Source organism: Lactuca virosa, chromosome 8 (genome assembly GCF_052849685.1).
Source record: "Lactuca virosa cultivar CGN04683 chromosome 8, Lactuca_virosa_CGN04683_v6, whole genome shotgun sequence".
NCBI classification, from domain to species: Eukaryota; Viridiplantae; Streptophyta; class Magnoliopsida; order Asterales; family Asteraceae; genus Lactuca; species Lactuca virosa.
In genome coordinates, this window is record NC_136433.1 from 344,314,483 (window position 1) to 344,386,571 (window position 72,089).

Consider the following 72,089-nt stretch of genomic DNA (forward strand, 5'->3'; position numbering starts at 1 on the left):
GTTCCTTTAGCTCATCTCTCTTTTAACCTCTTTTGGATGGGTTTTATGAAAGGCTCCCCATGTTTAAGCTAAGATCTGAAGTTGTAACTTCAGATCTAGACTCCCTTTGACCTCTAGATCCATAAAGTCATCAGCCTTGCCTAGTAGGTGTAACGTCCCAATTTTCAAGTCCAAAAATTTCTTTTAGATTAACTGACTCATAAAAACATTCATAAGAAAATACTGTGAAAACACATCATCTCATAAAACAATGTATCATGTCTGAAAACCCAAGTCATAAAATAATAACATATCAGAGTACAATCCCAGAAAACTCCATGCGGAAATCATATGTGTGTGATGCGCTGCTACACTGCCGGCTCCTTCCCCTTAGACGAAGAGGTACCTGAAACCAAAACTAAAACTGTAAGCACAAAGCTTAGTGAGTTCCCCCATCATACCACATACCATACAGACATATCGCATACATACTGCCGGGCAATTCTGGGGTGCCCGACCTACCCAGTACAACCATTCTGGGGTGCCGACCTACCCGTGTCAAGCCATTATGGGGTGCTGACCTACCCATGTCTAGCCATTCTGGGGTGCTGACCTACCCTTCGGTCCTATCAACCGAACCTCGGGGACTATTCCACCCCTACTGCTACTATCACATATATCATAACGTAAACATGCTGTCAGACGTTTCTGGGGTGTCCGACCTACCCTTCGGTCCTAACAACCGGACTTGAGGACTATTCCCTCCCTACTACCATTATCACATATAACATATCATGCCAGCATATAATCATATCATCACACACTATCAGACATATATGGGGTGTCTGACCTACCCTTCCGGTCCTAACAACCGGACTCTACTACTGTCACATATACATATCATGCTAGCATATAACATATCAGGTAGTAGCAAACATAGCAAACATAGACAGTTATCACGAAGACAATCATCTATAACAACTCCTACTGATGGGCCGACATTGTGGCCGTAGACCCACCGCTACTGGAAGGTAACTCACCTCGTACAAGTAGCTGCTGATAATCTGTGCGGGAAACCTCTGTCTGCTGCCGCTCCGGAAATCCTCCGACTATAATCCCCACAAAGTACTTAATCAGAGTCTGATATCTACTCTTAGAGTAAAATGACCATTTTACCCCCAACCAAGTCCAAGTCAAAGTCAAAGTCAACTTCCAGTTGACCCGACTCGCCGAGTTGGGCCGTCAACTCGTCGAGTCCCTATCTCTTCAACTGTCCTCATCCACGATTCTACTCGTCGAGTTTAGCGACGACTCGACGAGTTCCTCTTCGATATGAACATCGAATGAACCTTCATCCGACTCGTCGAGTTGTATGAACACTCGTCGAGTTCACCTTCATCAGATGAACAAGTTCTGACCTTGACTCGCCGAGTTGTATGAACAACTCGTCGAGTTCATCTTCAATCATAAGGAGATTGCCTTGGACTCGCCGAGTCTGTTCTAGCACTCGTCGAGTCCCATGAACTCCACGTCTAAAATTAAGTCCAATGCGTTGGGTCACTTTTTCTGTCCTGCTACAACCCTTCTAACACCCAACTGAGTCCTTTTGACCCTCAACAGATATGGGACTCAAAGCCTTGGACTCGTCGAGTCCCAAGAACGGACTCGCCGAGTCGATAACATCCACACCCTAAATCCTCGATTTCTGATGTACAACACTTGACCAAATGATAGATCCAAGCCCCTAAGCTCGATCTAGCACGTAAAGTTACGAACTTTACGTGCATGCATGGGACTTTTGAGCCAAAAAGGCTCTAGAATGGCTCTAGTGTTGCATGGGGCCTTCCTTGGGTGCAAAAGCAACCCAAATCTGCCTTGTGACCCCTTTAAAGACCTGATTCCAAAGCCTCAACCCCCAACCATGTTTGCAATCATGGTTAGTTACCAAAAATGGCTTATAAAAGCCCTAAATCTCCCCAAAAAGGTATTTATCAAATGAAAGAGCAAGGTACAGACTTTATACCTCTCAAAGAATGCAAATGATGAACCAAACTCGAATCCTTCAGTTCCCTCTTGATCCTTCTATGCTCTTCCTTCTTCCTTGTGAACAAAAGCACCAAAATCACTCAAAAGCCTTAGATCTTTCACCAAAACACTTAGGGTTTGCTATGGAGGGTTTCTGGGAGCATAAAGGGGCGATGGAGGCTGCATAAGGTTGTTTAAATATGGTGCAAACCCTCAGATTAGGGTTTTGTCCAGTCAGAGCCTACTCGTCGAGTCCGGGACCCGACTCGACGAGTCCATCACTTAAATCCCGCACCTCATCCCGCTTCTACTCGGCGAGTTGGTCCTTCAAATCGCCGATTCCAAGGCCAAAAATGCAAAATACTTAAATAAAAATACATACCAAGAACCAGGTGCTACAAATCTCCCCCACTTATTTTAGACTTCGTCCTCTAAGTCTGCTGCTCGATCCTGGAATATCTCTGGGTAATGCTCCATCATCTCATCCATCGGCTCCCAAGTCCACTCCGATCCCTTCCGGTGCTGCCATTGCACCTTCACTAGTTCCACCTTTTTGTTCCTCAGATCCTTCGACTTCCGGTCGAGGATCGCCACTGGCCGCTCAATATAATTCAGGCTGTCATCGACCTGAATATCCTCTAAGGGTACCACTGCTGAGTCGTCCACCAAGCACTTCCGCAACTGAGAGACGTGGAAAGTGCTGTGGATCTGGCTGAGTTCGGCTGGCAGATCCAACCTATATGCCACCTTGCCCACCCGGGCTATAACCCTGAAGGGTCCAATATACCTGGGACCCAACTTGCCCCGTTTCCTGAATCGGATGACGCCCTTCCATGGCGACACCTTCAGAAGAACCATATCCCCGACCTGAAACTCCAGGTCCGATCGGCGCTTGTCGGCATCACTTTTCTACCGACTTTGAGTAGTCTGAAGTCTGCTCCGAACCTGCTGAATTCTTTCTGTCGTCTTGAGCACCACTTCGGTGCTCCCCATGACCCTCTGACCAACCTCACCCCAACATATCGGGGTTCTGCACTTCCTCCCGTATAACATCTCGAAGGGAGGACGGTCAATACTCGCATGATAGCTATTATTATACGAGAACTCCGCCAACGGAAGGTAGGTATCCCAGCTACCTCCGAAGTCTAAAACACATGCCCGCAGCATATCCTCTAATGTCTGGATGGTCCACTCGCTCTGACCATCCGTCTGCGGGTGAAAGGCGGTGCTAAAATGCAGACGAGTACCCAGTTCGTCATGAAACTTCTTCCAAAACCTGGAAGTGAACCGCACATCCCTGTCTGAAATCACCGATACTGGAACCCCGTGTCGTGCCACTACCTCCCTGATATAGATATCGGCTAACCTTTCGACCGAAAGACTTTCCTGAATCGGGATAAAATGGGCACTCTTGGTCAATCGATCGACGATGACCCAAATCGAATCCACTCCCCGCGCGGTCCTGGGAAGCTTTGTGATAAAATCCATCGTAATGCCTTCCCATTTCCACAGCGGGATATCCAACGGCTGCATCTTGTCGTGTGGCCTCTGGTGCTCGGCCTTGACCTTCCTGCAGGTCAAGCACCGCTCCACATACCACACTACGTCCCGCTTCATGCAGGGCCACCAATAATCAGGACGAAGATCTCTATACATCTTCGTCGCTCCGGGATGGATAGAAAATCTGGATTTGTGTGCCTCCTCCATCAGGATCTGGCGAACGCCTCCATGATAAGGGACCCACACCCTATGGTGAAGAGTCAATAACCCTCGGCTATCATAGTCGAAGGAGGAAACCTGCCCCACAATCCGCTCGCTCTTCCGATGTTCCTCCTTCATGGCCTCCTGCTGGGCCTCCCGAATCTGCTCCAACAGCGGAGTCACCACTGTCATCCTCAGACAGATATCCATGATCGGCGCTGCCTTGCGGCTAAGCGCGTCGGCCACCACATTGGCCTTCCCCTGGTGGTAAAGGATCTCACAATCGTAATCCTTCACCACGTCCAACTACCGACGTTGCCTCATGTTCAGATTTGGCTGGTCCATGAGATACCTCAGGCTCTTATGGTCAGTGTAGATGGTACAACGAACACCATAGAGGTAATGACGCCAAATCTTGAGGGCGAACACCACAGCCCCCAGCTCCAAATCATGCGTCGGGTAGTTCGCCTCGTGAGGCTTCAACTGCCTCGAAGCGTAAGCAATGACATGCCCTCTCTGCATCAATACTGCACCCAAACCTGAGATGGACGCATCACAGTATACAACAAAATCCTCCATGCCCTCTGGCAGGGCTAAGATTGGCGCCTCGCACAATCTCTGTCTCATCGTCTCGAATGCGGCCTGCTGCTCAGGCCCCCAGCGAAAGACCACGGCTTTCCTCGTCAGCCTGGTCAGGGGCACGACTATCTTGGAGAAGTCCTGAATGAATCTATAATCTGGAACCTTGCCATGGCTTAAAAAGCGTCTGCATGGATAAAGGTCTGCAAGGACTCGGCGAGTTGGATGAACAACTCGACGAGTCCGTTGAAGATGGCCATGAACTCGACGAGTTGATGAACAACTCAGCGAGTCCGTTGAAGATTTCCTTGAACTCGGCGAGTCGTTCGAAGACTCGGCGAGTCGGTTAGGGTTTCTCCCAATTCTTGGATACGTATGAACTCGGCGAGTTAAAGGGGAACTCGACGAGCCAATCAAGGATTTCACGACTTCTCGAGTTCGGGAAGGACTCGACGAGTCAGTGAACTACACTCGACGATTCGAGTCAACATGGACTGTTGACTTTGACTGTGGACTTTGACTTGGACCAAGGGTTGACCAGTTGACTTCTGAGGGTATTCTGGTAATTCGGAGATTAATGAAAAAGGGTTTTATGGTAACTATAGGTGGTGGAGTTCGTGTTGGTGATCCGGGAGTTGAGCTTTCTAGTTTCAGACGTCAGTTGCAAGGTGAGTTATCCTCACTATATCAACAGGGTCTAAGGCACCAAGGTCGACCCTTATGGATTTGTATTTTGATTATTACATAATATGTGCATTGTTTCGCATCCTGTTAGTTAGGATGGTGATATGCTTATGCTTAGTGATCGGGTTCAGTCGATATCCTAGTAACAGGATTATGCTATGATATGACCTGGGTAGGTCGGTGTCCTGGTTTAGGACGTTGCTATGCTATTTGATCTGTTAGATCGGTTTGTCTGTTATTATGATAGCCTATGAATGTATATGCACATGTTGTTTGATTTGGGTGTTGGGTTGAGGCGGTCCTGCTTTGTGCTGAAGGCCAATATACCCAGGGCGGTCCGGATAGACTACAAAACCCAAGAGGGTATGATAGTCAGACCGAAGGCCCGTCGAGCGGTCCGGATAGGCTGAAGGCCCCGCGAGGCGGTCCAGACATGCCGAAGGCTCGGAGAGCGGACCAGATAGACTGAAGGCCTGCGAGGCGGTCCAGTCAGGCTGAAGGCTCATTATGCTTGTTGTTTGGTTATATGTTTATATGTCATGGTTATGTGGTTGGTATTTTGGGGGATAGCTCACTAAGCTTTCAGGCTTACAGATTCAGTTGTTGTTTCAGGTACCTCTGGTGATCGCGGGAAGGCGAAGGCATGATCGTACCGCTCCTCTCGCTGTTATGACTTTTATAATTTGATACTGGGATACTCTGATAACTGTATTTTGAAAACAAACTATGTAATGACTTAATGGAGTAAAATGTTTTTAAAAGTTTAAATTGGCTTGAATTTTGGGTGTCACAAGTTGGTATCAAAGCCTTGGTTTGAGTGAATTGGAGGAACATGCGTGTGAATCCAGTCTCAAATCGAGGAAAGGTTTTCAAAATGATTTCTAAACGATTTTCAAAATAAGCGAATGAGGATGCAGGATGTACGATCATCCGGAGCCAGTAAGTATCCCCAAAATACCATATCATAATTTGATTATGTGATATGTTAAAACAGCATGTTAGTACTAGGCTAGGGATCTTCAGGAATTACATGATAGAATTGCCTGATTACATGATGCCTGCTAGCCTAGGGTTATCTTTATATGGGATTGACATCATTACTGTAGTTGCTTAGTGTATGCATCACGGCTATACATAACTAAGATCTTATAGCCTGAGAATGTTTGATTTGGCCTTATGTTCTGTTCTTGTTTGATTGGGAGCTTAGGGTAGGATTGGATATTCGGAAGTCTATAGGGTCCAGCGTTATGTATGACTAGCATACACTAGTGTTGCAGGGTTGGTGGAAGTTCCATGGACGGGTGGGTTGTGTGAGGCCGGGAGGCCAGTTATGAGATATTTAGCATTTCCTCTAAGAGTGAGGATTGATCGCTTGCCATGTTGAGTATTCAGTTAGGGCATTGTGGTGATGCTTGAGGCAAATATGGGTAGGTGTGGAAGGTAGTATGGGCCCGTACTACTGAAAGCACAGGACCCATACGCATGTCAAGTAAGTCACAATCCCTAGGGATTAGTAGGGAGTTGACTCCCAGTTATTTATATGGATTATCTGATATCTTGTGCTATGTTTCAGAATGGTGATGACGAGGCGCTTTGTGGCTGGATCCGGTTCGGGATCAGGATCAGGGGACGGAGGCCAGGAGGAGCCAACAACACCTGAGCCAGTGGTACAGATGGGTACGGACGAGTTGGATGCCAGGATTCGGGAGATCCTACAGGATGAGGTTGCTGCTGCATTTCGGGCACAGTTACCAGAGATGTTTGGGTCGATTAAGACCGCCATGGTGGAGTACTTTGATGAGCGTTATGCAGCCCTTGCAGAGACAGCCGCCGCAACAGCTGCATCAGCTGTATCATCGGCAGGGGGAGGAGTCAGTAGGGGTTTCCAGTACCGGGACTTCGATAACACGAAGCCCCCGACATTCGACGGTACACAGGACCCTATTCGAGCCATGAGGTGGCTATCCGACGTGGAGGGTTGTTTCTTCACGTGTTCATGTCCTACTGACCAGAAGGTCAGGTGCGCCCTGAACATGCTAAGGCTCGGGCCCAAGGACTGGTGGAGACTGACGACAGGGTCATACACGGATGAGCAGAGAGTTGCGGTTACTTGGGAGCAGTTCCGGGACATGTTCCCCGCCCGTTACATTCCACGGGTCGAGCGGGAACGTTTGGCACAAGAATTTTTTAGTCTGAGACAGGATGGAGAGACGGTGACGGAGATCACCCGCATGTTCACTGAGAGGGCGATGTTCTGCCCTGAGTTCGCGTCTGAGCAGGCCCAGATGACACGTTATCTGAGCATGCTCAAGACTGATATTCGACAGTTTGTTCCCACACAGCGATGTGATACTGTATTGGAGTTACAGGAGGTCGCTAGGCGGCGTGAGTTGGAGATCGAGCTACAGTTGAGGGAGCAGCGGCCGGCCCCGGTGCAGTCGCAGCCGGTGCCGAAGCGGTCTAAGACCGCTGATTCTAGGACCGGGGGTCAACAGGGCCGCACTTGTGGAAAGTGCGGCAAGGGTCATATTAGGGCCTGTCGATCTAGTAGCGGGTGCCACAGGTGTGGCAAGGAGGGGCATTTTGCTAGGGACTGCCGTCAGTCTGCCCTTGCCTCGGATATGAGGATATGCTATCATTGTTATCAGGTTGGTCACGTGAAGACCAACTGTCCACAGCTGGCGGCCAAGCCGGCGCAGGCTCCAGCGCCAGCTACACTAAGGATTACCGATGGGAGACAGGGTAGGGCAGAGCCCCCGAGGGCTCAGGGGCGCGCCTTTCAGCTTACGGCCGAGGAGGCCAAGGCAGCACCAGACGTGGTTGTTGGTATGTTTCTGTTCTTTATCTCATTTACTATATCTGCTGTATGCTTATCTGTTGTACCTATGATTAGGTACGTTTTTAGTGAACTCTTTGCCTGCTTTGGTCTTATTTGACTAGGGGGCGAGTCGGTCCTTCGTATCTCAGTCATTTAGTAGGGAGTTCAGTGCGCCAGTGGGCGAGTTAGAGTGTCCGTTGCGAGTGTCTATCGCCAACGAACACGGGGTTTCTGCTTCTTCAGTTTATCGAGGGTGTGACTTGGAGATTTTCGGGGTATCCTTTCCGATAGATTTGATTCTGATCCCCATGGGGGAAGTGTGCGTGATTGTAGGCATGGATTGGCTCAGTCGGTTCGGTGCTATGATTGATTGCGAGGGCCAGCGAGTGATAATTCGAACCCCAAGTGGGGGAGAACTGATTGTATATGGAGAGGACACCAGAGTGGGATCAGGGTTTTGTTCAGCTGCCAGGGCTCGGCAGTACATTCAGCACGGGTGTGCGGGTTATCTAGCGTATGTGGTAGATACGTAAGTCAGGGATCAGATTTCGGTTTCCGATGTATCGATGGTCAGGGAGTTTGCAGATGTGTTTCCGGAGGAATTTCCAGGGATACCTCCGGAGAGGCAGTTCGAGTTCAGGATCGACCTGGTGCCAGGTGCGACCCCTATCGCTAAGGCGTCGTACCGATTGGCACCACCAGAGATGCAGGAGCTGTCGTCGCAGCTACAAGAACTGTTGGGCAAGTAGTTCATTCGACCTAGCAGTTCTCCATGGGGAACGCCGATTCTTTTTGTCCGGAAGAAGGACGGTTCGCACCGGATGTGCATAGATTACCGGGAGTTGAATAAGTTAACGGTGAAGAACCGTTACCCACTCCCGAGGATAGACGATCTCTTCGATCAGTTGCAGGGCGCATCTTGGTTTTCCAAGATAGACTTAAGGTCTGGGTATCATCAGGTCAGGGTCAGAGAGGAGGACGTGGAGAAGACCGCGTTCCAAACTCGTTATGGACATTACGAGTTCGTGGTGATGCCGTTTGGGCTCACCAACGCGCCAACAGTGTTCATGGACCAGATGAATCGGGTCTGCAGACCGATGCTTGATCGCTCAGTCATAGTGTTTATAGATGATATCTTGGTGTATTCCAAGACCCGAGAGCAGCATGAGGAGCATCTGCGAGAGCTGTTGGGAGTTCTGAGACGAGAACGACTGTACGCCAAGTTCTCGAAGTGTGAGTTTTGGTTACGAGAGGTCCAGTTCCTCGGACATCTCGTTAACCAGGAGGGGATTTTGGTCGATCCGGCCAAAATCGAGGCGGTTATGCAGTGGGAGATTCCGAAATCTCCCTCAGATATTAGGAGCTTTCTGGGATTGGCAGGGTACTACCGGAGGTTTATACGAGATTTCTCCAAGATTGCAGTACCCCTCACTCGTCTGACGAGGAAGGGGTGGATTTCCGGTGGGGCCCCGAGCAGCAGAGGGCATTTGAGACCCTCCGTCAGCGTTTGTGTGAGGCACCAGTCTTGACACTCCCGGAGGGAGTTGAGGATTTTGTGGTGTTCTGTGATGCATCCATCACAGGTTTAGGGGCGGTCCTCATGCAGAGAGGACGAGTGATAGCCTACGCATCGCGGCAGCTGAAGCCGCATGAGACGAGATACCCTACGCATGACTTGGAGCTGGGGGCGGTGGTGTTCGCCCTCAAGATATGGAGACATTACCTCTATGGGGTCCACTGTACCATCTACACGGATCACAAGAGCTTGAGACATATCATGGATCAGCCGAACCTGAACATGAGGCAGCGCAGGTGGCTGGATGTAGTCAAGGACTACGATTGCGAGATCCTTTACCATCCTGGTAAAGCGAATGTGGTTGCGGATTCCTTGAGCCGCAAGTCAGCTGGGTCTTCCACCCCCACGGTATGTATGAGGATAGCGGTGGATTCTCCGCTTGTGAGTTTGATCAGAGATGCCCAGGTAGAGGGCATGCGACCGGAGAATTGGAAGCTGGAGAGGATCAAGGGTGAGAATACCCGGTTCGTGCAGGATAGTCAGGGACTATTCACCCGATGCAGTCGGGTTTGGGTTCCGATGTCTGGTGGGGTTAGGCAGACGGTTATGGAGGAGGCTCATAAGTCTCATTTCTCTATTCACCCGGGGGCCACCAAGATGTACCGGGACTTGAGTTTGAGCTATTGGTGGCCGTGCATGAAGCGAGAGATCGCTGGGTACGTCGAGAGGTGCTTGACCTGTAGGATGGTCAAGGCCGAGCATCAGAGGCCGCATGGAAAGCTGCAGCCTCTAGAGATTCCCATGTGGAAATGGGAACAGATCACGATGGATTTTATTACCAAGTTGCCGAGGACGGCGAAGGTGTTTGATGCTATATGGGTCATCGTGGATCGATTGACCAAGAGTGCCCATTTCTTGGCTATGCGGGAGAGCTCATCGGCCGAGAAATTGGCCGAAGTGTACGTTCGCGAGATCGTGTCTCGCCATGGGGTTCCCGTTTCCATTGTCTCTGATCGGGATGTCAGGTTTACCTCCCGCTTCTGGCAAAAGTTTCACGAGGAGCTGGGCACGCGGTTGCACTTCAGCACAACATTCCACCCGCAGACAGACGGCCAGAGCGAGCAGACTATTCAAACCCTCGAGGACATGTTGAGGGCGTGTGTCATAGATTTCGGTGGGAGTTGGGATTCTCACCTACCGCTTGCAGAGTTCTCCTACAACAACAACTATCATTCTAGCCTTGGCCCCCGTCATTCGAGCTGTTGTACGGGCGGAGATGTCGTACCCCGATTTTTGTTGGGGTGAGGTTGGCCACAGGGTGATGGGTAGGATGGAGGTGGTCTTGCAGACTACCGATAAGATTCAGCAGATTAGGCAACGGCTGCAGACCGCTCAGAGTCGGCAGAAGAGTTACGCCGATCGGCGCCGCTCCGAGTTAGAGTTTCAGGTCGGTGACATGGTACTCCTGAAGGTCTCGCCCTGGAAAGGCGTGATCCGGTTCAGGAAGAGGGGAAAATTGGGTCCCCGATATATTGGGCCGTTCAGGATCATTGCCAGGGTCGGCAAGGTAGCTTACAGGCTAGAGCTGCCGGAGGAGCTTAGTCGGATACACAACACTTTCCACGTTTCGCAGCTGCGAAAGTGCATTATGGATCAAGAGGAGGTAGTGCCGCTGGATGATATTCAGGTTGATGTACGCATGAATTATGTAGAGAGGCCTGTGGCCATACTGGAGAAAAAGATGAAGATTCTGAGGAATAAGGAGATACCTTTGGTGAAAGTACAGTGGGAGCATCGGAAGGGGTCCGAGTAGACGTGGGAGACGGAGGCTAAAATGCGGGAGCATTACCCGGAGTTATTCGCTGCAGCAGACTTCGAGGACGAAGTCTAGTTCAAGTGGGGGAGAATTGTAACGCCCCGATTCTCAGGTATTGATTTAATGTGTGAGTTCTTGATTTCAAGGGCTACTCGACGAGTTGATTGCCCTACTCGTCGAGTAGCAGCGGGTTGGTCCACATATTTTAATGACCTACTCGCCGAGTCCAAGAAGGGACTCGACGAGTAGGAGCTGGCTGATGAAACCCTAAATCTCGGGGTTTTGCACCCTATTTAAAGGATCATTGGCCTCCCCCAGCCTCCCATTTACTGCCCCTTGTCCCTCTCAAACCCTAAATCGTGTGTGTGTGTGTTCTTTTGGTGTGTTCAAGCTTGGAGGAGGAACTTTGGAGAAGGATACACTTGGGGAAGCAAGGAAATCAAGGCTAGGAACTCGTGGGGAGCTAAGAGATTCATCAGTTGTCACTCTCTGGAAGGTATTAAGCTGTTCCTTTAGCTCATCTCTCTTTTAACTTCTTTTGGATGGGTTTTATGAAAGGCTCCCCATGTTTAAGCTAAGATATGAAGTTGTAACTTCAGATCTGGACTCCCTTTGACCTCTAGATCCATAAAGTCATCAGCCTTGCCTAGTAGGAGCCTTCCCTCAAGTGTGAGACTTCATTGCAAGCTTAGTTTTGCCATTTAAGGGTCTTAAAGCTTTGCATGCACGTAAAGTTTGCGACTTTACGTGATAAACATGCCCTAGAAGCTTGGATCTGTAATCTGGAACCTTGCCATGGCTTAAAAAGCGTCTGCATTGATAAAGGTCTGCAAGGACTCGGCGAGTTGGATGAATAACTCGGCGAGTCCGTTGAATATGGCCATGAACTCGACGAGTTGATGAACAACTCGGCGAGTCCGTTGAAGATTGCCTTGAACTCGGCGAGTCGTTTGAAGACTCGACGAGTCGGTTAGGGTTTCTCCCAATTCTTGGATACGTATGAACTCAACGAGTTAAAGGGGAACTCGACGAGCCAATCAAGGATTTCACGACTTCTCGAGTTCGGGAAGGACTCGACGAGTCAGTGAACTGCACTCGACGAGTCGAGTCAACATGGACTGTTGACTTTGACTGTAGACTTTGACTTGGACCAAGGGTTGACCAGTTGACTTCTGAGGGTATTCTGGTAATTCGGAGATTTATGAAAAATGGTTTTATGGTAACTATAGGTGGTGGAGTTCGTGTTGGTGATCCGGGAGTTGAGCTTTCTAGTTTCAGACGTCAGTTGCAAGGTGAGTTATCCTCACTATATCAACAGGGTCTAAGGCACCAAGGCCGGCCCTTATGGATTTGTATTTTGATTATTACATAATATGTGCATTGTTTCGCATCCTGTTAGTTAGGATGGTGATATGCTTATGCTTAGTGATCGGGTTCGGTCGATATCCTAGTTACAGGATTATGCTATGATATGACCTGGGTAGGTCGGTGTCCTGGTTTAGGACGTTGCTATGCTATTTGATCTGTTAGATCGGTTTGTCTGTTATTATGATAGCCTATGAATGTATATGCACATGTTGTTTGATTTGGGTGTTGGGTTGAGGCGGTCCTGCTTTGTGCTGAAGGCCAACATACCCAGGGCAGTCCGGATAGACTACAAAACCCAAGAGGGTATGATAGTCAGACCGAAGGCTCGACGAGCGGTCCAGATAGGCTGAAGGCCCCGCGAGGCGGTCCAGACGCGCCGAAGGCTCGGAGAGCGGACCAGATAGACTGAAGGCCTGCGAGGCGGTACCTCTGGTGATCGCGGGAAGGCGAAGGCATGATCGTACCGCTCCTCTCGCTGTTATGACTTTTATAATTTGATACTGGGATACTCTGATAACTGTATTTTGAAAACAAACTATGTAATGACTTAATGGATTAAAATGTTTTTAAAAGTTTAAATTGGCTTGAATTTTGGGTGTCACAGTAGTGCTGGGAGCAGTGTTAGTAGCAGTGAAAGGGACTTGGTGTAATCGAGGCAATTCTTGAGGAAAGTACAGATAGATGTGGAAGGTAGTAGGGGCCCATACTACTGAAAGCAGAGCATCTGTACTTGAACCATGGAGGGCAGAGATGAAACCAGGGAACTGGTGGTGTGTACGGGATCCCTCGACAATATTTAGTATTCAGATGGTTGTTATGATATATTGCAACATGGTGACACTTAGGGGTAGACCAGTTGGCGGTTCAGGCGCCAGTGAAGGATCGGGCTCAGGTTCAGGAGCCAGTCAGCTCGAGGAGCAGATGAGAGAGTTTGTATCAACTGAGATTACGCGTTGTATTCTGGATCAGAATCCTTTGATCTTTGGTACAGTCAAGGAGGGAGTTTTGGAGCTTTTGGATAGCTGCCTCGAGGCCTTCCGGGCCGAGATTGTTGAGGGATGGTTAGGGGCTCCTCTGGGGCCCGATGTGTATGGATCTCTGGGATCCCTCGTGAGGAAGGATCCGGTTATTAGCTCTGGTCGTCAGGGATCGGAGGTGGGTTATGCACCTTGTTTTCAGAAGAGACCATTACATGATTGGATCGCTATGGAGGTTTCGCGAGCCGTACGCGAGGAGTTGCCCGACATTATCGAGCGTGTTATTGGCAGGGTATCCGCTAGGTTTCAAGGTCAGACAACGACTGTTCAGACGGTTAATGGGACAGACGGGATAACTCAGGAGCAAGAGATTGGCCTGGAGTCAGAGAGGAAGAGGAAACCGGATGAGGTTCAGTTGCCCACAGGTTCGGGTAAGAGACCCAAAAGGTCGAATTCGAGATCGAGAGACTTTCAGAGCCGCAGTCGCGAAGGCAAGCGCGGAAGGACGCATGAGGGTGCATCTAGGAGCAGCAGTGGTAGTGATTTGGGCTGTTTCAAGTGCGAGCGGATCGGTCATTTTAGCAGAGATTGTACTTTTACCATCTCCCAGGGATCAGACATGGTATGCTTCCATTGCGGTCAGCGGGGCCACAAGAAGGCCCAATGACCGAGTTTGCTTCCAGTAGGACAGGCGAGGGCTCCTGCCCCTATGACTTTGAGAATCACCGGCGGTCGTCGAGGCCGGGCAAGGGCGCCTACGGCACGGAGCAGGGCTTTTCAGTTGTCTATATTTGACATGCGAGCAGCCCCAGATGTAGCAGGTGCGTATCCTTTAGCGGCTTGGCAGTTTTATTTATGATTTAATTGCTATGGTACTGCATCGATATTAGTGATTGTACTTGGGATTCTGTTTCCTGCTTATGATTGAGTTATATGCCATCTTCATACCATGGATTTAGAGTAGTAGTCCGTAGTTGTACCCTTTTAGAGCAGGTTACTCAGGATGCGGTCGCTGTAGCAAGCGTGCATTGGGACTCTAGAAGTATTTCGCCAGCTTTCAAGGACGGTGGCATCACGGTATTGGTTAGTTTTGGAGCACTAGCAGCGGTAAGCATCAGTTTTTAGCAGATTGACCATGAAGTGGTAAGAAGGATTGGGAATCCTTTCCGGACATTGAGCTGTAAAGAGCTAGTTGAATTGAAGTGGGGGAGGAACCCCCATATAGTCCGGAACTGAAGAAGGTGCGAAGCTGGAATGAGTTCGCAACTCTGTTGAGTAGGGTAATAGTCTGAGTGGCTGTTCGGATGAGAAACGCGTGAGTTGGGAGTTTGGGAAACTTCCCGGTGTTGAGTGCGTGTATAGCGATCAATAGATGATTGGTTTGGGAAACCAGGTTGAATATTTTCTCGGCAGAACGTGATTTTAGCCAGGATGTAAGACTACGGGATAGCCGTAGCATTCACCAGTAGGTAGTTAGTGCAAGAATTGTAGTGAGGCTACGGGGTGACCGTAGTGATCACGTTAGTTGATAGCTGGTTTTGGAAACCAAGTTGGAGGATCACCAGCAGGACTCGAGTGAGTCAAGGTACATATTGAGTGTATGTCAGGCATGGGATACTTTCGGATTAGTAGTCAGTGTAGAGACAACATGGGGAGTGTGGTAAGACTGCGGGATAGCCGCAACATTTGTTAGTAGCCAGTTAGAGGAGTGTAGGCGAGGGCCCATATCTCTTAGATAGAGGAGTGTGGGCGAGGGCCCGTATCTCCTAGTTAGAGGAGTGTGGTCGAGGGCCCGTACCTCCTAGTTGGCAGAGTGTGGGAGAGGCCCGTATCTCCGAGTTAGTATAGTCAGGATCAGGTAGACATAGTTCGTTGAGATTTAGTATGGAGGCAGGCCTGCATAGCCCTAGATAGGTGAGACCTGAGGGAGAGGCCACTCCAAGATACAGTTGGGTGAGACCCATGGGCGAGGCCCGTATATTAGTAACAGTACAGGTGAAACTAGAGGGAGGTACCGCTCTAAATCTAGTTTGGGTGAGACCCGTGGGCGAGGCCCGTGAGATTTTAGCAGCGCATGTGGAACCTGGTAGAGACTTTAGAGTCAAGATAGGGGATCGAGGATCCTAGGATTTAGAGAGCCAGAGTGGAAAGGTAGACAGAGCAATTTTAGTTAGCCGAAGTTTTTCTTCGGAATTCGTTGAGAGCGACTGAGAGATGGAGTTTGAGTTCAGTAACCGGTAGGAGTCCGGTGGTCAAGATGAGGGCAGATTAGTTGGGACCAGGGTGGTCTCGGTTCGTCCGGAGAGCGGATCAGAGACAGCAGAATCTTCGGATAGGGACAACAATAAGAGGATCCGTGAGTGGAAGTAGTTAGTTGACTGAGAGGTGCTAGGCCACTAACAGCAGGATTAAATAATCTCAGAGTGAGTGATTTGAATATGTTGCGCAACTCTCGTATGAGTCTAACCGTTGCAGGGATGAGTCTATTACTCGAAGGATTATCTGATCCATCCTCTGGGAGGGGCTTTCAGCATCAGTATAGAGAAAGAGAAATCACTCAGTATGTATCAGTGAAGTGACCAGCACTGGGAGTGGCTGGAAAGGTAGGTTCAACGAAGGGTATGTCCTTCACAGAGGAAGTAAAGGCTGTTGTTTTTGGGAAGTTTGCCTTGGGAAGGCCAGTGAACGCGCAGGAGAAAGGGGTGAACCCCTAGGATGTCCAGCATAAGTACTCGAGGAGTACCGAAAGGATTATCAGTTGGGAAAGAGTCGTGTTCTCAGGATTGTTGGTGAGCAGAGTGCTCTCGAGGTTCTTATCTTCAAGGATTAGTTTTGGCTGAATGACCGGGCGGAAGGTCAATAGAAGTAATCTCTCGAGGATCTGACTCAGTAGGAGATGTATTCACCATGCAAAGATGTTGTGAGCAGATTGCAGGATAGTTGGCCGTAGCGGACTTCGAGGACGAAGTCTAGTTTAAGTGGGGGAGAGTTGTAACACCCCAAATCCAACAGACCAGGAAAGGGAAGGAAACCCCTAAGGTAATGGGTCAACTCGTCGAGTCCAAGGAAGAACTCGACGAGCCGAAGCAAGTTGCCGTGTCAGGGGTTAAGTGACCGAATCGGCGAGTCGGGGGACCAACTCGGCGAGTCTGGTTTGGGTTGGGAAACCCTAAAATCGGGACTTGGTACCCTATTTAAACATCTCATTCTCATTCCATCAGCCTCATTTGTAGCCTCCACTGTCCAGAGCCTAACCCACGAAACCCTAATGTTCTCTTTGAGTGTGTGAGCCATTATTGAAGGATTTAGAGTGTTCTTGAAGTATAGAAGAAGAAGAAGGAGGTTGAAGGTTCAAGGGGAAGGTTGTAGATCCAGGAAGTTTGTTTCATCTTCATCATTTTCTATTAATCAAGTTCCTTTCTTGCCTTATGGTTTCATAGATCTCTTTATGGTCATTTTATGGGATTTTGGTCCAAGATTGTTAGCTTTTGGGACGTGGACATTCAAAGCCAAGATCTTTTCAGATCTGATGTCCTTGAGGGTGAAGAAGGCATAAAGTTGCAACCTTTATGCCATTGAAGTCCCATACAAGCCCTAAGAATGTTATGATGGTCCTTTTTAGCCCAAGAGCCCATGCATGAAAGGAAAGGTTGAAGCTTTGCATCCAGAGTACCTTTAAAGTTTTGGAGTTAGATCTGAAATATAGGGGCTTAATCCATTAAGATAGCCCAACAGACCAGGGAACTCGGCGAGTCCAGGGAAGGACTCGACGGGTCGAAGCGGAATATCCTGAGTTGATTCGCGAGTCAGAGGAATGACTCGGCGAGGTGACTCGGTTTATCATGAGTCAGAGCAGCCAGGGAACTCGACGAGACAGGGGCTGACTCGACGAGTTGGTTCGCAATTAAAGGATTCTGAGCTTTAGAACTCGACGAGTTGATGGAGCAACTCGGCGACTCCAGTCAACCTGAAGTGTTGACTTTGACCATGGACCGTTGACTTTGACCTTGTCCAGAGTTGACTTAGTATGACTTTTGAAGGGTGTTCTGGTCTAAGTGTTGTGTTGGTATTGGTAGCTCGGGGAGCAGCAGTTCGGGGAATTGTCAGATAGCAGCCAGAGGTGTTTCAGCCAGTCTTCAGCAGTGCGAGGTGAGTCTCCTCACTGTGTGCATGGGTCTACGGCCACAATGCCGGCCCATTATGTTTATGCTTATCGTTATGTGTAGTAGGAAGACCCGGGGGTTAGCCCTAGGCACTTATTGAGATATGTTCGGATTTAGATCCGCTATCAGGGTTAGCCCGACGCAGTTTATATGTTCCAGATTTCGGTCCGATACCGGGTGGTACCCGAGGCAGTAGTGTATGTGTAGTTATACTTGTTGTCTTTGTGATACTTGTATGGGATTGGTAGGGAGGTGAGTCGGGCGAGGTCCCGTATCTCATCACTAGCCGAGTATGGACGAGGTTCCGTATCTCATTAGTAGCAGAGCAGGGGCGAGGCCCGAGTTAGTAGGGAGGTGAGTGTGGGCGGGGGCCCGTATCTCACTATCAGCAGGAGCGTGGACGGGGTTCCACGATCCACCGGTAGCAGGACAGGGGCGGGGCCCAAGATAGGCGAGGCCTTAGATCAGTAGAACAGTAGAGTATGTTTAGCGTTATGATATGTGTTATGTTATATGCTTGTATGTTTTGGCATAGCAGCTGAGTGTGGGCTAGGCCCGTATCTCACAGTAGTCGAGTATGGGAGGGGCCCGTATCTCGGAGTAGATAAGTGTGGGCGGGGCCCGTATCTCAGAGATCACGGAGTGTGGGTGGGGCCCGTATCTCCTAGATGGCGGAGTGTGGGCGGGGCCCGTATCTCCATGAGTGTGGGCGAGGCCCGTATCTCCTAGATAAGGGAGTGTGGGCGGGGCCCGTATCTCCATGAGTATGGGCGGGGCCTGTATCTCCTAGTTGCATGTTATATGTGGATGGTATGTGGTAGATTGGGGAACTCACTAAGCTTCGTGCTTACGATTTTCAGTTTTGGTTTCAGGTACTTCCTGTAGCGGAGGGAAGAGCTCGGGGTGATCGCATGGCACACACACACACACACACCAAGAAGTTTAGCATGGGATGTTTACTTTGATAAAATGAAAAAGCGTTTGAAATGATACTCTGATTTAAGATAATGACTTATGATATTGGATGAATGATTTTATGATTATGGTTTAATTAACGAATTAAAAATGAAATTTTTGGGCCGTATTTTTGGGATGTTTCAAGAAATATTACCTCAAACAGGCGATCTAAGAAGAAGTGGGATAAAGAACCAACTGATATGAGCAAGAAACATTGGTTCAAGGTAAGGGGGATCTGCACCAAAGCATCGCAAATAGTGAAAATATTGTAAGAGCTAGTTGAATTTTAGAGCACAAAAACATTTGGATATGGGCCAATAAATAAGGGTATGATTGGCCCATATTTATGCATACAATAACAAAATAATTACTTTAAACACTTGAACCTAGCTCTATATATATTTATGCATGACAAGTTGGTCAATTTTGGGTTTCTAAACGCCCTACCATTTCAATAGTTCAACAATTTGATGGTTTTAGTTGTAATTCGAATAATATTGTTGGAAGTTTGATGTTTCATTGCACATTTAACTTGGAATTATATATAAAATCTGATCGCCTCAGATTCGATTTGATTTTGACGTGATTTTTAGTGTACAATTTAGGATTTGTTTTGATTTTAACTTGATTTTTGGCTGCATTTTATGAATTGATTCATATTTCAATTTATGTTTTTTTTTTCTGATTTAACACTTCATTTATGTGGACAGTGCAGGATCTTGACAAGGTTGAATTTTGAAAATGTATCAACTATGTTTATGTAGATGATTCAATGGATGATATTGGTGAGATTCCAATTCTATTGGAATGGAATCACGAATTCTAATTCTGTTGGAATGGAATCACGAATTCCAATTATGTTGGAATCACAGAAGTTGATGCTTGAAGAACGGACCATAAAAGTGAAAGTGATTCTAAGCAACATTATTCTTTAGAATGTATTAGTCGTTGTTAGATTTTGATGTTTTCTTTCCCATTTTGAAAGTTTTTTTAGTTTTATTCTTTAACAATAAATGTAATTCTTAACAATTGTTACCCGTATTCTCTAAGAAATAATGTATTTTTTGTTTTTATTCTTCAATTGATTGTTCAAGAATTTGTTATTCTACAAAAAGTTTTTAAATTCATGATCAAGAAAATAGGTTCAAGAATATTTTTATTATTTATGGTTCAAGAATATTTTTATTTTTGAATATACTCATAAACATATTCTGTCAGAATGTCCGAATTAAAAGAATTATAATTCGTAAAATCGGATTTTTAAAATTAATACAATCTATGATCCCTTAAAAAATGCAATTTTCCTTTATTATATATATATATATTATTTGACTAAATTACCCTTGTAATTAATTAAGATGATATTTTTCAATTATATTTAATTCAATAACATATATTAATCACTTTCTTAAAATAAATAAAATTGATTGGCCCATATTCATGCATACAATAACACAATAATTACTTTGAATAGAATAACCTAAGCCTATATATATATATATATATATATATATATATATATATATATATATATATATATATATATATATATATATATATATGGAAAACAAAAAACGCTAAAAAAAACCCGAAAAATCATAAAAATGCATAAAAAAAATACTTAGAGATTACAAAACTTTTTTTTGATATTTTTTATGAAAAAATCGCAGGTTTTTAAAGAAATTCGCTGAAAAAAAAAATAAAAAATCAATATATATATATATATATATATATATATATACATATATATATTTTTATAAAAAAAAAGTTTTTTTTTTCAAATTTTTTTTCAGCGAATTTCTTTAAAAACCTGCGATTTTTTCATAAAAAATATCAAAAAAAAGTTTTGTGATCTCTAAGTATTTTTTTTATGCATTTTTATGATTTTTAGGGTTTTTTTAGGGTTTTTTGTTTTCCAAATAACCCTTCCCTATATATATATATATATATATATATATATATATATATATATATATATATATATATATATATATATATATATATATATATATATATATATATATATATATATATATATATATATATATATATATATACACACACACCATTGGCCTCATATTAAAGACCTCACACAAACTGAGGTTTTCAGTTTGATTCTTTTCCACTTACTTCTAAAGTTTTTCATTTAAGTTTCAGCAAACATAATACATAATACATTTAATTAGCAAGGGTTCAATCACCTAAACGTGCATTGATTCAATGGTTAAGGTGTTATGATATCACATATTTAAAAACCCAAGGAGAGAACTAAAAGCCCAAGTTAAAGAATGGGCTTAAGCCCAGATAGCTGAGGGTGCACACTCCAATCCATGCTCCAACAACCAAACGACGCCGGACGCCCCCTTTCTTCCTGTTCTCGACTCCAAAGTCCAAACCCTCTGACAAAACAAAACCCTCGTAATGAACAAAGCCCCCAGATAGGTTTGCCCATACCATATTCGTTCGATTCATAGTCGTTGTTATATGATTTGAATCTGCTTTTTTACTCCTGATAATGTCGTCATCACTGTTTCTTCAACGTTTCGGGAGGACAAAGAGCTTAACAAAGAGGTCTACTAAGAAGTATTTGGAAGAAGCGCTTTACAGGCGGCTTCTTAAAGATGGCGGATCAGATGTTAGTGTTAGACAAAATTTGAATCAGTTTCTTAAATCCAAAAAGAAAGCTTACAAATGGGAGGTGGATCACACGCTCAAAGTCCTTCGCAGTCGCAAGCGTTACGCTTCTGCCCTCAAGGTGTTTATGCTCTCCTTTTCCCCTTTTGAATCTTGCTCTTACTATTCTGTATTCGATAGGAAATGATTTTACTTAATTAGGAGCTGTGGTCACCAATACAGGATTCTAACATATCAACTCTGGTGAATTTGCTGTGTGAATTAGAGATAGAACTAAGTTGTAGATGTACTATGAACTATCCTTTGTAAAATGCCCTACTTGCGCAATGATTCCTTACAAGGTAAAGTGTTCGGTTTTAGGATTTTAGTTTGTTCTGACCTAAGCTTTAATAGAGAATTCCAAGCTTGATAGTGTAAAATTTTATGGAGTTTGAATTCAAATACAGAAACGAGCATGGATCATATAACAACTAGACTTTCAATTTTATGAGAAATCGACTGGAATTCTTATAAGTAGCATGTAAATTGAGGAGAAATAGAGGGACTTGTTCCTTTTAGGTTCAGAATTCAGTTTTTTCTTTAAATCAGAACTCCAGAAATGTTTCGCATAGGCTATGAGTTTCACACTGTGTTACCAATTTCACCTCATTAATTCTCCTATAACATTTACAGCTATCAGAAACCATGGCAGAAAGAGGCATGAACAAGACAATCACAGATCAAGCTGTCCATCTAGACCTAGTCTCCAAAACCCGAGGAATAACAGCCGCCGAATCATATTTCATTAATCTCCCAGAACAATCAAAAAACCACTTCACATATGGCCCACTTCTAAACCACTACTGCAAACACCAAATGACAGAAAAAGCCGAATCCATGTTCCAAAAAATGAAAGAACTAAACCTAACTTTAACCTCCCTCCATTACAACAGCATCCTAACCCTATACGAAAAATCCCAACAACCCGAAAAAATCTCACAAATCATCCTCGAAATGAAGTCAACCGAAGTCAAACCCGATGTCCTAACCTACAACATCTGGATGAGGGCCGTTTCCGCCATGAACGATATCTCCGGGGTCGAAAGAGTAATTAACGAAATGTCAAGGGACGAAAACGTTTCTCCAGACTGGACAACGTATTCGAATCTAGCATCGATTTACATCGATTCTAATTTGATCAAAAAAGCCGAAAACGCCCTCAAGGAATTAGAAAAGATAAATTCCCACAAGAATCTCTCGGCTTTTCAACATTTGATTACGTTATACGGAAAGACCCGGAACCTTCTAGAAGTTTACCGCGTCTGGCGTTCGTTAAAACTCGCGTTCCCCAAAACCGCAAATATTAGTTATTTAAATATGATTACGGTTTTGGTGAAATTAAATGATTTACCAGGAGCTGAGAAATTGTTTCGGGAATGGGTTTCGGGGTGTTTGAATTATGATATTCGAATTGTGAATGTTTTAATCGGAGGTTATTTAAAAGAGAATTTATTTGAAAAAGGTGAAGAGTTAAAAGAGGTGTCACGTAGGCGAGGTGGGAAACCGAATTCGAAAACTTGGGAGTTGTTTTTGAATTATTATTTGGAAAAAGGGGAGATTGTAAAAGCGGTTGAGTGTGTTGAAAATGCGATTTCAACCGGGGAAAAGTGGGTCCCGGCGGTTACGGTTGTTGGGAAGATTATGGGACATTTTGAGGGGATTAAGGATGTTGATAGGGCGGAAGGTTTTGTTAGGGTTTTGGAGAAGGTTGATGGCGGTGGTGGTGGTGTGGAGGTGTTGGAGGGTTTGATTCGGTGTTATGCGGCGGCTGGGAGGACGAGTGCGGTTGTTAGGCGAAGGGTAAAGATGGAAAATGTGGAGTTGAGTGATGAAGGGAAGAGTTTGCTTGAAAAGATATCGGTTGCATGAGTTTTTTTTTTTTTTTTTTATTTTTTAATCGTGATTTTGTTTTTAATGAAAGATTTTTATAGCCAAAGTTTGGTGGCTTTTTGGTTGTGTTGCAGTAATAATGATGAAATTGAATGGTTTTAATTTTTTAGAGTATATTACAGATTTGTTTTGGATATGGTTAAAAAGTTGAAGTGTGTTGTTTCTTTTATATCATTGCATTTAAAAGTTGAAATTCATTTGGATTAAACATTGTGTGTTTCAACGATGGGTATATGGGTAAATTGCTGGGAATGTTATTTAGTTTTTTGGTTTCTTGCGTAATATAATGATCTGTAATTAAAGCTTTAATGAAATGAAACATTGTGACATGAAGAAGCATTTCTAGAAGATTGTGATTAAATATTTAGACTATGCGAAAAAAATATATGAACCAAGAAAGGATTGGATGAAGGAACAATTTCCAGCATATATACATACAAAGATTTTATATTAAGAGATGATTGAATGATGTGTAAAATAGATGTTTCATATATGATTTTGCTTTAGGGCTAATAATAGATAAATAGGTAAATTATATTAGATTAGGTTGTATGTAATCACACCTTTCTTTAATAATAATGGTGTATTTTGTTGTTGTGATTAAGTATTAGCCCAAAAATAAAACCCTAACCTAATCAATTCTCTATAAATATGATGAAAATATTAAATAGAAATTTAGTAAAAAATTGTTTCCTTAAAAGTGCTCATTATTTATTTTACATAAAATTCTGATACAATAAATCACAAATCCGTTGTAGTCTAGTTGGTTAGGATACTCGGCTCTCACCCGAGAGACCCGGGTTCAAGTCCCGGCAACGGAATTTTTTTTTCTTGTGTAAAAGAAAATATTCAACAATTTTTACATTACAAATTGTTAAAGTATTTCAACATGAAAAATCAACAACAAATTAATCAACTAACAAACAAACCGCTAAAAATAAAAAATATGTATATTGGATATTAATAAGAAACAAACAAAATTCATATTTTTAGGGACAATTTGGATTACTTCCAGGGCCCCCGAAAAAAATATAATTACCCCAAGTGCTACTGTACCCATTACTAACATCATAACAATTCATGTTTTCTGCATATAATTCCAAATCTGAAACTGGATGTAACATATTATTTTGATCAACCATTTGGATGTTATTAACATATGCTGCTTTCCCAAACCCTTCACTCGAGAAATGACCACTACCCATTTGAGTTGATGTGTGTGGACCTTCAGTATTAGTATTGTACACCTCTCCCCCGAATTCAATCTTAGCTGCATGTTCATGAAGGTCTGTGAACAATTCTTTAGGCCAATATCCAACTTGAATGTTTCCCACCATCAAGCACCAATTTCCGTGTCCCGGATCCTATAAAAATCAACATAAAATACAACTTATATATCACTTATAACAAATTTCAAAACATGTATATAATAATATAAATCATCCAAGTTACACTTTAAGACATGTAACTCGTAAAGTTTTTTATAGCCAACTTGATAGATTAAAGATATACCTTCCAGATTAATATTGTGATATCAAACTGGTTACTATTATACGTTGAAATTGGAGCAATACTAGCTCCAAGGCAAAACTCATGAGTCCTTTGGGCGAGCCCCGCACAAAGCAAATCATAGCATCCAGATTGATATCCATCGTTCTGTAATATTTTTGGATTCAAACTATCTACATCAATATCTAATCAATGGACACCCTTTAAAAATTATAATGTTTGATTTAGTGTATTCTTTCATAGTTCGTTGCTATCAAATTATTTTGATGAATTTAGCGTTTAGCAAAATGATTTGGAACTTCAGAACTAACCCAAATTTGCGAAACGCTAAATTCATCAAAATTAGTAACATTCGGAGCCAATACATTTAAAGTTGCTTTTGCTCCATAATATTCTCCTCCTCTTACATACTCAATTGCATGCTGGAAATACAGTTGTTAGTATATAAAATGAAACATCCATAATCTAATACAATTAACTGATGTGAGTGTACGAGTTTTTTTTTATTATTTATTTTTATAATTATTTCTTAATATGTAAAATCCTTAAAACTCAATTAATATTGTTCTTAAATTACACGACGGTCAAACAGCAATTAAAATGGTACGTGTAAGAAAATTAACCCAATTTTCTTCTTACTTTTTAATAATTTGTTTGCAAAGCATAAAAAATCGTTTAAATTTTACAAGAAAAAACAATAATAATAATAATTTTAGGTAATATTTACATAGTTGATTGTTTTGTTTAATTCTAGCTCTTTGCTAGATTGGTTTTTCATATGTTCAAAATAAAAATGACATAGTTGATTGTCATTTTTGCATTAAACACGTTAAGTTATACCATCTTTGTAAGATTGATCTCAAAAACAAGAATAGTTGAAAAAAATAAATAAATCCCAAACTGATGTATTTACAAACAATAAACATTTGCAACAGGACCGGTCCTAAGGATTCAAATGCCCAGAACGAGCTGGAAAAATGTGTCACCAGGGACGGAACATTACCATTAAAACTAAAGGGATCGACATACCGAAGGAAGCGAATACATATTATTTTTCAAAAGCTAATTTATATTTTTATTTAGTATGATGTTATTAGAAATGGAAAACAAAATCATATTTTACAACTATTCTATTTTATCCATGTTAGCAATTTCAATCAATTTGTCTTTCGCAATTGAAATAACAAATGTTCAAAGTACACTCATCCTCTAGTAAAACTAAAATAAAATTGACAATCTTAAAATTAATAAATGATCCATAATTCAGAAGGAACACATAGTCAAGTTATGCCCGTTTATTGTTAATTTATTGTTGTTTAAAAGGAAAAAAGGGAACCCAAGCAAAAAAAAAACATTTTAATTTTCCAATATACTAATAGAAGCTAAAAAGCAAAAGCTGACAAAAGAAAAAGCTTTTAGCTTCTACCTTCTACGCTTTTAGCCTTCTACTCTATACTGACATCACATTGAATATAACATTGAATAGGCGAGACAAGAGTTTTTCATATATCAATGACAAATAATAAAAACACATTCAAATAGAGAGGCAAGAGCAAAACGGGAGATGTTAGAGAGAGGGAGAGTAATGCACATACAGTGAGAGCTCTAGGCTGCAAGATCTCCGAATCTGAGATGGGCGAGATGCGTATTTGATCAGAGCGACACACTGGGGCTACGGGGGAGAAGGTTTCCGGCATTGACCAGAGCCATCTTTAAGGAGGTGACAAGAACTAGAGTACCATGGTTAGGGTTTTTAGTTTTTACATTTTAGATTTGTTTTCTCTATTATTTGTGATTTTTGTAAAGGTTTAGATAATCTAACATTTGTGGGCTTTCTGAATCCGATGAGTTTAAATGGTGATTATGATCTGTAAAGTTTTGATTTTTAGATTTCGATTACTAATCTTTTTTATAGATTTTATCGGGTTAAAATACTCTTAAGTCTTAACAGTTTACTCTCAAAATCTGGAAGTGTCATCTTATATTTTTTTTGGGCCCCTAAAAAATCGGGCCCTGTGCAAATGTCCCTTTTGCCCCCCTTCAAAACCGGGCCTGATTTGTGAAATGGATAGTTGATTTGAAGGGCTAAATGCAAAATAATAATAATAATAATAATAATAATAACAACAACAAAAGTAGACTTGAATTTTCATATAATTTAATAAAGCTAACATCTTGTTCATCGTTTTATATAAACTAGGTGTGATACTCGTGTACTACACGAGTTTATTAAAAAAATAAAAAGTTTAATATCAAAATGTAAATATTAACCATTTTTTTTATAAGAAAATACATTTACATAAATACAAACGATATAATGAATAAGTAAGTAATTCAATCTATACCAATAAAAAACTATTGACATATTTTAATAATGATGTTGAAAATTAATGTGTAAATATTAAATATTTTTTAAAGTAACTTTCGAAATAAATACAAACGAAGTTATGAATAAGTAGGTAATTGAATCTATACTAATAAAAAACTGTTGACATATTTTAAATAGTTGTTGTGAATCAAAATTTTTAAATACTTTTTTGAATCACAAACTAAAAATAGTGGGGTTATAATGGACTTTTCAGATTAAATTCAAAAGTAGCTATATAAATTTCCATATTGTAAATACTTCTTTGTATCTTTAAATAATATTTCATGCAATAAAGCTATAATGAAAAGATGTTATAAAATTATAAAAGTTGTAGCTATATAAAAATAATGTTAATATATCAATATATGTTTTTACATGACCTAAGTCTAAACTATAAAAATATATATTATAGATAAATAAAATACTTAGCAAAAATAGAATCTTAAAAACGAATTAGCTATAGTAAATTTAAAATCCTAGAAACCACTACTAAAATTAATTTATCTCAATTTTAACAATATTATTTTATAACATTTCGTTATTTTAATTCATGTAACAAAAAAAACATAATAAATGTTTTTTGTGTTAGAAAAACACAAACTATTTACTAATATATTTATTTTATGGAAAAAAATATCAATCATTATAGTATTGATTTACACATTTAATACAATGAATACTTTACATATGTAATAAAGTACTAATTAGTGGAATTGATTAATTTTTCATTAATAAAAAAAATGAAAATACCATATAATGACATGTGAAATTTAAATAATTTAAAAATCTCACATAGTGTCAAAAGTCTTGAGAAAATGACATGTGTCAAAAATCTCACATACAATTAACCCGGGGTTTAAATATAAAAAAACCCTTTTGTACAAGAAAAACTAAGAAAATGTTCATGTTTTACAACTACACTGATATATACACTAAAGTCCCAATATTTTCATCGATTTGACAAGAAAGTCGTAAACTTTATTTTTTTGACAGTAAAGTCCAAATTACCGGCAATTTTTGACACTTTTACCCTTTTTTCCCGGTTAGCCGGTAATTAGGATTTTTTTGTCAAAAAAATAAAGTTTAAGACTTTCTTGTCAAATCGCCAATTAGGACTTTACTGTCAAAAAAATAAAGTTTAGGACTTTCTTGTCAAATCGTTGAAAATATTTGGACTTGAGTGTATATATCATTTTTTTGTTAGAAATTGATACTCTTTAAGCATAAGAGTTATTAAAACATTCTCTAGTCAGCTAGATCATATTGAAATCCTTAACGTTTGCTTCTTGTTAAATCGTTTTTTTAATCTGAACAAACCGACATTGAAAAAAATGGAGATAATCAAGAAAGAAAGAAAGAACCAGGGTTGTGTTGGCTTTTTGCAGTCCCAAAAATGGAGAAATAAGAAACCGAAAAAAAAAACCAAAATTGCCCTTCTTTCCCTTCCCAACATTCACACCCTTTTGACTAGGCATGTGTTGTTTGTGTTTGCATAATTTTTTCCCACTTTTTAGTTCAAGATTTGGCGGCGAAGCAAGAAGAAACTTTTACAAGGGTGAAAAGACATGTAAAACTTTCTTCTTACTTCGCCGCCAAATCTTGAACTAAAAAAAGTGGGGACAGATTATACAAACATAAACAACACATACCTAGTCAAAAGGGTGTGAATGTGGAGAAGGGAAAGAACGACAATTTCGTTTTTTTCGGTTTCTTATTTCTCCATTTTTGGGACTGCAAAAAGCCAACACAACCTTAGTTCTTTCTTTCTTTCTTGATTATCTCCATTTTTTTCAATGTCGGTTTGTTGAGATTAAAAAAACGATTTAACAAGAAGCAAACGTTAAGGATTTCAATAGGATCTAGCTGACTACAGAATGTTTCAATAACTCTTATGCTTAAAGAGTATCATACCATTAAATTTCTAACAAAAAAATGATATATACACTAAAGTCCCAATATTTTCAACGATTTGACAAGAAAGTCCTAAACTTTATTTTTTTGACAGTAAAGTCCTAATTGACGATTTGACAAGAAAGTCCTAAACTTTATTTTTTTTGACAAAAAAATCCCAATTACCGGCTAATCGGGAAAAAATGGTAAAGTGTCAAAAATTGCCGGTATTTGGACTTTACTGTCAAAAAAATAAAATTTAGAACTTTCTTGTCAAATCGATGAAAATATTGGGACTTTAGTGTATATATCCCATTCTTTTAAGATATTCTTTCCAATATTATCATTGTCTTTTTTATTAATTTTTATAATTATAGACTCTCAAAGTTAAAACTGAGGTTTGGAACGCATATCAACTTTATTTTAAAGTATTTCATACCAAGTAATTACTACTATGTAATGTTGTTTTGATGTAAGAAATCAGATAGAAATGTTGTACCTCATGGCCAACGTAAATAGAATTTCTCTTGATAAGTTTTTTCCCAAATTTGGAAATAGAATTGGATCTCAAAATCTCACTTTCTGTTTGCCTTCTTATTGGAATTGTTCCTTGTGGGCGTGATTCACCTTTTGAATTCCATAACTGCTTAACTTCTGTTTCCATTCCCCCTTTCTTATTCCCATTTGGTATCTTCGGTGGATCCTATTCATTTATTTATTCAGAAACCCAATTAGAAATTGTATACATATACATATACATATACGGAAGGAAAATATAAATAGAAATTGAATACTACATATAAAGAAACAGGTTAAGTATACCAACGGCATGGTTGCTTTCAGCATAGGATGATCAAAAGTTGGTTGAAGATGAAACAAAACACAATCTAATACATCACCATCTGGGCTCTGATTCAACAACAAAAGTAAACAATATAAAAAAAATAAAAATAAAACAAACAAGTCAAGTAAAGTAATAAAATAAAATATAAGAGTCACCTTAATTGATTTCACACAACGTTTGTTGTTTTTCCCAAGAGTAGCTTTAATCGACTTCATCTTCTTTGACTCGAAGGTTTTGTTTGCATGTCTTAAATCTATTGTCGAGAAAACAGGAGAAAGCAATAAGAAAAACAAAAAGAAAGCTGAAACGGTTGAACTTATCTCACTACAAGCACCCGACTTCATTGTTGTATATGTTTATATAATGCAACACAGAATTTGTGCGTGTTTTCTTTATTTTTAGCTTCTTGTTGTGTAATTACACTACTTTTTTGCGAACTGAACAAAAACAAGTTCCAATTGCATCGATTGAAATTTAAGATATCAATTGTTGGAGAGTTTGCTTAAAAGAATACGATTTAATAGATATTAATACTACGAGCTGAGCTTTCAAATATTTGCTGTAATAAATTTTAGGGTTTAGGTCATTTTTGGTCACTTAACTTTTGGTTTTGTGCTCATTTGGTCACTGAACTCTTTTTAAGTTTTAAAAGGCCATCAAACTTTTGGCTTTGTGCTCATTGAGTCACTTAACTTTTGGTTTGGTCACATTTAGTCACCTAACTTTTAAAATTATGCTCATTTAGTCACTAAACTTTTAAAAAATTTCAAAAGTTTTGTGACTAAATGAGCACAATTTTAAAAGTTAGGTGACTAAATGTATACAAATCTAAAAGTTAAGTGACCAAACCAAAAGTTAAGTGACTAAATGAACACAAAGTCAAAATTTTAATGACCTTTTAAAACTTAAAAAGAGTTAAGTGACCAAATGAGCACAAAACCAAAAGTTAAGTGACCAAAAATAACCTAAATCCTAAATTTTATTCCAAATATGAGATTTAGAGAAAATCGAGAATTAAATGTAATTGGCCGATAAATGCAAAGTAAATGATTATTTTTTCTTTAAAAAAAGTTAAATATGTGAAATTAATCTATATATATTTATGAATTAAATTCATTTAATCCATTCTTTCTTAAAAAAAAAATATTCCATTTCCAGTTAACCTACATATGAATTTCTTTTTATTTAACCACAAAATGTATTAAACTACCTAGAAGCTAGCAAAAGAAAACGGAAAAAACAATCGGTTCATGAATGGGTTTATCATCCACACATTCCAGTCTTTTTTTTTTTTAACGATTCCTACTACAAAACCAATTAAACGAAAAAGGCAGGATTGAATCAAAAAGAAAATCTTTCCTAAACTTCTCGTTGGCAAACACCAAAGTATTTATGAACATCCATAATACCCATAAAAGCTAAACAAGTGGTACCAATATGATACGACGTTAATTACCACTCCATTGACCATCAATCCAATCAAAAAGATCCGCCAAATCTTGAAAATAAGACAACACTTCATCAAACCACAAAGCAAGCTTTTTCCAGAGCTGAACCGCCAAAGAACATAAAAGATCAACATCCTCGTGTTGAACATTGCAACACAAGCACAACACTTACTCCACATCAATCCTTCGTTTCGCCAAATTAGATCTAGTCGGCAACCTGTTAAGCACCAATCTCCAAATAAAAATATTAATTTTAATAGGAACACACTTATTCCATCTTGTAACTCCACCACCTATAAGCAACATATGATGATCCAAGTGGAATCTAAGGGATTTAACCATGAAAACATCTTCATCGCCAAACTCCCAAGACCATGAGTCTAAACGACTTATGATTTGAAACGAATTAAGAACCTCCGTCAATTGAATATATTGTGTTTGAAGGGTTCCACCACCAAGAGGTATACGCCAAGTAAAGAGCCAATTATGATTAACCTAGTAGTCACTAACCATACTATTGTCATGACCTGCCAAAGCATAGAGTCTCAGAAACCAGACTTTTAATTGAGTATCATTCCCATTGCCGATTTTCCTCTTAAAGTAATCATAAGGAAGCAACGCAACATCATGAAGGGGTTGGACAAATGGAGTTATGGACCCCTTTCATCTTTATCTAGGCTACGAACTATGGATGGCTTCATGTGATTGTGAAGGCGACATGCGAAAAAACATTTAGTCCAAAGTATTAATCTTTCTAATACTAGTCTTATCTTAACCTACTTAATGTATGTCAGTGTTATTATGTTCATCGGTTGTTTGAATCTAAAAAAGGCTTCTTAGATGCTTTCATTTGGCATTCAGATTAAATGTCATCTTTACTATAAGTAAGGTTTTCGGCATTGGAATTGGAGATATGGATGTGTCCATCATGGCTAAACTTCTTAATTTTGGTATCGATACTTTCCCTTTAATTCTCTTGAGTATCCATTGGAGCAAATACGAAGTTTTTTTAAACACTAGTTTATAACCCGTGAGAACCACGGTTATAAAATTAATTAAACTTTCATATTAAAAAATCAAAATTATTAATCAATTATTTTAAATAAATTATTACTTAAGATATATTTTTTTAGTTATATAAAATTATAATCGTTGATTTAAATAAATACGTGAAGTTATATCACCTTATAACCTGCATTAATTTAATTTAATTTTTTAATCTAATTTTATTAATTTAATATAATTAGAATGAAAAATTTTAAAATTTGAAATTTAAAATTTAAAATGAAGAATCAATTTATAATTTAATGTAATTAGAGTGAAAAATTAAAAATTTAAAATTTGAAATTGATAATTAATAGGTTGACAAGTGGCATGATATGTAACATACAATATTAATAAGGAGTTCTAATAGTTTGACACTTGACAATAAGAGAATAAACATATTCATTTATTAGAATAGGGATTAGAACCCAATAGTTGAACGCTTCAAAGCAAAACTAAATTGTTGGAAATCTATTAGGTGCATTTTGTGCATCTATTTTGCATGTCTATTTATGTAGTTTCATTGCATTTTACTTCTTAATTCTTGCATTTAGTTAACTATTTGGGCACTTGCTTGTTTTATTCAGAATGTCTGGTACTTCACTATTTTTGACTTATTTTGTATGCATTATGGAGCTTGGAGCATTGGAGGAGAGCACGGAGAGAAGATGGATCAAACATGTTGTGGGTCGAAGTTAGAACGAAGACAAAGTCACGTTTGAAGACCACTTGAAGTTTTAGCAAGAAGAATAGTTTGATTCAAAACACATGGTCAAAACACATGACCATGCTGAAAACACATGGTCATAGGGCTAAAAACGCATGTTCTGGTTGCAACTCTCATTTATTTTCGAAAAAACACATGACCATGCCAAAAACGCATGGTATGAGTCTGACCATGTGTTTCACCCATGAGCACGTGTGCAATTACATTTTTGTGCTAAAAAGGAGGAATCTGACTCATTATTGGGGAGACGGTTTCTTGACTAGAGGCAATTTTTGGAGCTTTTGAAGATACCAAATCATTGAAAAAAATTGATTTCCATTTGTAAGCATTAAACAATTCTAATTCCATATTTTTGTTGGTTGATTTGTTCTTATCCATGTGTGGCTAAGAAACCCTAATTTCCATTTATGTATTTTCATTGCATTTTACTTCCTAATTCTTGCATTTATTTAACTATTTGGGCACTTTCTTGTTTTATTCGGAATGTCTGGTACTTCACTATTTTTGACTTATTTTGTAGGAATTATGGAGCTTGGAGCATTGGAGGTGAACACAGAGCAAGGGGCATGGAGAGAAGATAGATCAGATGTGTTATGGGTCGAAGTTAGAACGAAGATGGAGTCAGGTTTGAAGACCAGTTGAAGTTTTAGCAAAAAGCACAGTTTGATACAAAACACATGACCATGCACAAAACACATGGTCATAGGGCTAAATATGCATGGTTTGGGCTAGACCGTGCGTGGATATCACAACTCTCATTTATTTTCGAAAAAACACATGGCCATGCCAATAACGCATGGTCTGAGTTTGACCATGTGTTTCACTTATGAGCAGGTGTGCAATTACTTTTTTATGCTAAACGGAGGAATATGGATCGTTATTGGGCACAGACGGTTTTGAGAGCAACTGTGGGCGATTTAGGGTGAGATTGGGAGAATTTTTGAGCTTTTGAAGATATCAAATAATTGCAAACATTTTTTTTATTTCCATTTGTAAGCATTAAACAACTCCAATTCCATCTTTTTGTTGGTTGATTTCTTCTTAGCCATGTGTTACTAAGAAACCCTAATTTCTAGTTCTTGTTCAAAACATGTTGGTTGCTTGACTTGAAACATATGACTTGATATTTGATTTATGATTCTATTCTAGTGATTATGTTCTTGTTTAAACTAGAATCCTTGAATTTGATTTATGTTTGATTGAACATTTATATGAATTGAATTCTTGTGTGGTTAATTAACTTTTAGGGCACCTAATCGTTCTATAAAGTTAATAATTGGTAACAAACAATATGTTTTCTTATTGTAGAACATATATCACATGTTTTCACACTTCCAAGCGTATGAGAAGAAATGGACATTGTTGGGAAGCTTGTACTAAATGTAATGAGGTTTTTCAATACAATCTAAGAGCGTGTTTAGGTTGAATTAGTAACTCTAGGTCTAGTCAAAGAGCGTGTTTTGGTTAAATAATTTGACAAGAGAGAGGTATTATAGCGTGTTTACATCTTTCAATACCAACTTAAAATAGCAATCATGAATTACATCAAGTCATAATCAAGTTAAATGACACCATTGAGAACTATAACTATAACAATTCCAACAAATTGTTTACAAATATGTTTAGTTTTCTGTATGTTTTCATAGTAGATTGTTATTTACATTATTTTAGATTTTGCATATAACCCCCCTCTTTTTGACTAAAGTACCTTGTGTAAAAAGATATAGACTATTGTCTCGTGTCTCTAAGGGTCGACCCTTCTTGCCTTGTACTGCTTATTAGTGCATTGTAGCAGTGTATTTGGAGTCTATTGTACCCTTATTATTTTTTGGTTTGACACACCTAACAAATTGGCGTTATTTCCAAGGACACGGTGTTACTAATTGTCTATGCAAAGATCTTTTTGTATAGGTACACCATTGCTAATCAACACGGAGAAAAAGAAGACTGCAAAGAGTTTACAGAAGCAAGACAAGCTTCGTAAGAGGCATTCGGGTTCCGAGACTTCTTTGTCATCCACCTCTTTAGTCATTAGCATTTGGGAGTACATACCCCTCTCAAGTGCAATAAAAACCGAAACATAAATCCTCTCACCCTCACCTCAACCATCATCACCTAGAGATACACTCTACCCTCCTCACCTACTCACAACATCTGATAACACTTATTTTATGCATATATTTCCAGCGTTTTCTTATTATTTTATACTATGTTTTTATATTATTCGGAACTAAATGGTACGTATAATTCTTTGAATTATTATTTTACAGATATAAAATGTTGCTAGAGCGAGATCAAACGATTGAGGAGTTGTCTACCACAACAAAGGTTGTTCAAGAGGGGAATGATAGCGAAGAAAGAGAAGATGCTCTGTTTGGGAATGATGCCTTAATTATCAATGATTCACCTACAAAGGATGCCTTTTTCGAACCAACTATCGAGGAAACAAGTATTCCTGATGTCATTGTATACACATCTGATGTGGATACAAACATTGATTCTAGTGAAACTATTCCTATTTCAACCGTTGAGCAGACTATTGTCATACCACCCGAAGTTCCTAGTTCCAAATCCACTGGAAGGAGGATATGTCTTCGTACATCCCTGAGAACTTATCTAACAAGGACTCAAATGTTAACATGGGTGAAGGGATTTCGTCATCAACAATCGATACTACAGTTGTTCCACCACCACCACCCACATTAACAATCCTATCAACTTCTGTTCCAGCTGTGTCACCAACATTTCAAGGTGTGATGAATGAACCCATCACTACTTTATTCTCATCACAATTTGCAGACCAAGATCCACCAATCAATTAAGATGATGATGATGAAATGGTTAGATTCGCAGAGCTAGAGTTTGATCTAGAAGAGGACCATGTCAATGACAATGTCATCATGTCTGGAAAACAGTACAAGATTCTTAACTTGAAAATCAATTCTATTTTATAGTTTCTTAATGATAGTGCTTGCAAATCCTCTGTTAGTGGTGAGGAAGTTGAATTTATGTTGAAATCTCAAGAGTCAAGAACAAAGACTGTAATTGATGATGTTGTTAAGGGGATTGAAGAACGTATGGGTACTCAATCTCAAACATTTTCTCATGAACTTGTGAAGTTACAGCATGTTTCTCGAGAGTGACATGAGGTGTTTGAGAAGTTGGTGACTTCTTCCAAAGAACCAATTGAGTTAAAGCTCAAGGAATTTAGTGATTTGTTTTCTAAAGAAGTCAAGAAGCTTGATACGTTTTGTGAGGGAATCAAAGACAAAGTTAATGTTTTAATTAGAGCCACTCGTACAATGATTAAAGATGTTCGATCCTTTAATAAGGGGTATACTGATGATATGAAGATAAAGAAACAAGAGGATGGGCAGTTATTGATAGGAATTAGGTAAAACAAATAAACTTAAAACCCTTAAGTTCACATGCAACCTAAAGGATCTATGGTTTCACTATTGAACCTATAACTATGAACATCAAATAAGAAACCCTAGAAACCCTATGTTACTTTCGAAAAACATAAGAAGAGTTTAGGATTACATACCTTATTTTTATTATAGTAAATAACAAGAAATTCCTTCAATGTAGATCTCTTGAAAGCAAGCACCATAATTGTCGTGCCTCTAATGGTTCACACCCAAGCTAGCAAGAAGGAGGCTGACGAGAGAGGAGTGGAGAGAGTAGTATTTTCGGCTATCTCTTAAGGAGAAGGAGTGGTCGTAAATAAGAGGCATAAGGGTCCTTATATAGTGGTACAGGAAACCGTAGATAATCTTGATTTGAATATTAAATTAATATTTAAAATCTTGGTATTTTTCTCATTCCTTATTTATCCACATGGGATATTCTAGAAACCTTAGAATATCCCCTCAAAACCATCCATCCCTAGAGTTGGAAGGTTCTGGAGCCTTTTGTTCAACTGTTGAATAATTACACTTTAGACCCTGCACTTTTAATTAATTCCATTAATTCCAAAATTAGTTCTAATTAATTTCTGATCAATTATTAATTAAATAATAGTTTTTCTAATTAATATATTATTTTCATAATACATTAATAAACTATTTATTTCAATTTATTAATCACATAGTAAATTAATCTCTCTCTCTCTCTCTCTCTCTCTCTAAAAGTCACCCTGTCTAATTGCTAGGTTTGAGGGCAACCCTTAAGTTTACATGCAACCTAGAAAGGATCTATGTTTCTCTATTGATAACAACTAACTATGAACATCAAGAAACCCTAGGAAAACCCTAGTATTATCGAAATTACTATAAGATTTAGGGTTACATACCTTTTTATTATTATTGTAAATAACCAAAGTGAAATCCTTCTTCAAGACCTTGGAAAGGTAGCACTAAAGGAATGATACCTCTAATGGTTCGTACCCAAACCCTAGCAAAGGAACACTTGAAAGGAGAGAGGAGAGGGGAGCAAAAATTTCACTTTTTTAACTCTTGGTATGCATGGTACGAAAATAAGGAGTCCAAGAACCCCTATTTATAGCTGATAGAAAAACCCAAGAAACCCTAATTTGAAATAACATAATATTATTTCAAATCTGGAATTATTTAGTTTCCTAATTATCCATGATTTCCATATTATCCACATGGAGTATTCTAGAAATACTATAGGCTTAACCAAATTTCGGCCAACCCTAGGAAGATTCTATAATTCTTCTTATGTTCAACTATTGAACAATTACAGCTTAGGTCCTTGCACTTTTAATTAATCCAATTAATCCTAAAATTAATTCCAATTAATTTATGATTAATTATTAATTAAATAATACTATTTCTAATTAATATATTAATCTCATAATATATTAACAAATTATTTATTTCTGTTTATTAATTATATAATAAATCAATAAATCAAGCCCTCTCTCCAAAAGTCATTTCCGTCAATTACTAGTTTTGAGGGCAACCCACAATGACTTTGTTTCTAATTCAAGAATATATCAATTTAGTTATTGGCTTAGATACCTTAATCCAACATGACCTCCCACCGGGGACAGTCAACACATGAGGGTAGATCTTGCATGATTGTTTCTAGATAAGTACTTTCCCAAGATGAAAAACAAGAATGAAACATTACACAACTATTGGGAAAGATTCAAGAAGTTGTGCACCCAGTGTCCAAAGCATGGTATATTTGAATACAACCTCCTCCAATACTTTTGTGAAGTCATGCTACCATGGGAGAGGCGACTCCTCAATACTTCAAATGGAGGGTCAATTGTTGATAAAACTCCAACAGAAATTCGGGCACTAATTAAAAACATGGCTAAAGATTCTAAGCACACTTCTCATGAAGATAGTTGGTACATGGATCCACCCCAAGGTTTGAAAGAGGTGCACCATCCTCAAATTGAAGTTCAATTATCTAAGCTAACAAAGGTGTTCAAGATGCTCGCTAAGGACCAAGTTGTGCATCCTACACCCTGCCCTTGTGGTATTTGTACTCAAGTGGGACACCTAACCGATATGTGCCCTAACCACAAGAAGACATGGAATAAGTGCAAGAAATGGGAAGTTACACCGGGCCAAATCAAATGAACTACGATCAGCCCCGAGGAAATCAAGGGTGGAATAACAACCGAAATATGGGTTATCAACCAAGTCAACCACTTCAATACAAACAAAGACCAACTCTTCAACCACAAAACATTCAGCCTAGGCAACCAAAACATCCACTTCAATAAGAGGGTTCATCAAGTATGTCCTTAGAGTATATAACGAAGAGTTTAACCATTAGCACCCAAACCTTTCAACAAGAGACAAAAACAAGCATCAATTACCTAGAGTAGCAAATTTTACAGCTTTCCACTTCGGTTAATAGGTTGGAATCTCATGGATAGTTAATCGCCCAAACCAATATGAACCCAGACACAATGTATGTGTCATCAAATTGAGATGTGGAAAGAGTTATGATGACCCAACAATACCGGTTGATCAAGAAAAAGAAGAAGAGGAGATAGTCATGGAGAATACGAGTAATATGGGGGAAATAAAGAAAAAACCAAAAAAAAGAAGCCCACCACCACTGAAGTCAAATGTACTCTTGTCACTCCATTGCCCAGAAGATTGTTGGGCACAAAGAAAGAAACAAAAAGATGAAAGACAAAAGACCAAACAAAGTGTGATTTAAGGATAAAAATTTAGGTTGTCTTATGTCTAATTGTTAGATTGAGTTGTATTTTTATTTTGATTTTGGTGAGAAAAGTGTAGGATTAGGTGTCTAAGCCCATAAATAAAATTAGTATATACATGAATTGTAACAACCCGATATTTTTTAAGTCAATATAATGATCTAAAGTCAAGTATTGTAACCTATTGTTTTTAAGATAATAAGAATAGCGTCAAAAATGAAATGTTCAAAAATCTCAATTGGAATGCACTAAGTGATAGATATCGTAACAAGGCTTTTAAAAACATAAACAGCACTAAAATCCGAGTTATAACGAAGAAATTATGACCAATTAAAGATCCGCAACAAAACCGGTAAAACACTGTTAAGTGTAAAACGCGAAATTTCAATAAAATACTTTTTAGCCTTAGGTATCTAAATGAACGTCGTAGATATCATTAAACCGTAAACATACATATAAAGAACGTCCAAATCTGATTTCGTATGAGGAAGTTATGAATTTTCTAAGTTTCGGATATAGCAGTAGACAGCTAAAACCTCGAAATAGAGATCGAGCGACTTTTAGCCGACGCAATCTAAACGAGAATTGAAGATCTCGACAATAGTAGAACAACAGTAAAAAGACAGACGAAAACGGGCGTCGGATGAAGGAGTTATGAAATTTTAACGGACTTTTCCTGTCCCGGCCTGTTAAAAATATAATATTAAAAATAAAGTCAAAATTAGCCGACTGAGTCTAAACAAAAGTTGTAGAGCATAATCTCACCTACACGTGGATATAAAGAGCATCAAAAATGTAACACATATGCAAAAGATATGAATATCTGAAGTTCGGGGCACAAACTTCGACACATGTATGAATTCACGTCGTGAGTGCAGTGTTCACGACGTGAACAGGTTGATTGACCCTTCCAGAGCAAGTGGACAGACGACGCAAGCCATGAGCGGATTAGGACCAAACTCACGACGTGAGTTATGCAAAACTCACGACGTGAGAGTCGAGATTTCAGGCTATATATAGAAATCGAAGCCTTTCGGATTTGGTTGCTATTTCTCAACCCCTCTCCTCTCTTAAACCCTCTCTAGCCACCCTTCATCACCCCGAAGCCCCAATAATACCCCTAACACACGATGCAAGTACCGACGCCCCGAAGTTCCCGAGAAAGACATTTTTTCCAGTCGAAGTGCTGCCCGCGTGAAGCCTGGTTCTTCACCAGGAACTCGAGGTTACGTCAAGAAAGCTCAGTTCTAGAAACGAAACGTTGTCCAAATCACAAGTCGTCAAGTGAGTTCATACCCCTAAACTTATATTTTAAATGATTTTAAATGCTTTTATGGGGGGGGGGATTACAAGTAGAAAACATTATAGTTATTGTATCAATCACATGTGATTAATAACTATCAAACAAGTGGATTTCTTATACTTCAAAACTGTGTTATCAAACAAACTATTTCAAAACATTTTATAAACTGACATAAAGTCATCAATAACCATTCAAATTGTTGAATCATGAAAAGTGACCCTCTTGAACTTCAGCTACCGCAGTCTACAAACACCCGCAGTCAAGCTCCCTCATCAGCAACCGCATCCGAAGTCATCTAGCCAACCGCAATCACTCTTACTTTACTTAGTTTATTTATCTTTCTGTAATACTCTCTATTGTCCAGTATGCCTTGCATTGCTACTCTTAGAGAGTGAATCAAATGTAATTCTTGAGACTCTATAAATAGAGCTCATTCTCACTTATTCTATATCAATCTGAATATCTATCTCTGAAGCTATTTTTCTTATCTCTCTATCTGATTACACATCCCTTCTTACTTTCAAACCTTACTAGAACATAACTGATTACAATCTCTCTTCGGAGCAAGTCTCTTGTGACTTAATCACTAAGTTTGATCTCACTTATTAACTTGGCTTGAATGCATTCCTCGTTATGAATCAACTTATGTGTATTCTTGATATAACAATTGTTGTCATTTCCATTTCTTTACTTTCCGCAACTAACTCTCTAACTATCTAACTCTAACTTATTAATATTATTGTTGAGCTTTTAGATCCTTCGAGATTAACTATTCCGCAATATACTTGTTCTAACGTTTGTTCAAGTGTGTCTCAAAGTTTTTCTCTCAACACAAATGGTTAAAACTCTTTTATATGCTAAACTATTTATCAAACTCTTTTAAACTTATATATTGTCAAAATCATGTCTATATAGATATAGTTATATAAATAAGGTTGAAAGGGCTTAGGACTGATAACTCGCTTTATTTCCTGTTCCTTGTTTGGTTGTGGAATTAGGGTATCGGTTGTTTGTCTGAGTGTCGTTTGAATCTTAGATATATATTATGTATATGTATGTAGATATAAAAGTTCTTTCATCAGTTCAATACCTTTGGATAGAAAAGGTGTACAAACATGATCAGTCATTCAAACAACATTACTAGTAAACTATAATAGTTATAGTTTAGAGGATTACTACTTACTAATTCTAGAACAATGAAACTTACAAGAGCCAGTTCATACATGAATCAATTCATACATGAGTCAGTTCAAACATACAATAACTAGAACAAAAAGGAACATACAATAACTAGAACAGAAAGGAACATACAATAACAAGAACAGAAAGGAACATACAATAACAAGAACAGAAAGGAACATACAATAACAAGAACAGAAAGGAACATACATCCTTTTACAAGAACAAAATAACGTTAATGTGAAACCACTACTTCACGGCTTAGCAATATACTAATTAGGTCGCGTTTTGTAACCAGAGTCTCCTGGAGGGAGAGCGGGAATTGTGTGTATAGATCTATACGGGACTGACAATCCCGCATCCCGACTGTTCGCTACAGTTTGGCCGGCAGGACAAGGGGTGACAAATGTTACATTAGTTTCGACGCCAACAGGTCGTCGTGTTAAACATTCGTCAATCAGTATGGTTATAACCACATCACATTTTGACCTTAATTAAACAAATTGGTTTTAAGATAGTTAGTACTTCAGTAGTTAATTATTACAAACGTTAATGTACACTGTCATTTTCCCATTACATTCATATAGTGATCTTCTCACATAAAAGGTAATGTAAACTATTTTCTGGTAATAATAGTCATAAACTTGGGAAAACACTCACTTTTACTAAAGAACAAACATACAGAACAGTCGGGTCTTGGTAGGAGACTACTCTCCATTTTAGTAGAAAATATAGGATTTTCTAGGAAGTATACAAACTTTACATCAAACATTTACAAACTTTACATCAAACACTTACAAACATTTTCTTCAAACTTATACAAACATTTGACACTAAAATACTTATGAACTCACCAGCTTTAATGCCGATCTACTCTTTCAAAATAACTTGTATTCTCAGGTCACTAGTAGACAGGTAAACTGGACCAGGTTTTGAGAAGACGGAGCGTGTTCAAGACTCGTCTTTTATTTTGATTCATATTTTGGTGTCTTTCAAACTATACACAGAACACACTTGTATTAAATTATACTATTAATGCAATGGATGATGTTGTTGCTTGTTTACTATTATGCATTGATATGATACTGTACATGACGTCCTCCGCCCCCGAACGTTTCCACCGTTCCGGTTTGGGGGTGCGACAGATTGGTATCAGAGCTTTGTTTATAGTGAATTGAGTATATCAACCCATAAAAGATATACAACTATAAACACATCTGGATTAAAATACTCTGACCAAGAGTTTATACTTTTTAAATAATAAAATATTTAACTAAAGTATACATACATGCATTCATACTAGGATCAGTGTCATACTAAAACAGGACAAAAGTATTGCGATTGTTGGACAACACAAGTAGGCTTCAGGACATATGATCAGATCTGGGAGTGATATAGCCTGATCAACTATATCTTTCCGGGAAGTGATTAGCATGTGCCTAGGAATGGTTGTGGTGTTGCAGCAAGTCTAAAAACTTACCAACACTACTACAATGAAAACTTTAGAACTAAACATAAACTTAAAATACTATAGGAGTATTTTGTGATACTATAATTACTTATGTGAAAACTAAAAGGTCTTTATTAGTAGGTAAATAGTTGCTGAGTGGATACGCTAAGGTTATATGTGACTACGGTGTCATAGACTTAGAATCTGTGATCTTTGCTTTACCTCCTGTTCCTTGTTTGGTTGTGGACTTAGAGTTAGAGTCACTTATTCGAAGGTCTATTCTGTTTTGGTTGCATATGATTGGTATGCACTATGCAAGTATTGAAGTAACTGGTAAGGATCATCCTATAATTTTCTAAGTATTACGTCTATTATATGTTTCTTACATCTCTTTTCTCGCTTAGATGACATGGCTGGATTCCATCTCCCCGGCGACCCATACTTTCCCGATCAAGGGAATGGTAGATGGCTCGATGCAGAGCCTGAAGAAGAGAACCCATTAGTCCCAGCAGTAGAAAACCCCGAGGAGAGTTCCGATAAAGAGAACGAAGAGGAAGTCCAAGAAGACTCGGACTCGGAACCGGAGGTCTATGATCCACCCCAAGTTGCTCAAAATCCTAACCCTCGTCCGGCTTTTCAAGGCCCGACGCCTCTGTGGGCAGTGAACTTAGGCAGGTGGAGCCACGAGCAGGGACAACTACCTCCCTATAACGAAGACCGGAGTTACTATTACTTAAATGAGGGAGGCTCAGTAGACAGAGTCCTTCCTATCCTGGTGCGACGTGTTGCTCGCAATACAGAGCAGGGAAGAGCAAACTTAGACCAAAGCATGGAGATCCGTGCTAACTCCGGAGTCAACACAATTCGTATCCGTCATCTGACCGATTACCAAAACTTAGAAAGGACTCGCACTGACGCCCTACAGGTAGAGTTGAATGCCAGTCAATCTAAAGTTAGGGATCTTCGTCAGAACCAGGTGGCACTGCAGAGACGTGTATGGGAAACGGAGCAACAGCTGGCTGAATCTAGGGTTGAATCAAGTACCAACCGGAACAACTCCCCTCGCGAGTAGAGCCTACTCTACTCTCTCTTTTGGATATAAATTATGTCTATGTATAGACTCTAGTGTTAATTTCATGCTTATGTCAAGACCTTGAACTTTCAATCGGTTAGGTCTTTGTGCTGTCAAAATTTCCTCATTCTGGTTTGATGTAAGACCTACTTCTAGGTCATTTTCCTGAACTTGTTACATCTTTAATACCAGTAATATTGACTAACATCAATAAATCGGATCACGAAATCTCAATCGAGAGTGATTATTTCTCAAAATTTATAAGTCTATTTTATGTAGACTCTATTATGAGCTACTTTCAAATCTTTTCAAAAGTTGGAACATGATATCCTCCAACCAAAGATAAATTAGTTTGAATGACACCCGCCTTATGACCATTCTGGAAGCTTACTTCTACTCCTTACCAGGACTGCATCATAGGGATGTAGGTCGAATCATCGAGGACAGTATAATAAAACGAAAAAGTTACATTCATATAAATGATTAGGATACATCTAGAGCAAACCATAAACCCTCACGAACTCATTTCCTTATCATGTAACAGAATCATGCCTTCGAAGAAACGAAACCAAACCGCTGGAAAAACACCAATCCTTCAGATGAATACGACTACCTTTCAAGCTGCGGTCACAGCCGCCATAACAGCTGTCATGACTCACCTTAACGCTAACAACGCAAATGGTAGTGGAGTTGTTATCAGCAATCCCAATCAAGGTAATAACCAAGTACAAAAACGAGTGCCTACTCGCAATGACACTCCGAACCTCCAAAAGAAGAACAAGAAACGGATGTTCTGGGATAAGAAGAAGGGCAAATCACCTCAAAAGTTAGCCAAGAGACAACAACCAGTGGTAGCCTCTGCGGCCACGACATCTGTTACTCCTACTGCTGTTTCTACTAGTATCCCGCTTACCCCTACCCCAGCAAGGCAGTATGCTGGAAATCTACCCAAGTGCAAAAAGTGCAGCTTCTATCACCTGGGAGCCTACCAAGTGATGCATTGCAAGAACTGCAACAGGAACGGGCACACTACCCATTTTTGCAGAGTCCCGATCCGGCACATTACTTCGATCATCAATGTTGGAATCAGTCCAATATGCCACCTTTGTGGTGAAATAGGACATTTCAAAAGGGACTGTCCAATCGAGAAGAATAGCGGGGGATCAGGAGGAGTTTGACCCCAGAATGTGGGGAAGCATTAAAGAACCCTGCTATAATTTTGGTATGCTTCCAAACCCCGTTAATTAATTATACATGACTGGTGTACACCGAACGGTTATAGAGAGACCTAGTAGGAGTCATTTCTTGAAATTTCATTGTTTCCAATTTATCAGAACCCTCGTTTAATTGTGATTGTTAATTTTTGATAAAATAAGGTTCGTAGTAAACATACCAAGGTTATTTTATAATCCTAGTCATCATTTTTGCTTCCAATTAACATGATATCTGATTCGTCAAGAAGTCTCGGCATCATCATCTGTCATGTTTTGGCTTGGTCCTTACCAGGCAAAATTTCTATTCTGTGTAAAAAACAACTCTTCCCTTAAATCAACCGTCAGATAAAATTCTTCCAATCCATTACCCCAACCCTTATATTACCTCTCACTTCAGAACTTCAGAAGTACCCATGCGAGGGGTACCACGCCCTTCTAACCTACCCAATAACTAATAACCTTGAAGCGAAAAACACCAAAGAAGTCTCAGAAGTCAGTAACCACCCGAAGTGTACCTAGTAGATCTTCGAGAAAGACCACACGTACCGCAGACCAAGTTTAAGAATAGAGACTAAGAATTCATTAGGTTAATCAATCGCTACTAAGTGTATACGCAAGAGTGGTATATAATTTAGACTTAACAAGATTTAGGATGTGTGATTCCGCCCTATCTCCTGTTCCTTGTCTGGTTGTGGACTTGGGGCAGAGCCACCCATCCGAACGTTTTGTCAATCTAAATTATATACGACTTGTATACACGAGGTGATGGTGGATGACCTAAGTATGAGTCTTATCATGAACTTTAGAGCAAAAGCCCGCATGCTCACTACAAACCACTGGAAATACCAGAGAGGAAGTTATGATGGATTACAAGGAGCTTCATAATCAAGTTAACCAAGGCAACATGTGGACTTGATTGCCATTCTGGATGATCGTTGTCAGATCAGCCAAATCCGCAGCCTTCCTACAATCTTAAGGAATCAGGTAAAATAGAGAAGTTAACAAGGACGTGAGTCCGAGAAATTAGTTAGACTGTACGGTGTTCTAATATCTGTTATCTCAGTTTAAGATAGTATAATCATCTCCCAGTTTAGGCAGTCACTTTAGAAATTTTTTGGAAAATTAGGCCAGTCATGATACATAGCCTACCATCTTTAAAACCAACAGACAGAATGAAAGAACGATTTAACCATTAGAAGTTGTGCGGAGAACATATGTGATAGACTTTGGAAGAACAAGAATACCGAATTATCAACTAGTCGAGTCCTTGACCATGCTAGCACTTAAAGTTGCTCCATTCGAAACCCGCTTTGGTCGCAAGTACAGATCCTCTCTGCACTGGATTAAAGTAGGCGACACGCAACTAGGTAGAGGTCCAATTTCCAGACAACACCTTCGCTGGTTCGAAATTCATCCGAGAAACTACCGAGAAGAGAGTACAAATCCAGGAGCGACGTGAAGCTCCCAGGATCAGGCAGAAAAGCTAACGCCTTCGATAAGAGAAAACCCTTGGAAATTCCAGGATTGGTGACCTCGTCAGGTGAAGGTCTCATCTGGAAGGGCAGAATACGCTTCGGAGAGCGTGGAATGATAAATCCAAGGTACTTAAGATCATTTGAGATTCTTACTAGAGTCGATCCAGTAGCTTATAGACCCTGACTACCTCGGGAATCCAATAGCATACACCCTACTTTCCCCATCTTTAACTTGAAAACTGGTCGTCCGACGAGACTTCTACTATCCCACTCGCTTTGGTCGAGGTAAACAAGAACCTCAACTTCGTGGAAGAACCAGTAGAGATCATGGACCGTTAGGTCAAACGAACAAAGCAAAGTCGCATACAAATAGTGAAGGTTCGCTGGAATGCCAAGCGGGGACCTAAATTAACTTGGGAGCGAGAAGATCAGATGCAGCAGAAGTATCCGCATCTATTCCCTAGTCCGTAAACAGTTACTTCTAGAAATAATTTCGGGACGAAATTCCCTCTAACAGGGGGATGATGTAACAACCCGATATTTTTTTAAGTCAATATAATGATCTAAAGTTAAGTATTGTAACCTATTGTTTTTGAGATAATAAGAATAGTGTCAAAAATTAAATGTTCAAAAATCTCAATTGGAATGCACTAAGTGATAGATATCGTAACAAGGCTTTCAAAAACATAAAGAACATTAAAATCCGAGTTATAACGAAGAAATTATGACCAATTAAAGATCCGCAACAAAACCGGTAAAACACTGTTAAGCGTAAAACGCGAAATTTCAATAAAATACTTTTTAGCCTTTGGTATCTAAATGAAAGTCGTAGATATCATTAAACCGTAAACGTACATAAAAAGAACGTCCAAATCTGACTTCGTATGAGGAAGTTATAATTTTCTAAGTTTCGGATATAGTAGTAGACAGCTAAAACCTCGAAATAGAGATCGAGCGACTTTTAGCCGACGCAATCTAAATGAGAATTGAAGATCTCGACAATAGTAGAACAACAGTAAAAAGACAGACGAAAACGAAAGTCGGATGAAGGAGTTATAAAATTTTAACGGACTTTTCCTGTCCTGGCCTGTGACAACCATCAAATTTCGGTCAAGTCAAAGTCAAACAAAGTCAACTAGTCAAACCGGTCAACTCCATTAACCCTTGTATGATAGGGTTTACGTTATGTAATCGCTGTATAATTCACTATTTTAATGAGAAAACATCATTTGGAAAGTTCATGTGTTTGATTTTCCTTAGCCTTAACAGTGCTAAACAATGAACCAAAGCGATAAAACACTATTGCACAATCATCGGGATTGTGTAGGACACTAAATCATGGCTTAACGGGGTCTATGGACCTTGCGTTGCGAAGCCGGACACTCAAAAAGATCACAAACGAAACCTCTCGCAATCTCATTCAAACCCTACTCAAGATTACTTGACGCTAATAGGATCGAAACTCATACACTACGATATAAATTGACGTTAATAGCAACATAGTATAGTACAACGTTATAACTATAATCAAACTAAATTATGATACCATATTAAAATCAAATCAAAGTATAATGCTCTAATTAAATTTAAAAGAATCAAACTTGAATGCTATAAATAAACTTCAAATCAAAGTAGATTGTTATAATCAAATAATAACTCATCTTTTATAAAACTCCATTTTTATAAACTTTACATTAAATTTTATAAAACTCTATTTTTATAAACTTTACATTAAATTTTATAAAACTCTTATATTAATTATGTAAAAGATGCTTGTGTTAGTGGGAAATTATGAAGACCACCAAAAGCAAAAAGATTATTCCCATGGTCTCCCACTCACACCTCCCATCCACTTTCCTTTCCTTTTTCTCTCAACACATTATTCTCTTCACCACTTAAACCTTCTCTATTCTTTCTCTCACTCTCAATCTCGAAATTTCCTCCAAGAATACTCATATTCCATCCAAGAACAATCTATTATACTCAAATCTTCATCCCTCTTGAAGCATTCATCAAGGTATGTTGTTAAAAGTTTCATATTCATACAAGAAACAAATTAAATCCACCAAAACATCTAAAACTCATTTTATGCATAAACCTGATTTTTCTCAGAATCCCATCAAGAAAATAAGAAGTTCTGGAAATTTTCAGAAAATAATTTATTTTTATTGAATTACTATAATTATTGCAATAAAGTAGGGCAATAATTCACATAAAATACTTTTTGCATTCAATAAATTCTGAGAAAATTCTGGGATGACCTGTATACTGATTAAACATGATATATGAAGTTTCATGCATTTACATTACTTTTTACTATTATTTATGATTTTATTGATTAATTAATAATGAAATATATAAAAAATACTTCCCATAGTCACAAATATCTGAAACTTATACACTGAGCTCTACATCATGTTATAAAACTATGGTTAATTTTACAGATTTTTTGAGAATCATTTACTATTTTTCCCGAATTTTGTGTTGTTTAATCATTAAAATATTAAATAAATACTAAAACAGTTCAGAAAAATATACAAATTTTACAGTAATTCATATTGTATGCAATAATGATTTCCTAATAATTTCATAATTTTTCAATACTGTTTACTATTTAAAACTATTTTCCTAAGTATTTAAGCATGTAAAAATGCATTTTAATGATTATTTCATATAAATAATTGTTAAAATCTGTAAATACTTATAATTGGGCAAGTTATTATTTTAATAAGAAATTATTAAAATCTGGCCTAAATTGAAAATATAAATTAATTATGCAAAGTAAGTAATTCAATTTAAAATTCATTTAACAAATAAATACCTTAATATTATAATCAAAATGAATTATTGTTAATTCATCTAATATAAGAATATGTGTCTAATTATTTGTATTAATACTCCATTCTCGTTTAGCAGTTCCTAAACCAAAACTATTAATTATATTAGGTTCTACGCCATTTTGACCCGAATCGTCTATCGTACGACACACGCATTTCTTTTTGGGACTAATGTGAGTAATCTACCCCATATTTTATAATTTTCAATACTTTTGGGGTGTATCATGTGGTTCTAATATGTTCCAACTTCATTTTATTGTTTTATCACAATTGAGACATTGTTGGGACATTTATACGTGAATCATTAATTGTGTAACTATTGTTTGTTTACGCTACATGTACTTGTAGTGCATTATCATTTTTAGTCTAATCTCCATGACTATGCCCGTATTCTTGAGGTACGTTATGGACAATAATAGCGCTATTGGGTTGACCACCCCGCCTTGGGACGCTAAGGTGATTGATTGCACGTGGTTGAGTGTGTATGATGATTAGATGCTCCATCCTATATATATTTATATATATATATATATATATACATATGTATATATAGGGTGAGGACTTATTGTTGTTGTTATCATTTGTTAATCAAATTTTGATTTATAAACCGTTATCTCAAATACAATTGTTTGCCGACTTCAAAAGAAAACAAATTTCCAATTATAAAGGTTTCAACTTCACAATTTTCTCTACTAAAATTAGATTACACACCAACTCTCGTAGTTGACCTGTTTTTACCCATGATGCAGATTTGAAGAATGAAGTTGATGAAAAATAGGTTGTGCCTTAGAAATCCACAAGACTATTTAAATTTGATGTAATAAATGTTGTTCATATTTGGATTTGTATTTGTATGTTGTGGATCTTGTTTGCATACTTAGTACTTAATTGAATCTAATCATATTATAACATAGTTGTCATGAGACTTTGAACAATATATCACGCCTCGATCGATTCCGACAAGGATCGGGGTGTGACAGATTGGTATCAGAGCCCTTGACTATAGGGAATTAGGTTAATTGCCTTGACCTAGTCTATAGCCTCTAGGGTCCTCTTGTATGCTAGTTTATAAAATGCACACACAACTGCATGCAATTCGTACTTAGAAAATCCTAGGAATACCTTTGTGTGTTAATTGCTCCCTTATGTGCATACGTATTACTCCTGACACTTATATGTGTGGATACACTTGTGAATATTCTCCACTTTCTCTGAAAATCGCACACATACTGAAGTTGTTTAACAAAATGTATATACATATATGTATTCCTTAGAGCTCATAGGAAATTCAAAGTCATCCACTCTAGTTGGGTAGGATCATAGTAATGGACGCGTAGTAACTGGAAGGGGGAGGTGCCGGTAGCCCGAAAGTCCTGACTAGGTAAGCATTCGTATACATCCCAATCAACCGAGGGACCAGTTTGCTTATCTGGGGACCAAAGGCGAGAGTTCCCAAACCTATAGGCCAAAGCGCGTCATTCACATTACTTTTGAGCCATCAAAATATCCGACCTTATCAAACGTATCCGAAAGGATACACTCCAAAATGGCCAACTCATTGGACTATTAAGTTCCCTAATGGGCCTAGAAGTGGGAAAGAAATGTGAAAACTTAGTTTTGTGGGGGCCCACGCAAGTGCTACATGTTTCACATTTAGTAACCATGGAAAGCCCAAAAGGTGCCCAACACTCCTAACCATGGCCCAACAAGTGTTTTACAATTATTTTACCCAACAATGTCTAAAAAAAAAACTTTATTTCCCTAATCAATTTACAAATAACTCACAAGTCCATATGCGTGTTTCTCATAGTTGACATGTTCCTTGTTTGGTTGTGGACTTAGGGTAGACTCATTAGGATCAACAGTCTAATAACATTTTAATTACACATAATTGGGGGCATGTCGAGTGAATCTTAGGAGTGGATCAGACATGGAACAAATCACAAGATTATAATCAAGTTATTCCTACTAAATTCATAAGTCTATTTATATAGACCTCTGGTATAGAGTCGTCAGCGTAGTCGTGTCGGCAATCTAGAATATAGCTAAATACATAATACAAACTATAATACCCAAATTATACAAAATTTTCTGCATAAAAAAAATCAATAGACAAACACAATGAAACTAAAAAGGGTATCAATCTATCAAGAGAAAAACACATACAATGTAGATTAAAATCCACTAATTATAACAAAATGGCTAAAAGAAAAGGTAAGGACTAAGGATTGTTAAGTCCTCTCTTCTTATAAATAGCTTTGAAGCAAGCTTGCCTAAGCTTCTTTGTTCTTTCTGTCAATTCCATACCTGGCAATTTCTCCATCATCTTCTTGTGCCCTGCTAACGTCTCTACCTCCTCCTTTAATCCCAACTCCTACTTTTTTTAGGTAGATGCAATATATTTTTCGTGTGAGTTCATAAAAATTACAATGAGTTAAGTTTATGTAAATATAAATCAGAAATCGTAGTAAAACAATTGATTCGATGTGGCATATGCCTAGGGCCTATGTTTATGTTATAAAGAAACTAATAATTAAAATTTTAGAAAATACCAAAACAACTTTGGTTACCAAGTGCATGCATACATGCATGAGTAATGTATAGAAGGTTATTATCGTAGTTTACCTTGGCATTTTGAATGAGGGATTGAAGGCTCTTAAGTTTTCTATGAGGCCATCTGTTTATGTTTAGCTCTCTGCATCTTTTCTTCAACAATGTTAACCCTATCCCTAGTTCCTTTGCTGCCATGATTATCGGCATCTCAAAGTACTTCGCTATCTCTTCAAACTCCAATGGTCTCAATCTATTTGCCACCTTCCGGCCACCGTGATCAGTGGTGGCAGCACTAGAACTACCTGTAGCCTCACCACCGGATTTACAGTCTTCACTGAAACTAACCAATGGTAAATTACCATCCTCCCAACAATCCCATAAGCTTATGTCTTTAAGGGGATCCAAATCGTGAAACTCATTTCTAGAAATGATGTTTTGATCTTTGTTAAGTACTGTGGAAACGTTCTGATCGAGCACTTCATGCAATTTTTCCGACAACTCGTAATCATGATGGTCGAGCGTGTCACCACTGCAAAAATCCAAAAAAAAAAAAAAAACTCAAGATAATCAAATCCAAGACGATGAAAGACTTTTTTTGATCACTACAAATCCAAACCATGTTTTGATCAATATAGACAAAATCACTTTTTTGTGCGAAAGATGGGGTAATGAGTGACGTTTATATATACCTGAAAAGATCTTGATGATCAAAGTACTGAAACCAATCGAGGTCATCTATGGGGTTTTGATGATCTGCAGGTGGATCCATTTGTGAGGGAGAAGTTAAAAGTTGCGGTAAGAATGTGATGATTTATATAAGTGAAGTGGGAGAAGTAATTAATAACAAATAAAGAGGAAATGAATATATATGGTCTTTGAATTGTAACCTTCTTCTTCAATTCACACACATATACGTATATGTTGCCGCAAATTATGACTTATGTGCCTCATGCATTTAATACATCACATGCCTACCGCATATTCTTGACTTTGAAGCTACGTACCAGTTTCAAATTTCCCCAGTAGCACACTTTTCATTAGAAAGTACTCCAAGTCTTCACACATGAACCAGTTAGAAAGTACTCCAAGTCTTCACACACGAACCAATTAGAAAGTACTCCAAGTCTTCACACATGCAAATTATGACTTGTGTGTCGCTATAGGTAACTAATAAATTTTATTTTTTAGCCCCATAAATATCAGTACAAGCTTCTAACCTCGACGTTTAAATTCAAAATTTCTTTTTATTACTAAAACTAGGATCGATTCAAGTATATAAACCATGAATCTTGAGAACACGGCAAAACCCAAATAAGTCTTATCATCTATGTAAAAAAAAAAACTCAGGGTTTTTACTAGTAAATCTATCAGTGGCGGAGCTTGAACAATTAACTTGGGGGGGAGGGGGCGAAAATATTATAAACTGAAATTAAAATTAAAAAAAAAACAGATTGTTTTCTACAAATAAACACCAAAAACACCTAGAAAAAGAATTACAACTCAGCCCGACAGCCTTTAATGTCTTTAAAAACAGATTATGAATGATATATTAGTAAGCAGACAACAATTTCTCTTTCAATGTTTTCATCTTTCCCATGATTATATCTAGAAAAATCAAAATGAAGGAACAATTGATCCAATCAAAACAAAATCAAATTCAAAATTAGAACAATAACCAATAACTCATTTAACAATAACCAAATCAATCTTTGTTGTCACTTTTCAGTTTTGTTTGAAGCTGACAAGCTGTTAAGCATAACCAAATCAATAACCAAATCTATAAGTTCATAACTTATAAATCAAATTGGCAAATCGCCAAATCGCAAATGACAGCCAAATTAAAAGGAAACTCAGTAAGACAGTAGTAACGCATAAATAGGCAACAAATTGACAGAAAACAGCAGCAGCAGTGCAATACGCCAACACCAACAATCAACAATCTTACAATCAGAAAAGAAAGAACATCTTAACAGGATTTGGGTCTCGGGATTAAATACCTGATTTCTGTGAAGTGAGAATGGGGACTTGGGCACTTGGCGATGGCGATGGCGATTGGCGAGAGTGAGACCAGGCGACTGACTTGGCGAGACAGCGACAAAAGAACAACAGGCGAGATAGGCAGCGAATTGGGAAAATGGGGATGAATCGATTTTGATTTCTTGATACCGCTTGGTCGCTTGGAGAATTGGGAGTATTGGACCATTCTGATTAGGAATCGGGAGGGGCCAAAGCCCAAGTTTGAAGATAGCAGGCCTATAACTATTTTATTTTGAACTACAATTCCTACTTCTAGCCCAATAATACTACGCCCCTGGAATCTATGAGGGCTAGTGTAAACATTATGGTCATATATCATTAAGATTCTATGGACTTAGAATGTGTGATTCCGCCTCATTCCCTATTCCTTGTTTGGTTGTGGGCTTAAGGCGGGGTCACCCATCCAAAATGCCCTTGCAATCTTAATGATATACGACTAGTTTACGTCAATCGACTATAAAAGAACTTGTAGGACTTATAATGCAAATTTCGTCAAAATTTGTTGAAACATTCGTAATGATGGAACTCGCTAACTACGTTATAAAATATTCATAGTGGTAATACCAAGGATAAAACAGGGAGTATAAAAGCACACATAGAATACTCTATCATCCCAAAACAATAAACTCCTTTTAAATTGACTCAGTTCAAGTTACAATAAGAAATTTCCAAGGTCATCATGTGACATCAGGAGGGTTGTTCCTCACCATAATCAATTTCTTGTACTACGAAAAGTTTTCCACATCTTTTTCCAAACTCTTGAAGTCCCAATCAAAATGCAAATTTCGGGACGAAATTCCCTCTAACGGGGGGATGATGTGACAACCATCAAATTTCGGTCAAGTCAAAGTCAAACAAAGTCAACTAGTCAAACCGGTCAACTCCATTAACCCTTGTATGATAGGGTTTACGTTATGTAATCACTGTATAATTCGCTATTTTAATGAGAAAACATCATTTGGAAAGTTCATGTGTTTGATTTTCCTTAGCCTTAACAGTGCTAAACAATGAACCAAAGCGATAAAACACTATTGCACAATCATCGGGATTGTGTAGGACACTAAATCATGGCTTAACGGGGTCTATGGACCTTGCGTTGCGAAGCCGGACACTCAAAAAGATCACAAACGAAACCTCTCGCAATCTCATTCAAACCCTACTCAAGATTACTTGACGCTAATAGGATCGAAACTCATACACTACGATATAAATTGATGTTAATAGCAACATAGTATAGTACAACGTTATAACTATAATCAAATTAAATTATGATACCATATTAAAATCAAATCAAAGTATAATGCTCTAATTAAATTTAAAAGAATCAAACTTAAATGCTATAATTAAACTTCAAATCAAAGTAGATTGTTATAATCAAATAATAACTCATCTTTTATAAAACTCCATTTTTATAAACTTTACATTAAATTTTATAAAACTCTATTTTTATAAACTTTACATTAAATTTTATAAAACTCTTATATTAATTATGTAAAAGATGCTTGTGTTAGTGGGAAATTATGAAGACCACCAAAAGCAAAAAGATTATTCCCATGGTCTCCCACTCACACCTCCCATCCATTTTCCTTTCCTTTTTCTCTCAACACATTATTCTCTTCACCACTTAAACCTTTTCTATTCTTTCTCTCACTCTCAATCTCGAAATTTCCTCCAAGAATACTCATATTCCATCCAAGAACAATCTATTATACTCAAATCTTCATCCCTCTTGAAGCATTCATCAAGGTATGTTGTTAAAAGTTTCATATTCATACAAGAAACAAATTAAATCCACCAAAATATCTAAAACTCATTTTATGCATAAACCTGATTTTTCTCAGAATCCCATCAATAAAATAAGAAGTTCTGGAAATTTTCAGAAAATAATTTATTTTTATTGAATTACTATAATTATTGCAATAAAGTAGGGCAATAATTCATATAAAATACTTTTTGCATTCAATAAATTCTGAGAAAATTCTGGGATGACCTGTATACTGATTAAACATGATATATGAAGTTTCATGCATTTATATTACTTTTTACTATTATTTATGATTTTATTGATTAATTAATAATGAAATATATAAAAAATACTTCCCATAGTCACAAATATCTGAAACTTATACACTGAGCTCTACATCATGTTATAAAACTATGGTTAATTTTACAGATTTTTTGAGAATCATTTACTATTTTTCCCGAATTTTGTGTTGTTTAATCATTAAAATATTAAATAAATACTAAAACAGTTCAGAAAAATATACAAATTTTACAGTAATTCATATTGTATGCAATAATGATTTCCTATTAATTTCATAATTTTTCAATACTGTTTACTATTTAAAACTATTTTCCTAAGTATTTAAGCATGTAAAAATGCATTTTAATGATTATTTCATATAAATAATTGTTAAAATCTATAAATACTTATAATTGGGCAAGTTATTATTTTAATAAGAAATTATTAAAATCTGGCCTAAATTGAAAATATAAATTAATTATGCAAAGTAAGTAATTCAATTTAAAATTCATTTAACAAATAAATACCTTAATATTATAATCAAAATGAATTATTGTTAATTCATCTAATATAAGAATATGTGTCTAATTATTTGTATTAATACTCCATTCTCGTTTAGCAGTTCCTAAACCAAAACTATTAATTATATTAGGTTCTACGCCATTTTGACCCGAATCGTCTATCGTACGACACACGCATTTCTTTTTGGGACTAATGTGAGTAATCTACCCCATATTTTATAATTTTCAATACTTTTGGGGTGTATCATGTGGTTCTAATATGTTCCAACTTCATTTTATTGTTTTATCACAATTGAGACATTGTTGGGACATTTATACGTGAATCATTAATTGTATAACTATTGTTTGTTTACGCTACATGTACTTGTAGTGCATTATCATTTTTAGTCTAATCTCCATGACTATGCCCGTATTCTTGAGGTACGTTATGGACAATAATAGCGCTATTGGGTTGACCACCCCGCCTTGGGACGCTAAGGTGATTGATTGCACGTGGTTGAGTGTGTATGATGATTAGATGCTGCATCCTATATATATTTATATATATACATATGTATATATAGGGTGAGGACTTATTGTTGTTGTTATCATTTGTTAATCAATTTTTGATTTATAAACCGTTATCTCAAATACAATTGTTTGCCTACTTCAAAAGAAAACAAATTTCCAATTATAAAGGTTTCAACTTCACAATTTTCTCTACTAAAATTAGATTACACACCAACTCTCGTAGTTGACCTGTTTTTACCCATGATGCAGATTTGAAGAATGAAGTTGATGAAAAATAGGTTGTGCCTTAGAAATCCACAAGACTATTTAAATTTGATGTAATAAATGTTGTTCATATTTGGATTTGTATTTGTATGTTGTGGATCTTGTTTGCATACTTAGTACTTAATTGAATCTAATCATATTATAACATAGTTGTCATGAGACTTTGAACAATATATCACGCCTCGATCGATTCCGACAAGGATCGGGGTGTGACAGATTGGTATCAGAGCCCTTGACTATAGGGAATTAGGTTAATTGCCTTGACCTAGTCTATAGCCTCTAGGGTCCTCTTGTATGCTAGTTTATAAAATGCACACACAACTGCATGCAATTCGTACTTAGAAAATCCTAGGAATACCTTTGTGTGTTAATTGCTCCCTTATGTGCATACGTATTACTCCTGACACTTATATGTGTGCATACACTTGTGAATATTCTCCACTTTCTCTGAAAATCGCACACATACTGAAGTTGTTTAACAAAATGTATATACATATATGTATTCCTTAGAGCTCATAGGAAATTCAAAGTCATCCACTCTAGTTGGGTAGGATCATAGTAATGGACGCGTAGTAACTGGAAGGGGGAGGTGCCGGTAGCCCGAAAGTCCTGACTAGGTAAGCATTCGTATACATCCCAATCAACCGAGGGACCAGTTTGCTTATCTGGGGACCAAAGGCGAGAGTTCCCAAACCTATAGGCCAAAGCGCGTCATTCACATTACTTTTGAGCCATCAAAATATCCGACCTTATCAAACGTATCCGAAAGGATACACTCCAAAATGGCCAACTCATTGGACTATTAAGTTCCCTAATGGGCCTAGAAGTGGGAAAGAAATGTGAAAACTTAGTTTTGTGGGGGCCCACGCAAGTGCTACATGTTTCACATTTAGTAACCATGGAAAGCCCAAAAGGTGCCCAACACTCCTAACCATGGCCCAACAAGTGTTTTACAATTATTTTACCCAACAATGTCTAAAAAAAAACTTTATTTCCCTAATCAATTTACAAATAACTCACAAGTCCATATGCGTGTTTCTCATAGTTGACATGTTCCTTGTTTGGTTGTGGACTTAGGGTAGACTCATTAGGATCAACAGTCTAATAACATTTTAATTACACATAATTGGGGGCATGTCGAGTGAATCTTAGGAGTGGATCAGACATGGAACAAATCACAAGATTATAATCAAGTTATTCCTACTAAATTCATAAGTCTATTTATATAGACCTCTGGTATAGAGTCATCAGCGTAGTCGTGTCGGCAATCTAGAATATAGCTAAATACATAATACAAACTATAATACCCAAATTATACAAAATTTTCTGCATAAAAAAAATCAATAGACAAACACAATGAAACTAAAAAGGGTATCAATCTATCAAGAGAAAAACACATACAATGTAGATTAAAATCCACTAATTATAACAAAATGGCTAAAAGAAAAGGTAAGGACTAAGGATTGTTAAGTCCTCTCTTCTTATAAATAGCTTTGAAGCAAGCTTGCCTAAGCTTCTTTGTTCTTTCTGTCAATTCCATACCTGGCAATTTCTCCATCATCTTCTTGTGCCCTGCTAACGTCTCTACCTCCTCCTTTAATCCCAACTCCTAGTTTTTTTAGGTAGATGCAATATATTTTTCGTGTGAGTTCATAAAAATTACAATGAGTTAAGTTTATGTAAATATAAATCAGAAATCGTAGTAAAACAATTGATTCGATGTGGCATATGCCTAGGGCCTATGTTTATGTCATAAAGAAACTAATAATTAAAATTTTAGAAAATACCAAAACAACTTTGGTTACCAAGTGCATGCATACATGCATGAGTAATGTATAGAAGGTTATTATCGTAGTTTACCTTGGCATTTTGAATGAGGGATTGAAGGCTCTTAAGTTTTCTATGAGGCCATCTGTTTATGTTTAGCTCTCTGCATCTTTTCTTCAACAATGTTAACCCTATCCCTAGTTCCTTTGCTGCCATGATTATCGGCATCTCAAAGTACTTCGCTATCTCTTCAAACTCCAATGGTCTCAATCTATTTGCCACCTTCCGGCCACCGTGATCAGTGGTGGCAGCACTAGAACTACCTGTAGCCTCACCACCGGATTTACAGTCTTCACTGAAACTAACCAATGGTAAATTACCATCCTCCCAACAATCCCATAAGCTTATGTCTTTAAGGGGATCCAAATCGTGAAACTCATTTCTAGAAATGATGTTTTGATCTTTGTTAAGTACTGTGGAAACGTTCTGATCGAGCACTTCATGCAATTTTTCCGACAACTTTAATCATGATGGTCGAGCGTGTCACCACTGCAAAAATCCAAAAAAAAAAAAAAAACTCAAGATAATCAAATCCAAGACGATGAAAGACTTTTTTTGATCACTACAAATCCAAACCATGTTTTGATCAATATAGACAAAATCACTTTTCTGTGCGAAAGATGGGGTAATGAGTGACGTTTATATATACCTGAAAAGATCTTGATGATCAAAGTACTGAAACCAATCGAGGTCATCTATGGGGTTTTGATGATCTGCAGGTGGATCCATTTGTGAGGGAGAAGTTAAAAGTTGCGGTAAGAATGTGATGATTTATATAAGTGAAGTGGGAGAAGTAATTAATAACAAATAAAGAGGAAATGAATATATATGGTCTTTGAACTGTAACCTTCTTCTTCAATTCACACACATATACGTATATGTTGCCGCAAATTATGACTTATGTGCCTCATGCATTTAATACATCACATGTCTACCGCATATTCTTGACTTTGAAGCTACGTACCAGTTTCTAATTTCCCCAGTAGCACACTTTTCATTAGAAAGTACTCCAAGTCTTCACACATGAACCAGTTAGAAAGTACTCCAAGTCTTCACACACGAACCAATTAGAAAGTACTCCAAGTCTTCACACATGCAAATTATGACTTGTGTGTCGCTATAGGTAACTAATAAATTTTATTTTTTAGCCCCTTAAATATCAGTACAAGCTTCTAACCTCGACGTTTAAATTCAAAATTTCTTTTTATTACTAAAACTAGGATCGATTCAAGTATATAAACCATGAATCTTGAGAACACGGCAAAACCCAAATAAGTCTTATCATCTATGTAAAAAAAAAAAACTCAGGGTTTTTACTAGTAAATCTATCAGTGGCGGAGCTTGAACAATTAACTTGGGGGGGAGGGGGCGAAAATATTATAAACTGAAATTAAAATTAAAAAAAAAACAGATTGTTTTCTACAAATAAACACCAAAAACACCTAGAAAAAGAATTACAACTCAGCCCGACAGCCTTTAATGTCTTTAAAAACAGATTATGAATGATATATTAGTAAGCAGACAACAATTTCTCTTTCAATGTTTTCATCTTTCCCATGATTATATCTAGAAAAATCAAAATGAAGGAACAATTGATCCAATCAAAACAAAATCAAATTCAAAATTAGAACAATAACCAATAACTCATTTAACAATAACCAAATCAATCTTTGTTGTCACTTTTCAGTTTTGTTTGAAGCTGACAAGCTGTTAAGCATAACCAAATCAATAACCAAATCTATAAGTTCATAACTTATAAATCAAATTGGCAAATCGCCAAATCGCAAATGACAGCCAAATTAAAAGGAAACTCAGTAAGACAGTAGTAACGCATAAATAGGCAACAAATTGACAGAAAACAGCAGCAGCAGTGCAATACGCCAACACCAACAATCAACAATCTTACAATCAGAAAAGAAAGAACATCTTAACAGGATTTGGGTCTCGGGATTACATACCTGATTTCTGTGAAGTGAGAATGGGGACTTGGGCACTTGGCGATGGCGATGGCGATTGGCGAGAGTGAGACCAGGCGACTAACTTGGCGAGACAGCGACAAAAGAACAACAGGCGAGATAGGCAGCGAATTGGGAAAATGGGGATGAATCGATTTTGATTTCTTGATACCGCTTGGTCGCTTGGAGAATTGGGAGTATTGGACCATTCTGATTAGGAATCGGGAGGGGCCAAAGCCCAAGTCTGAAGATAGCAGGCCTATAACTATTTTATTTTGAACTACAATTCCTACTTCTAGCCCAATAATACTACGCCCCTGGAATCTATGAGGGCTAGTGTAAACATTATGGTCATATATCATTAAGATTCTATGGACTTAGAATGTGTGATTCCGCCTCATTCCCTATTCCTTGTTTGGTTGTGGGCTTAAGGCGGGGTCACCCATCCAAAATGCCCTTGCAATCTTAATGATATACGACTAGTTTACGTCAATCGACTATAAAAGAACTTGTAGGACTTATAATGCAAATTTCGTCAAAATTTGTTGAAACATTCGTAATGATGGAACTCGCTAACTACGTTATAACATATTCATAGTGGTAATACCAAGGATAAAACAGGGAGTATAAAAGCACACATAGAATACTCTATCATCCCAAAACAATAAACTCCTTTTAAATTGACTCAGTTCAAGTTACAATAAGAAATTTCCAAGGTCATCATGTGACATCAGGAGGGTTGTTCCTCACCATAATCAATTTCTTGTACTACGAAAAGTTTTCCACATCTTTTTCCAAACTCTTGAAGTCCCAATCAAAATGTAAATTTCGGGACGAAATTCCCTCTAACGGGGGGATGATGTGACAACCATCAAATTTCGGTCAAGTCAAAGTCAAACAAAGTCAACTAGTCAAACCGGTCAACTCCATTAACCCTTGTATGATAGGGTTTACATTATGTAATCACTGTATAATTCGCTATTTTAATGAGAAAACATCATTTGGAAAGTTCATGTGTTTGATTTTCCTTAGCCTTAACAGTGCTAAACAATGAACCAAAGCGATAAAACACTATTGCACAATCATCGGGATTGTGTAGGACACTAAATCATGGCTTAACGGGGTCTATGGACCTTGCGTTGCGAAGCCGGACACTCAAAAAGATCACAAACGAAACCTCTCGCAATCTCATTCAAACCCTACTCAAGATTACTTGACGCTAATAGGATCGAAACTCATACACTACGATATAAATTGACGTTAATAGCAACATAGTATAGTACAACGTTATAACTATAATCAAATTAAATTATGATACCATATTAAAATCAAATCAAAGTATAATGCTCTAATTAAATTTAAAAGAATCAAACTTGAATGCTATAAATAAACTTCAAATCAAAGTAGATTGTTATAATCAAATAATAACTCATCTTTTATAAAACTCCATTTTTATAAACTTTACATTAAATTTTATAAAACTCTATTTTTATAAACTTTACATTAAATTTTATAAAACTCTTATATTAATTATGTAAAAGATGCTTGTGTTAGTGGGAAATTATGAAGACCACCAAAAGCAAAAAGATTATTCCCATGGTCTCCCACTCACACCTCCCATCCATTTTCCTTTCCTTTTTCTCTCAACACATTATTCTCTTCACCACTTAAACCTTTTCTATTCTTTCTCTCACTCTCAATCTCGAAATTTCCTCCAAGAATACTCATATTCCATCCAAGAACAATCTATTATACTCAAATCTTCATCCCTCTTGAAGCATTCATCAAGGTATGTTGTTAAAAGTTTCATATTCATACAAGAAACAAATTAAATCCACCAAAATATCTAAAACTCATTTTATGCATAAACCTGATTTTTCTCAGAATCCCATCAATAAAATAAGAAGTTCTGGAAATTTTCAGAAAATAATTTATTTTTATTGAATTACTATAATTATTGCAATAAAGTAGGGCAATAATTCACATAAAATACTTTTTGCATTCAATAAATTCTGAGAAAATTCTGGGATGACCTGTATACTGATTAAACATGATATATGAAGTTTCATGCATTTATATTACTTTTTACTATTATTTATGATTTTATTGATTAATTAATAATGAAATATATAAAAAATACTTCCCATAGTCACAAATATCTGAAACTTATACACTGAGCTCTACATCATGTTATAAAACTATGGTTAATTTTACAGATTTTTTGAGAATCATTTACTATTTTTCCCGAATTTTGTGTTGTTTAATCATTAAAATATTAAATAAATACTAAAACAGTTCAGAAAAATATACAAATTTTACAGTAATTCATATTGTATGCAATAATGATTTCCTAATAATTTCATAATTTTTCAATACTGTTTACTATTTAAAACTATTTTCCTAAGTATTTAAGCATGTAAAAATGCATTTTAATGATTATTTCATATAAATAATTGTTAAAATCTGTAAATACTTATAATTGGGCAAGTTATTATTTTAATAAGAAATTATTAAAATCTGGCCTAAATTGAAAATATAAATTAATTATGCAAAGTAAGTAATTCAATTTAAAATTCATTTAACAAATAAATACCTTAATATTATAATCAAAATGAATTATTGTTAATTCATCTAATATAAGAATATGTGTCTAATTATTTGTATTAATACTCCATTCTCGTTTAGCAGTTCCTAAACCAAAACTATTAATTATATTAGGTTCTACGCCATTTTGACCCGAATCGTCTATCGTACGACACACGCATTTCTTTTTGGGACTAATGTGAGTAATCTACCCCATATTTTATAATTTTCAATACTTTTGGGGTGTATCATGTGGTTCTAATATGTTCCAACTTCATTTTATTGTTTTATCACAATTGAGACATTGTTGGGACATTTATACGTGAATCATTAATTGTGTAACTATTGTTTGTTTACGCTACATGTACTTGTAGTGCATTATCATTTTTAGTCTAATCTCCATGACTATGCCCGTATTCTTGAGGTACGTTATGGACAATAATAGCGCTATTGGGTTGACCACCCCGCCTTGGGACGCTAAGGTGATTGATTGCACGTGGTTGAGTGTGTATGATGATTAGATGCTGCATCCTATATATATTTATATATATACATATGTATATATAGGGTGAGGACTTATTGTTGTTGTTATCATTTGTTAATCAATTTTTGATTTATAAACCGTTATCTCAAATACAATTGTTTGCCGACTTCAAAAGAAAACAAATTTCCAATTATAAAGGTTTCAACTTCACAATTTTCTCTACTAAAATTAGATTACACACGAACTCTCGTAGTTGACCTGTTTTTACCCATGATGCAGATTTGAAGAATGAAGTTGATGAAAAATAGGTTGTGCCTTAGAAATCCACAAGACTATTTAAATTTGATGTAATAAATGTTGTTCATATTTGGATTTGTATTTGTATGTTGTGGATCTTGTTTGCATACTTAGTACTTAATTGAATCTAATCATATTATAACATAGTTGTCAAGAGACTTTGAACAATATATCACGCCTCGATCGATTCCGACAAGGATCGGGGTGTGACACGGCCTGTTAAAAATATAATATTAAAAATATAGTCAAAATTAGCTAACGGAGTCTAAACAAAAGTTGTAGAGCATAATCTCACCTACGCGTGGATATAAAGAGCGTTAAAAATGGAACTTGTATGCAAAAGATATGAATTTCTGAAGTTCGGAGCACAAACTTTGACACATGTCAGAATTCACGTCGTGAGTGCAGTGTTCACGACGTGAACAAGTTGATTGACCCTTCCAGAGCAAGTGGACAGATGACGCAAGCCATGAGCGGATCAGGACCAAACTCACGACGTGAGTTATGCAAAACTCACGACGTGAGAGTCGAGATTTCAGGCTATATATAGAAATCGAAGCCTTCCGGATTTGGTTGCTATTTCTCAACCCCTCTCCTCTCTTAAACCCTCTCTAGCCACCCTTCAACACCCCGAAGCCCCGGTAACACCCCTAACACATGATGCAAGTACCGACGCCCCGAAGTTCCCGAGAAAGACATTCTTTCCAGTCGAAGTGCTGCCCTCGTGAAGCCCGGTTCTTCACCAGGAACTCGAGGTTACGTCAAGAAAGCTCAGTTCTAGAAACGAAACGCTGTCCAAATCACAAGTCGTCAAGTGAGTTCATACCTCTAAACTTATCTTTTAAATGATTTTAAATGCTTTTATTGGGGGGGGGATACAAGTAGAAAACATTATAGTTATTGTATCAATCACATGTGATTAATAACTATCAAACAAGTGGATTTCTTATACTTCAAAACTGTGTTATCAAACAAACTATTTCAAAACATTTTATAAACTGACATCAAGTCATCAATAACCATTCAAATGGTTAAAACTCTTTAATATGCTAAACTCTTTATACTCTTTTAAACTTATATATTGTCAAAATCATGTCTATATAGATATAGTTATATAAATAAGGTTGAAAGGGCTTAGGACTGATAACTCGCTTTATTTCTTGTTCTTTGTTTGGTTGTGGACTTAGGGTATCAGTTGTTTGTCCGAGTGTTGTTTGAATCTTAGATATTTATTATGTATATGTATGTAGATATAAAAGTTCTTTCATCAGTTCAATACCTTTGGATAGCAAAGGTGTACAAACATGATCAGTCATTCAAACAACATTACTAGTAAACTATAATAGGTATAGTTTAGAGGATTACTACTTACTAATTCTAGAGATATGAAACTTATAAGAGTCAGTTCATACATGAATCAATTCATACATGAGCCAGTTCAAACATACAATAACTAGAACAGAAAGGAACATATATTAACTAGAACAGAAAGGAACATACAATAACAAGAACAGAAAGGAAATACAATAACAAGAACAAAAAGGAACATACATCCTTTTACAAGAACAAGATAACTTTAATGTGAAACCCCTACTTCACGGCTTAGTAATATACTTGTTAGGTCGCGTTTTGTAACCAGAGTCTCCTGGAGGGAGAGCGGGCATTGTGTGTATAGATCTATACGGGACTGACAATCCCACATCCCGACTGTTTGCTACAGTTTGGCCGGCAGGCCAAGGGATGACAAATGTCACATTAGTTTCGACGCCAGCAGGTCGTCGTGTTAAACACTCGTCAATCAGTATGGTTATAACCACATCACATTTTGACCTTAATTAAACAAATTGGTTTTAAGATAGTTAGTGCTTCAGTAGTTAATTATTACAAACGTTACTGTACACTGTCATTTTCCCATTACATTCATATAGTGATCTTCTCACATAAAAGGTAATGTAAACTATTTTCTGGTAATAATAGTCATAAGCTTGGGAAAACACTCATTTTACAAAAGAACAAACATACAGAACAGTCGGGTCTTGGTAGGAGACTACTCTCCATTTTAGTAGAAAATATAGGATTTTCTAGGAAGTATACAAACTTTACATCAAACCTTTACAAACTTTACATCAAACACTTACAAACATTTTCTTCAAACTTATACAAACATTTGACACTAAAATACTTATGAACTCACCAGCTTTAATGCTGATCTACTCTTTCAAAATAACTTGTATTCTCAGGTCACCAATAGACAGATACACTGGACCAGGTTTTGAGAAGACGGAGCATGTTCAAGACTCGTATTTTATTTTGATTCATATTTTGGTGTCTTTCAAACTATACACAGAACACACTTGTATTAAATTATACTATTAATGCAATGGATGATGTTGTTGCTTCTTTACTATTATGCATTGATATGATACTGTACATAACGTCCTCCGCCCCCGAACGTTTCTGCCGTTCTGGTTTGGGGGTGTGACATGAATTGATAGTAGCATACTCTTTTTAGGTTGCCCTCGAACCTTGCAATTGGACAGGATGACTTATAGAGAGAGAGATTAATTTATTATGTGAATAATAAATTAAATAAATGGTTTATTAATGTATTATGAAAATAATATATTAATTAGAAATCGTATTATTTAATTAATAATTAATCAGAAATTAATTGGAATTAATTTTTGGATTAATTGGAATAGTTAAAAGAACAGGGACTGTTTGGTTAATTATTGAAAGTTGAGGAAGGAAGGCTCTAGAACCTCATTAGATGAGGTGGACGAAAACTTTTAGGGAAGGCCTTGAGTTTTCGTTCAAGGGCCCCTTAGACAAGGGATTTTGGGTTGCTTGGTCACCAAGCTAAGGATCTAAGGCATATCCCTTTAACCCTAGCTTTGGCACCAAGTTTCCTCAACTATATAAGGATTCCCTAACCCCTTAATTTCGTCCATGCCTTTATTCTAAGATCCTTGGACGAAATCTTGTCTCTCTTCTTCTCTCTCTATGGTTTTCCTTTTGCTAGTTTAGGTGTGATTCCATTAGAGGCATGACAATTGTGGTGCTTGCTTCCAAGAGATCAAAAAAAGGAGAATTCTAGTTGTTTGCTATAACAACTGAAAGGTATGTAACCCTAAACCTTTTCTTTAATAAGTTTCAAAAATTACCTAGGTTTCTTAGGGTTCCTATTTGATGCTCTTAGTTATAGGTTCAATAGAAAAAACATAGATCTTCATTAGGGTTGCATGTACACTTAAGAGTATAAGTTTGTTTGTATTTGCATAAAACCCATCAATGGTATCAGAGCTTGGCTTGTTTTCTATTGAATATGCTATAATTGTTTAATTAATCAAATTAGGGTTTATGGTTGCGAAGCTACCCAAAGTACATGAAAGATCCAAGAAGTCAAGTTGTGTGACTTTACTTCAAGTTTATCCATTATCTAAACTCCATTATCTTAACAAGTTCCTATTCATAGATTCTTAATACATGATGTGATGATCACATTTCGATGTTATTATAGGATCCAAGAGAAAGAAGGAAGCTTAAGAAAAGTGTGCTAAGTCTAATCAAGGAAATGGACTTCAGTCACATGGTTCGATGATTGGATTTTGGAGCTGCTAATAAGGACTTATGATAATTTAATAAACTGCTTAGGAGATGTATAGAAACATAGTTTTCCTTTTATGCATTGTAAGGACAAGTTCCAAAATTTTCATTTATTATCAATAAAAGTGAAATTTTGGTTTATTTTATATTTCCTTGCAATGGCATTTATAAAAGTGTTGATTACATTTCTAATATTAATAATGTTAATTGTGGGTTTGATTCTTGTTATATCGCTTGTGGTATTGTCATAATTAACTAAGTGATAAAGAATTCTCATCACCCAAGTTTCAACTGGATAGAATCTTGGAGTCATGCAATTTGAATTGTGTGATGTATGAGAATCTTGATCGTGGGAAAATTATGACTAATTCATTGATCACATATTTATGTGAGTCAAGTAAAGGACTAGTGGATCTAGTACATGTTGATGTAGATTATTCAGATCCACCACAAATGATGATAACTCTATTCGTCATGAGTTACTGATGTATCAGTATATGGTTGTGTTTATAAGATTAAGCATAATTCTGAAACTTGGAAAAGATTCAAAGAGTAGCAGAACGAATAAGAAGAATTTTTCAGGCAGAAAGATAAAAGTTTCTTTAATCTAAAAGGAAAGGAGATCACTTTAGCATCATGTTTTATGATCATCTTAATGTTTGTGGAACTATATCACAATTGGTCCTCTATGGACTTCTTAGTTCAATCATATAACTAAGAGCAGGAATCAAATATTGTTGAAACAGCTCAATCAAGAGATGAATCATACTTCATTTCCAATCAATTTTGGAGTCAAGCTCTAGTTACTACAAATCGTATCTTGGAAACTTATTTTGTACTATGTAGGTTTATAACACCTCATGAAATGTGGAATAATAATACTTTCTTACTGTAGCACATTTGGAATTGGAAGTTGTGATGTTTTGGTTTAAACAAAGGATGAACTAAGACCAATTCCATGAAGTGTTTCTTGTTGGGAATCCACACAAACTTTTGAATATTTGTTTTAGCTCGTCAAGGAATGTTCCTTAAGAGGAAAACGTTTATGTCAAGAAGTCATTGGGAGTCTTATTGATCTTGAGAGTTTTAGGAGTCAATCAACAATGAACCTATCTGAGGTTGATAACTTATCATGTTAAGTTGACACATTCTCGTTTCTGTTCACCTTCCAATTGAGTTGGCAATGCTTATGAGTTCTATGTTTTTCATTTAACTGCAAAAGCAAAGCATGTTGGTCAGTGAAAGTACATTGATCAATATAGGTGAGCTGCTTAACAACACAGAAGGACTGGTAGGCCCTTGTGCTACCAGAGGGCAAGAAATTAAGAATAAGCAAAGTTCAATCCATCAAAGGAAAGCTAAATTTGAATTTTTTTATTGTCCTAAACCTTGTCTTATGATTGTAGGTTGGAAATGATAGATTCACATGGATGGGAACATATGTACCATAAAATCTAGGTGGAAAAGGTTTTGCTCTAATTCATGAGAATGATTATGAGGAAACATTTTTGCTAATAGATTTTAAAAGATCTGGTAAAGATCAGTATGGATATTGGTTGTGTTAATTGCATTCTCAAATTCACAATATGATTATGGCATCCCTCTTCATATTTCGAATTGTGAGAAATGGCAAGGAGTTGTTTGAACTTTGAAGACATATATCTACAAGTTCTGAAAGGGTTTAAACACACATATATGCTATCTAATGAAGGTGTATAAGCTTAAGAATTCTAGTTGGAGACTTATCGAAGCATCACATATCAAAAATCTGCACTTTTGTAAGAAAGTCAAGAGTATTGATTTCTAGAAGTCCAGTTGATTTCTAGGTACATGTCAAAGCTAGTGGGAACATAACTGTTATGCTGGTTGGCAATGCTATTCATAGGGAACAATGTTTTCAATTTGCAAATTGCAAAGTTTGGGAATTGCTTCTCTATGATAGACTTAAGGGAGAGGGTAGTCATACTTCGTTTTGAATCTAAAAGTTTAGATTGCATAGTTTAATAGAACTTAGTCATAAACATATATGAATATCATGTTGAAATGATTCAACATAGGAAATTCGATATATAGAAATATTATAAAAAGAGATACAAGGTCCCTATGTGAGACATAATCAATCGAGTCCCATATGCTTCGGATATAGGATCGATTATATATGCTATAATATTCACTTGATCTGATTTTTCAAATGCCTTGGGAATTGAGAGGAAAAAGGGCTAGTACTTTTTGTTACTAAAGTTGTTAAAAAACTGTCAAAAATATTCTAAGGGTATACCAAAAGATTAGTTGCTTGTAGATAGTTGGAAGTATGTTATTGTTTGGAAGGACCATAGTGACATGTTTTAGATTGGGATGATTCTTGGTTAAAATTGATGGTTATATGAGAATATGGAAATGTTTCCATAGTGGGAGTTGATTATTAAAATCTACATGTGATTTGGGAACTTTAATGCAAGAAAGGTGTTCAAGAAATGTACCTTGAAATTTGAGACTTCATTTCCTTGGAGTTGGTTTTAGAGACAAAGTTCCAATGGAACATTTTTTAATATCATTGGCTAAGTCTCTGTGACTTTGAAGCCTCGACATCACAGAAGGACAATGCATGTAAGGTTGGAGTTCTAACATATTTTAAGTATTGACAAGAATTTGGAATTGTGAAATGAGCATCATTGGAATAGTGTATAATCGATCTGTTCATAGAAAGAACCATAGAGAAACATAGTGTGCATGTCTATAACATGACATGACTTATGTTTAATTTAAGTGGTTGGTTGATTACGCGAAACATTATACAATGAATAAAGTCTTAATTAATATGGCGATTAAATAATAAGAGTTTTTATTTATATTCAATAGTTTTGAGACCATAGTTAATTAGGTTATTATTGTGTTTCACTTTGCATGTTTTACTTCCTAAATAATTTGATTATTCGAAATTCCACAGTCGCTCTTACTTTTGGAAGTAGGTAGTGAAATAAGATTGTCGTGAATTGAATTATAGATTGTCTATAGAGATTAGACATTGCAATGGTTGCTACAATGTTCATGAGTACTTAGAAAATGGGGATTTTGAGTATTGGATAAACCCACGCTAAGAGAATTACTTCATGGATTTTATCACGAGTAAATTTGAGACTGGTGGTTGTCGAGGCCAACAAAATAAATACCCTAAATATTAGACACTAAAATAGTGTATAACGGTAAAGGGATCGTATCCACGAAGATTGGTTCAATTTAAATCTCTATGTAGATCACTTGTTCACAAGTACTTGTAAAACAAGAGTAAAAGTAAAATGAGGGGGTTTAATTCTTTTTGATTGCTTGAGAAAATTAAAACTAAGCTAGAATGTAAATATGACAAGTAAACAAGTGACAGATTTGATTAAATTCAATGAAGTAAAGTTGGTTGATTTTGGGATACACTACATGGATGTCATAGTTGACTTATCATTAGACTAAATGGAACAACATTTGCGAATTAGTTTATCTTGGCTATAACAATTCATAAGCACAAATTACCTCAACTCTTCATTGTTATTAAAATGGTTGGAGGAGCTCTTAACACATTTCCTTAATTAAAGTTACAAAATCAATGAAGCATACAATCTTGTGAAAATCAATTAGCTTTAAGTTCTAAGAGTTACCAAGTCTAAAAGATATCAAATGCTTACATTATAATTATGGATGAAACATTTCCATGGTCTAAATGAAATGAAAACAAACATATAAACCATTTGTTGCTTACTAATTTGAGGATCCATTACTTAAC

The 72,089-nt window shown here is 37.4% G+C and overlaps 2 protein-coding genes and 1 non-coding gene across 3 annotated transcripts; 2 read left to right on the forward strand and 1 right to left on the reverse strand.

The window, feature by feature from the left end:
- The first annotated feature begins 20,943 nt into the window (after positions 1-20,943).
- LOC145133504 (Tetratricopeptide repeat (TPR)-like superfamily protein) lies at positions 20,944-23,282 on the forward strand. The gene is made up of 2 exons (XM_079068439.1): positions 20,944-21,338; positions 21,890-23,282. Exons 1-2 carry the CDS (start codon positions 21,099-21,101, stop codon positions 23,123-23,125), a joined length of 1,476 nt encoding a protein of 491 aa, XP_078924565.1. The 5' UTR covers positions 20,944-21,098; the 3' UTR covers positions 23,126-23,282.
- A 612-nt stretch (positions 23,283-23,894) lies between these two features.
- TRNAE-CUC (transfer RNA glutamic acid (anticodon CUC)) lies at positions 23,895-23,967 on the forward strand. The gene has a single exon. It is a non-coding gene; the product is annotated as a tRNA-Glu (tRNA).
- Positions 23,968-24,054: 87 nt separating this feature from the next.
- Positions 24,055-30,101, reverse strand: LOC145131852 (protein neprosin-like). Its single transcript, XM_079066499.1, has 7 exons — positions 29,913-30,101; positions 29,736-29,822; positions 29,413-29,616; positions 24,967-25,077; positions 24,659-24,802; positions 24,186-24,510; positions 24,055-24,077 (listed from the first exon to the last, which is right to left on the reverse strand). The coding sequence occupies exons 1-7, from the start codon at positions 30,099-30,101 to the stop codon at positions 24,055-24,057; spliced, it is 1,083 nt and encodes a 360-aa protein (XP_078922625.1).
- Positions 30,102-72,089: the final 41,988 nt, after the last annotated feature.

Bases quoted from the DNA above. Each gene is read 5' to 3' on its own strand.
- LOC145131852 (XM_079066499.1), bottom strand. From the start codon at position 30,101: ATGAAGTCGGGTGCTTGTAGTGAGATAAGTTCAACCGTTTCAGCTTTC. The intron at 29,617-29,735 runs GTATACTTAACC...ATAAATGAATAG, and splicing joins TGAAAGCAACCATGCCGTTG to GATCCACCGAAGATACCAAA. The intron at 25,078-29,412 runs GTACAACATTTC...CTGTATTTCCAG, and splicing joins CTATTTACGTTGGCCATGAG to CATGCAATTGAGTATGTAAG.
- LOC145133504 (XM_079068439.1), top strand. From the start codon at position 21,099: ATGTCGTCATCACTGTTTCTTCAACGTTTCGGGAGGACAAAGAGCTTA. The intron at 21,339-21,889 runs GTGTTTATGCTC...TAACATTTACAG, and splicing joins GTTACGCTTCTGCCCTCAAG to CTATCAGAAACCATGGCAGA.